A 72,089-nucleotide genomic window follows, 5' to 3' on the forward strand; every position below is an offset into this window, starting at 1 on the left:
AACTGTCTATGAAGACGTTGACGCATCTCGAAAAACATGTCCGCCGTCGGCCTCTGAAATTTGAGCGGCTATCAGACAAGAGATGTGTCCCAATTCAGGGGCTGCGCACTTCAGAGTGCATGAAAGGGGTGGGGCTTTGGAGTGGAGGGTTGCCAGGTCTGCGCAACAAAACCATCCCAAAAGTAGCGTAATCACAGCACAAGTGTAAAAGTATCCCAATCCCAGACGTGGCAACAATGAGCCGAGCGTCGTTACATGGCTAGCGGCTGTGACAGACAGCTGACAGTTGACGTTTGTGTGTGCATTTTAAAGTTTTATGACTTTCTATTGGGTTTTGACATGCTTCACTGCCGGAGACAACGGGACACTGGACCAAAATATGTATGGTTAAACTATGTAATGTTAGTTTTATATTGTTAGCAACTAGTTAACCTTGTTTGTTTTTTATGTTAAATGAAACGTTAACTGTGAAAATATATACATTCATATTTATACATTTACTCTGTATTTAAGCTGTATTTAAGTCTAAATTTAAAGTACAGTACTTTAGAAAATCACACTTCAAAGGCCGCTCCCCCCCCCCCCCCTCCCCCCACTTTTCTCAAGAACAGGATACAGTGCATAAAATGGGTACATTAAAATGTGTCGATATAAATATTATTTAAATGTCACTTTGTCAATGAAACAGCCTAATTTCTGTAGTTTATTTTTGTGATGTAAGTTAAAAAAAGAAATGCATAAGTTGTATACATTATATTTGTCATGTAATTTATTTGTAAATGAGCCAGAGTAATTTCTGTTAATTATTATTATTATTTTTACATATGTTCACATGTGTAAATAAAAGAGAATTGTTCTGTTCATTGTTTATTTCTTTTATGGAACTTACAATTTTACATGAAACATTAAACATATACAATCATTTTTTCATCATGTAAATTAAATGTTTTTACATTAAAAAGCATTTTCAAAAAGGGGGAAGAGTAAAAGAAATTAACTCACATACTCAAATCAAACCATAAAATCTTTGAACGTACAAAACAGATATATGGTCCATTCAAATTTTGTCTTTAGTTGCTAACGATATAAAACTAACATTACATAGTTTAACCATACATATTTTGGTCCAGTGTCCTGTCGTCGCCGGCAGTGAAGCATGTCAAAACCCAATAGAAAGTCATAAAACTTTAAAATGCACACACAAACATCAACTGTCAGCTGTCTGTCACAGCCGCTAGCCATGTAATGACGCTCGGCTCATTGTTGCCACGTCTGGGATTGGGATACTTTTACACTTGTGCTGTGATTACGCTACTTTTGGGATGGATTTGTTGCGCAGACCTGGCAACCCTCCACTCCAAAGCCCCACCCCTTTCATGCACTCCGAAGTGCGCAGCCCCTGAATTGGGACACAGCTATGGTTAACTGAGGCCGATCAGAACGAAACTCGCTGGGCCTGTTTGACTCTTGGCCCTAGAGGCCTGTGAGAAATTCAAAAGAAATCAGCCTTCGCGTTTTTTACGTGCGTAAAGGATCATGTATCGCGAGCATGCCCACGACTTTCGTACCACATGGTAGAACTCCTCATTCTGAGCAGCTTTACCTCTAGGACCACCGCTGTCCATCAAATCGTTCGTTAAATATTGGAGAATATTTAAAAAAACAACTTTGGTGAACTAGTCCTAGGTTTTTGGCTCAACATCGATAACTGTTAAAAAGCTTTAAAAACAACATATTTCCTATGGTAAATTGCCTGTTTTTGCTGTAAATGGTCTTTTCCATCTATGATCGAGATGGTTACAGGCTTGCTAATTAAAACCTTTACATCTTTTTACGCAAGTGCTTAAAGGCCTTGAAACGCTTGTACCCCGATAATTGCTGCTCGCAGCTATATTCTTTACTGTATTTAGTTAACAGTCAAATGCAGAGCAAATACAGAGCAGTTTAAAGAGTCTGAGATGAAGTACTACTACTAATAATATTAATAAATATTATATTAATAAATACATTGTTACAATAAATACAAAAACCTACATTGTGTCTGTTCTTTGACCAAATGTTGCACTGAAAAACAACCCACTTTCATGTCATGTGTTTTATAATGGTGAGTGAAAGCATTTTTCTCATTTTACAAGTATACATACAATGATGACGTTTCAGGGATCACAAATGTTTTTGTCAGCCAAACTCGGTTGATCTAAAATATTTAACCTAATATATATTTTAATAATTTAACAAAGCAATAATTTAACAAACTTTCCTTGTCATTTCAATCTGAGTTACATTCGGGTTGTGAGTTGATGACATATTATGACATTGGTGATGATGACATATAATTTCATATCTTCCCAATTTAAAAATAATATTCTTAAAGTAGCTGCTGACTTATGTCCAAGAAGAATGTCATCAGAATATTATATTGCATTTCTGTCAACAGATCCTCCTAAATATTACACACTGGACCTTTAAAGTGTTTCAACTCAAATCAAACACAAAGCAGGACTATGCACGGACATAAGAGACTGTTGTTTGCCCTTCTGGTCATCTTAATCCTGGGATTTTAAATGTAGCTTAAGTGTCCAAATACTTTTGGGCCCACTGAAATTTAATAAGCAAAAGGATGATGCATTGCAATGCCTATTCATGAGACTTATAAATCCATATATTATGTAGAAGTGCTACAGTATTAACTGGGTGTAGGTGAATTTGCGGTTACTCTTGCTTTCATCTTAGGACAATAACCTTAGTAGGGGTGCCTAAATACATAAGGTGCTTGGGTTCCATGATCAGTACTAATGCCGCGTTCCAGGCAACCCGTAACCCGTGTTTTTCCAACCTTCTACCTGTGAAAGTGCACTGGAACGGCAGTCAAACCCGTGACTTCTCACCCGTGAACTTGTACTAGATCGATGTACTTCTAGTTCCGCGCTCTGACGTCACATAGCCCACGAAATAACAATGGCAGCTCCTACGGATGCAGTGTTTATGCAAGTGCACGGTAAAATAACGTAAAATAAAAGGTATAACAGCTTCTCTTGGCTTATGCGCCGTTTTTCCTCCTCCGTTTCCTTCAAATAAGCAAGGAGTAAGCACCTTTGGCGATAGAAATGATTGTAAATGAGCATAAGCCCCGTACGGTCCGCCATGCTGGTTTGTTTACACTCAGGCAGTTTGGCGTCGACTTGCCTGGAGTCATGGTTTGAAGTTGTGACTTACGGGCTCAAAAACCTGCCTGGAACGCAGCATAAATTGAAGCCCAGGAAGTGGAAAGTTACTGAGATTACAATTTTGTAATATCATCATTGTGTCCCTTAGCTATAGGAACTTATTACAATGTGGGATTATACAGTATATCATGTAAATTTCCATCACTTCTGTTCTGTTCTTTCCCTTTCACATGATCTGGAGATTAAGGTTGTGCAGGTTTCCGCGATTTTATGTCTAGACAGCAAAAATACAAAGGCTCAGCTCTCTTTTGTGTCATGTGAATATCTGTGAGTGTAGATTTCCATGGGAAAGCCTTTATGTAACCTAATCAAACAATACACCTTAAAGGAACAAAGACTGAACCCACTCAGTCTCACAGGGATCTTACAGAATTACAGAGAGTCTTCTGTTGTAAGGAGTCAGTGTATAAGGATTAAGGCTAATTGAGGAACTACTGCATGAATTACTGAAAAAATACTGCTATGAAGAAAGACTGACGTCAGTCAAGTCACCTTTATTTATATAGCACTTTTTACAATGCAGATTGTGTCAAAGCAGCTTTACAGTGATAACTGGTATATAATTTTGGCTGCACAGCAGCTCTTAAAGAAAATGGTGTCAATGCAGGCAAATCAAAGCACTGTTGAATATCAAATGTCAAGTGTCCCCAACTAAGCAAGCCAAAGGTGACAGCGGCAAGGAACCCAAACTCCAACAGGTGACATCAGGTGGCAAATAGGTGTTAAAATGGAGAAAAAACCTTGGGAGAAACCAGGCTTAGTCGGGGGGCCAGTTCTCCTCTGGCGAACAGTGCTTTGTTACGATTCAGGTAGCTATCATAAGTCCGATAAGATCGCAACATTCAAAGTATTTATTCCAGTTCCATCCAGTTGAGGATCGTATTCATCACGCCGGTATGGACGGTTTGTTGACGAACTGTGCCACTGGCTGTCGTGTCGATGAGGCCTTCACAGTTGATCATCTGTAGTTGACTCAATCTCTGCTGATACTTCAGGGCTGCGTTGTGGTCGTGTCAAGGCGCAGGTCTTTAATCTCACCTGGATACGGCCCGGACCCGGTTGACTACGGTAAACCTCGGGATAAACAGAGAGTCTAATATTAGCGTAGATGCCATTCTTCTTCTGATGTAACGAGTAGATCTAGTGTTATAGGAAGTGTTCCCGGTTCCGGCTGACCTAATTTATGCAGCCTAATAACGGATTTGAAAATATAAATTGATAATGTGTTATGTGTATGCCAGGTTAAAGAGATGCGTTTTTAGTCTGGATTTAAACTGACAGAGTGTGTCTGCTTCCCGAACAATGCTAGGAAGATTGTTCTAGAGTTTAGGTGCCAAATAGGAGAAGGATATACCGCTTGCGGTTGATTTTGATATTCTAGGTATTATCAGCTGGCCTGAATTCTGAGATCGCAATAGACATGAAGGACTATAATGCATTAAGAGCTCGCTCAGGTACTGGGGAGCTAAACCATTTAGTGCTTTGTAAGTAATTAGCAAGATTTTAAAATCTATACGATGTTTAACAGGAAGCCAATGCAGTGTTGACAGAACTGGGCTAATATGGTCATACTTACTAGTTCTAGTTAGAACTCTAGCTGCTGCATTTTGTATGAGTTTATTTATCAAGCGAGCGGAACAACCACCCAGTAGAGCGTTACAGTAATCTAGCCTTGAGGTCATGAACGCATGAACTAACTGTTCTGCATTTGTCATTGAGAGCATATGTCGTAGTTTAGATATATTTTTAAGATGGAAGAATGCGGTTTTACAGATGCTAGAAACATGGCCTTCAAATGAAAGATTGGTATCAAAGAGCACACCCAGGTTCCTAACTGACGACGAAGACTTAACAGAGCAGCCATCAAGTGTTAGACAGTATTCTAGGCTATTACGTGAAGAAGATTTTGGTCCAAAAATTAGAATCTCTGTTTTTTTCTGAATTTAGTAGTAGGAAATTACTGGTCATCCCTTTTTTTTATCAGCTATGCATTCCATTAATTTTGTTAATTGGTAAGTTTCATCAGGGCGCGAAGAAATATAGAGCTGAGTATCATCAGCGTAACAGTGAAAACTAACGGTCAGATAAGTATGATTTGAACCATGACAATGCAATTCCACTAATGCCAACATAATTTTCGAGTCTATTTAAAAGAATGTTGTGATCGATAGTGTCAAATGCAGCACTAAGATCCAGTAACACTAATAGAGAGATACAACCACGATCTGATGATAAGAGCAAATCATTAGTAACTCTAATGAGAGCAGTCTCAGTACTATGGTACGGTCGAAATCCTGACTGGAAATCCTCACAGATACTATTTCTTTCTAAAAAGGAACATAGTTGTGATGATACTGCCTTTTCTAGTATTTTTGACAGAAAAGTGAGATTTGAGATCGGCCTGTAATTGACTAATTCTCTATGATCAAGTTGTGTTTTTTTAATAAGAGGTTTAATAATAGCCAGCTTAAAACTTTTTGGTACGTATCCTAGTGATAAAGATGAATTAACAATATTAAGAAGAGGATCTATGACCTCTGGAAGCATCTCTTTCAATAGCTTAGTCGGTATAGGGTCTAACATACATGTTGTTGATTTTGATGATTTAACAAGTTTAGACAATTATTCCTCTCCTAAAGCAGTGAATGAATTGAATTTTTCCTCAGGGACACTACAATGCACTATCTGACGCAATACTGTATTAGACAGTTGTATGGTTATAAATTTCTCTCTAATATTGTCAGTCTTGCAAGTAAAGAAGTTCATAAAGTCATTACTGCTGTGCTGTTTGGAAACATCAGAAGTTGAAGCTATATTTCTTGTTAATTTAGCCACTGTATCAAATAAATACCTAGGGTTGTGTTTATTTTCTTCTAAAAGATTTGAAAAATAGGCAGATCTAGCAGTTTTTAAAGCCTTTCTGTACTCAATCATTCTCTCTCTCCACGAAATGCGAAAAACTTCTAGTTTTGTTTTCTTCTAGCTGCTCTCCATTTTTCTGGTGGCTCCCTTTAGGGCCTGAGTGTGCTCATTGTACCACGGTGTTGGATTAATTTCCTTAATCTTTTTTAAGCACAAAGCATCTGAGTCTAATGTGCTGGAAAAGACAGAGGCAATAGTTTCTGTTGCAACATCGAGGTCTTCTAAGCTGTCTGGTATGCTAAGGCTATGAAACTGATCAGGAAGATTATTTATAAAGCTATCTTTAGTGGTAGAAGTGATGGTTCTACCATATTTTTGGCAGGGAGGCAGTTTTGTAGTCTTGATTACATGTAGTATACACGAGACTAGATAATGATCTGAGATGTCGTCACTCTGCTGCAGAATTTCAACGGCATCAATATCGATTCCATGTGACAATATTAGATCTAAAGTATGATTACGACAATGAGTGGGTCCTAGTGTCCAATAGAGTTTAGAATGTCTGTAAATGCCAATCCCAATGTGTCTTTCTCATTATCTACATGGATATTAAAATCACCAACAACAAGGACTTTATCTGCAGCTAGTACTAACTCCGATAGAAAATCAGCAAATTCTTTGATAAAGTCTGTATGGTGTCCTGGTGGCCTGTATACAGTAGCCAGCACAAATGTCAACTTACATAATGTTACATAAAGTACCATCACTTCGAAGGAATTATATTTGAAAGACTTTTGAGTAATCCTGTAAATATTACTAATTACAGCAACACCTCCCCCTTTGCCTTTCTGACGAGGATTGTGTCGATAATCGTAACCTTGAGGGCTAGACTCATTTAAAGTAATGTAATCATCTGGTTTTAGCCAAGTTTCTGTCAAACACAGCAAATCTAGATTATTGTCTGTGATAATATCATTTACAATAAGTGCTTTTGAAGAAAGGGATCTAATATTTAACAACCCAAGCTTTATCATTTGTTTATCAGTATTATCTCTATTTTTTATTTGTTGAACATCAATTAAATTTTTACCCTTAAATGGGTTTGGAAGTTTTTTGTTATTACTAATTCAGGGTACAGACACAGTCTCTATGTGATAATATCTAGGTGGAAGAGTTTCTATGTGTTGGGAATTATGACTTCTGTAACGTGAAGCAGCTAGCAGATGGTCGGTTTAGCCGGTCTGTCTGCTTCCTGACCTGGACCCCAGTTTGTCATGTTTCAGCTCTAAGACTATGTGCCATATTACTAGAGAGAAGAGCAGCACCACCCCAGGAAGGATGAATACCATCTCTTTTCAACAGGTCAGGTCTGCCCCAAAAACTTTTCCAATTGTCTATGAAACCTATATTATTCTGTGGACACCACTTAGACAGCCAGCCATTGAGTGATGATAATCTGCTAACTATCTCATCACTCTGACGAACAGGAAGAGGGCCAGAGCAAATTACTTTTTCTGACATTGTATTTGCGAATTCACACACCTCTTTAATGTTAATTTTAGTGATCTCCGACTGGCAAAGTCGAACATCATTAGTGCTGACGTGAATAATAATTTTAGAGTATTTACGATTAACATTAGCCAGCACTTTTAAATTTGCTTTGATGTCAGGTGCTCTGACTCCTGGCAAACATGTGACTATGGTGGCTGGTGTCTCTATTTTCACGTTCCGTGTAATAGAATCGCCAATAACTAGGGCACTTTCAACAGGATTCTCAGTGGGTGCGTCACTGAGTGGGGAGAACCTGTTTGATGTTCTTATTGGAATGGAAGAGTGGTGTTTTCCGCGGCTAGGCCGCCTCACCGTTACCCAAGTGCCCTGCTGCGCGGGCTCTACAGCCAGAACCGAACAATGTACAGAGTTCACTAAGCTACTCGCATCCAAAACAGTATCTGAAGCCCTTGCATTCTTATTATCCTCGATTAAGGTTTGGATGCGTGTCTCTAATTCTGAGATTTTCTCTGTCAGCCTGACTATTTCCCTACATTTATTACGCGTAGAAAAAGAAAAAAGAGCGCGCGAGAGACTGATGACAAGTTAACAAGCTAGCGAGATGCAAACGCATTGTAATAGCGATTTAGATCAAAAGATTAAAAGCTAGAGACGTCAGATTAATGTGGTAGGCAATATTAGATATATGGTAATGATAATATAAGCAACAATGAATGAAAGTAAGAGATTCAAAACAAAGCTATACGGAGTTACAGACGCAAACCACTCTGGACAGCAAGGCAGACAGGAGCAATCGAGACAGGAGCTGAAAGACTGAAAGAGTCTTCTGTTGTAAGGAGTCAGTGTATAAGGATTAAGGCTAACTGAGGAACTACTGCATGAATTACTGAAAAAATACTGCTATGAAGAAAGACTGAGGTGAAAATAAATCATGAGGAGGAAGATATTTTCCATCTAATGTCTCAGTCTCAGTCTATCTGCCTCGCAAGTTTTTCAAATATTGAAAATTTGCTCCCTTTCATGGATTCACTCAATGCTACATCATTAGCAGACATATGGGAACACTCTCTGTTGTGACGATTGTCTGAAGCCCATACAAGCCGTAAACTAGTGTCGCAAATATTCAGATTTTGATATTCTGGGTATTATCAACTCCTGGGAATTTTGGACTCACAATAGACGTGAAGGACTATATAAGCTCTTTTGGATTATGCTATGTTACCCACGTCATCAAAAAAGTTTTGTCTCTGTGGCACAAACATGGTACTAGTGGTAAATCAAGAAAACAAGAGATTCAAACAATAAGACTTACTGTGTTGAGCTATATAACAATGATTAGTTTTCTGTCGATAAAGGTATGCAAACAGTTGCTCACCTGTCTAATAAAACACATAATATAAAACTTTTGGTATTGTAATGTCATTGCTTTTTTCATGTTTATTAATGTTTGTTCATGTAATGCAGGGCTTCCCAAACCTTTTGTCAGCCTTTGACCTGAAATATTTACTTAAAGTACCCCTGAGATTTTAAAGTTAAAATTTCCATAATTTATCAACTCATTTGCATGTTCACAATTCCCTGATGTCAGTTAATGGTCATATTGACATGCAGGTAAACAAATAGAATATTTCATCCTTTTTAGTGTTTAAGAGTTATTGTTTTAATTTTGAGTTCTGTTTTTTATTCATTTTACATTTTTATAACTGATTTAAGTATTAGACTTTTATCAACTCACGGACCCCCTAAAGTTCCTTCTCAAACCCCAGTTTGGGAAACCCTGATTTAAAGTATTATTTAATAGACTTCATGTTATGGATAAAAAGGAATATAATACTGTGATGCTGTTCACATTTTCTGGTCCAGGAAAAGAAAGAGGCGGGGTCAGAGACCTGCTGTGCAACACTTAAAGGCTGTGTTCGAAATCGCCCCTATACACTGCTAAAAATAAATGTAATTTCATAGGTAATGATTTGTATTTTTTTGGAGAATTTTTTTTAATGCAATTAAAGGGTTGGTTCAGTCGCCTTGCTCATTGCTCTTCTGGTCAGTGGCACACCTCTGTCATAAATGCCTCTAGATCATTTTCTGCTCCCAATTTCTGAAGCAGGATGTGGGGATGCGGGGCTGTGTGAAAGCTTTAGCAGTGTCCCAGCTAAATGCACTCCGGAGAAGCTGATGAGCCTGGAACTACCTGTCCTGCTCCTTCCGGAACTTGAGGAGGGGTTGATGTTGCACATGGTGGAGGTTGGGATTTTAGGTTTTAGGGTTTTAGAGCTTCTGTGTAACACTTTAAGTATTTATTTAACAAAAACTGCTAAAAAAAAAAAAAAAAAAAAAAAAAAAACAGCAAACAAAAGACAGCCTGAGGGCTTAAATCAGGCCTCAAATCAGGCATCAGCACAGCACTCTCTTCATCTTTCCTCCCAGGTCAGGAACAGCAAGTTTTATCCTGTCTCTACACTCACTACAAATTTGGGATGCGCCTGAAGTTGAATTTCAAATTCGGAAAGGAGAAAACAGATTCTACAGAGCCCTTAAAAGGACATAGTGAAAGAAAAAAATGAGATGGGAAATAAATATATTTCAATGCATTTGTAGTCTCTCGCAATTATTTAGTTGGGTCATTATATTGTATATAATTTGCGGAATCAGGGAGCCGCTATCAATATGGGGGGTACTGAAATCTCTTTTAAATGCCTGCTCTCTTTTCACATTCACTTTGAATTTGCGATCACATACTCTGCTATAGGGTGTGGTGGTACTGACCACACATTTTACAAGATATTTGTCAATAGCTATGTTTCCATCTAAAGTTGCGTATTTAACTTATGCGCAAATTTTGAATATCGCATAAAACATTTGCGAATAAACCACTATTTCCATCCAGCGAGTCAAAGAGAACAAAAACGTCACTTCCTGATACACTGGTGCTAAATAACAGTAAGAAAAATTGAAGTTTCTGCAATAGAAGCCATTGTATATAATAATTTTCACATATAATAATTTATTTGCACCTCAGAGCATGCAGATGAAACACAAGAAACACTGTCATGTTATCTTGTATTCAAATGCCTGCTATTTGTGAACGCAATCGTGTGAGGCGCTTCTGGGAGGGAATTAAACCGAACCACTTTAATGACAGACTTTGCTCGGGCATTACAGAATGACCAAAAACAACATTTCAGATGCTATGCAACAAGATCGGTCCACTGGTTGGTCCAGTTATGCTGTTACATTGCAAAGTCACGTGCAAGTTTGATGCGCATCAAGGAATTTTTTTCATTAAAAGTGTTTCCATCGTAGTTTGTACGCATGTTTTCGTGTCGCATAAAAAATGTATCCTACTCATTTGAGTTTTTTATGCACAATTTTCTTGATGAATTTTCTCAAAATGATGGTGGTGTGTCTGCCGCTGTCTTCCTTCCAGACCTCAGGAACTATTATGCTATAGTAAGGACAGACAACATAGCCGCTTTTTCACCGTAGGGCTGAATGGTTCTAAAATGGTAAGGAATGGTTGCAGCTATATTTCAACTTGAGCTTGGTTCAGCCCGGCACGATTACAAACCATTCTCGGTTGGCTAACAGTGCTGATAGAATGTGTGTATTGACGTTGCCACTCAGGATTAGTCTGTTGCCTGGCTGCCAGATTCTCTGTACCTCTGTGTTCTCGCCCCAGGTACAGGCTAGAGTGGTGCTTTTTTCTTTTCTTTTTTTTTAATTGATATGGATAAGGTAGAGGTGCTGGATCTGTTTGTGTCCAACAAGACTTCACAATGTTCCCTTTGGTTTTCTCTGTCTCCTCCAAAAACCTACGGGTCTAGATGGCCCAGGGCCAAGTTGTATGCCTATCTACAGGTGCACCTGATTCCTGAAGTTCTATTAGGATACAGCAATACAGAGCGCATCTCCTGCTGGTAGCTCTGTTTTGGCCATCTCAGGCTTGATTCTCATATCATGTGTCGCTTCTGGAAGAAGTCTCCTTGGGAGGTTCCAGTCAGGAAGGGCCTGCTCTCTCATGTTCAAGGCAGGGTCTGACATTCCTGGCCGGAGTTGTGGAGACTTTGGGTTTGGCCCTTTGATAGATTAAGGCCTTTTGTCTGAAATTGCAGAGACCATTTTTAATACTACAGTCCTTTCCATGAGGCATCTCTATGCTTTAAATGGCAACTATTGGCAGCTTGGTGCAGGGTGATGTAGATCCAGTTCACTGCCCTGTAGGTTCAGTGCTGGCTAGAGTGTTTTACTGCAGTCGCAGTTCCAGCTATGCTTTAAGGGATAGTTCACCCAAAAATGAAAATTTTTGATGGGGCAGTCTCAGCCTCAAATTCTAACTCTAATTCTAACGCTGTTTTCTCATACATTTTATGTATTTATAATGAAAATGATGTTAAAACGTTACTCTGTGCATTCGCTTGGCGGCTACTATGAGACACTTGTTGCACACTGCAGTAAGCTAGATCAATATTAGAATATCATATTCATAGACGGGTTGCATTCAGGGGACAAAACCGCTAACGAGTCTTATGCCGGAAAAACGCTTAACATGGCTTAATGTACTAAAACAATGATATTAACAGACCAAACTCAGTAAACATCATACTAATAGACCATACTATGTACAGAAAAGCAGTTGAGCGCAGAATTTGAACGCAACGCGTTTAATTTTACGTTAAGCGTTTTCCTCCCATAGAAAACCATTATAAAGAAAAAGCTTAACGTCGCTTAATGTAGCCTACTAAGTGATATTAAAAGATCAAATTCTGCACAAACTAATAAAGCATAGGCTACTATGTACAGAAAAGCAGATGAGCCCATAATATGAACGCAACATGTTTAATTAAGCATTTTCCTCCCATAAAGAAAACGCTTAACGTGGCTTAATGTACTAAGACAGTGACATTAAAAGACCAAACTTAGTAAACACTATACTAATAAAGCATACTATACAGAAAAACACCTGTAGAAGATTGTAACGTTAATCAACCATTGTAATTAACGTAGTTTATGCATTGTTTGTAAATTCTTGTTGACTCAATAATAAACTGCCATTTAAGGATAAAGGCTAAGTTATAACGTTAGTCTGGTCTCTGAATGAAATTGTCCGACTAAGTTTGCTAATCATAAAATCCTGACATACCCTCTGAATTTATTAACTTACCTGGTTTTGTTGGTTGTTGAGCCTTTCTATCCTAAATGTTTACTACAAGGCTACGCACGATCCGCCACATTTGAAAGAAATTTGATGCTGTAAACATACTGTAGAACATACGTGTGACAGCTAGCTAGGTGTGTGACAGTGAGGAAACGGCTAGCATCAATTACTTTGGAAGCCTAGGTAGCGTGGACCCCGCTGGTTATATTAAGAAATTAACTCTCAGTAATGGTGAGACATTTGCTTTCTGCTCCCTAGTTGCGCGCGCATCTCTGTGATGACGTTGCACAGAAACCCGTCTATAAATGCTGGATGGCTTGTGTTGCTAAATGGAATGCAATTAATTTTAAAACATATTGTATGATGGAGAAAATGCTGTATTACTTTTACTAAAAATAAAGCTGCATCTGATTATGCTATGTTAGCCACTTGACAAAATAGTGTTTTTCTCTGAGGCATGGTAAATCATGGCACTCGTGGAAAATAAAGAAAAGAATATTCAAACAATAAGATTAAGGGCCAGATTTACTAAACGGGGCAAATTAGCGTGAGAGCGCAATTCCACAAATGCACCAGTGGGAGTGGAAAGTTTTGCACGCGAATTACTGCTGACGTGCAAATTAAAGAACCAAGAGCACCAAGAGCAGCGCAAATTAGCATTGGGTGTTACATGTAATATTCGAATAACGTCTTCCTCTGGCATTCCAAAGAGATTAATACGAGTGGAAAATATTTTATATTCTCCCTTCTACCATGCGCTCTCTGTTCTCTGCGGTGTCTCTTCCTAGCAGCAACAATTGCAGCCATGTTGCATAATGGGTTAAGACATGCCTTTTTGGGGGGCGTTAATAATGGTGCAAACACCAGTAAATTGACGAGCGCAAACATTAGTAAATCGCGTTGCGTGATTCATTTAAATACTCTCCTCCCATAAATTTTGTATCTGAAAGGGAAACTCCTACAAATGCATATGCAATAAGGTCAGCCACAAAAACAACTCAGTCCATGCCTTTTCAGCACTAATTTTTCACTGTGTGTCTTTAGTAGTTTTTTAACGCCAAAAGAGGGTTTGCGCTGCCACAAGCTGTTAGTAAATCTGGCCCAAAATGTGTTGAGCTATATAACAATAATTAGTTTTCTGTCTATAAATGTATCCAAACAGTTGTCTAATAAAACATATAATATATTAAAGCGTCTTTGGTGTTTCCATGGTTTCTACAAAATAAAACGAAGGTTCAAAGGTTACGCGGGTATGATGTCATTGATAGGCGACACACCGACACGGTCCTTGTCCTGGTTAAAATTGCTTATTTCTCTGGATTTAAACATTCTTGGAAACATCTGGAATAATGTAAGTACACAAGTCAACAAAATATATAATACTGTTCTAGTGGTTTTTGGATATTTTAATCCAAAAATCGTACATATTGTGCCTTTAAGTCAGTATTAATGTTAGCCTAAAATCAACATTTCACGTCCATTTATTTATATATTTTGTATAGCCTTGTAATAAATGGATAAAAGTACTGTCAAGTTGGTCATTATCAGTTACATTCAGTAACTTTTTTGGTGAAAAAAATAAATACATTTTTTAATGTATACATTTTTATGTAAAACTATGTCTACAGTATTATGAAAGTACCTCTGAAATGTGAAAAGTGTCTCAATAATTTGTACAGTTATGATTTCTTCAGATTTTGAGACCTGAAAAAAAAAGTTTTCATGGAGAATGTTACAGAAATTCGTGTTTTACAGGCATACTTTGTGTGTCACAAGGTCACAGTCATGTTCTGTTTGTCTTGGTTTCACTTGTCACATATGTTCCTTTGTTCTAAGTTCCCGCCACTCATCAGTCACCACGGACACTAACTCATTATCACAGCTGTGCATTTTTAGTTAATCAACTCTATCAGTTCCTGCTTGTGTTCAGTTCAGTGTCCGGTCTCATATATGTCAAGTATGTGTGTTGCTCTACCTGTCTCCTGGATTATTGTCATTAAACTTTGTGTTGGAATACCTTTGATCTTCTTCTTCTGTTTGCCAACAGCCACGTGTTACATTGTGATTTTAATCCTGTCTAAATCTGCCATGTCTGTGTTTTTCTCACACCAGCTCAGTAAAGATTTCAGGTCAAATTACCTGTTTTTCGGCAAACTCAACAGTCTTCTGAGAAAACTAATCCCGTACGAACGTGAACGTCTGTGATTGCTGATACTGTATAACCTGAGCTACCTGAGCTAACGTTTGCACACCAATCATTCGCATGCTTTCATTTAATTTCAATATGGATGGTATCCAACGAAAAAAATAAAAAGATAAAATTAATAAATGGAGCCAAATCACAAAAAAACTGCAAAGACTGACCATTTTAATATAAATGTCATGTAAGATAGCCTACATGTCTAAATGTTTCCGCTCACATATGTGAGTTTATTATAAACAGACACTTCTATAAACGTATTTAAATAGGGTTTTAATAATAAATTAAATTTCTATCAATAAGTAATTTATTTTTTTTAAAAAACCATATACGTTATAGCCTACGTAATGCATGCAAACACAGCAGATGACCTTCTGTAATGCTCATGTCTAGAAAAAACACACTCCCACCTCTGTAAAAAACATAGAGATGTTAGTCCCATCTGACAGACGTCAGCTGATAAGAATTGTAACTCAAACATTGTTTAGACAACTAGTCCCGTCCGAATAGGCCTCTAGTCAACTGGTTCCTGAGAAGTCTGTCTAACTCCATGCAAGTGCAAGAAAAGTATTTTTTTTTTTTAAGAATGGTGACTCACCCACACACCTTTTGTAAACATAATCTGAAACAGGTTTTGTTGAATTTTGAAAAATGAAACAACATAACTTGTATGTGCATGGCTAAAATCCTAACTTTAAGAGATCAGATAACACAAATAGGTGCATACAACAAAACAAACCACCTGCTGTCTTAAAGAAATACAAGGCTTTTCTGTGGCACATTTTGGGAATTACCTAAATTTAAGACAGGAGATAAAAATAATATCTTTGTTCTAATTTTCTTAAAATAAAACACCATAGAAAATACTAAGAGTAAGACTGCAGACAAACAGTACAATAATTATGAGACCAGTGTTTATTATATTATTTTTTTTGTTTGTTTGTTTTTTTAAATAACATATAATTCATAATTAACCATAATACTCCCAAGATCCAAACTTTTTAGTGCTCACAGAACCGGTTTTAAAATGTCAGTCTGAAAGGTATCAAAATGGTTTTGAAAGGTAATCAGAGATTCTTAAAAACAAGCAGGTTGTCAAAATGGCATGCATGGAATGTTAGTAAGCAAGGGTGAGAAACAACATGCAAACAGCAACAAAATAAAATATAAAAATACTAATTTATTTTATTCTCAGGTCACGTCATTATCAGAGAGAGTTATATTGTTGTTGCTATGGCAAATCTTCAAATTACTATGCAAAAGCTATAACATGCCATTAGTGTGTCCATAAATATAGATTAAAAGCATATGACAAGCTGTTAACCTAAAACCACAGTAATTTGAAATTGTAAGAGTCAAAAGGACAGCTCTAGGCATGGACGGAAGGGTGGGTTGAGCCCACCCAATGGTAGGCTACCAATGGTAGGTCAGTCTATTTTTTTATTGATTGCTTTCAGATTGTTTTTAACTGTAAAAATAAATGATAACAAATATACAATTTATAAAATAAAGGGTTCTGTAAGCGCTCACTAGAAACACTGGACAGACTATAGGCTTGCCACTGGTATAGGCCTACCACCGGAGGCCCAGTGTTGTGGCGAATTTTGACCACCTGCCAAATTATTAGGCCTACCCCCCTCGTTGAAGTCGCTACCTGATTGCCTGATCTTAACCCCACCCCACCCGCCCACACACACCTACTCCTAAACCTACCAATACTAGGTGGGTAATAATCTAGCAGGGGGTCGGAATTCAGCACAACGCCGCCCACAGAAAACCGCCAGTGGCGTGCCACCCAAAAAACGCTGGTAGACCGACAGCATTTTCAGATTGGTCGGCTTGCCGATAGTGTGCCGGGGGTGGTCAAACTGTGTCTAGCCACTTACTTTGTAACACCCAAAAAACGCCAGGTCATTGTTAGCTGGGAAATATCTGTTTTTAGGATTTGTGCATTGATTGAAAACAATCTGAGGCGGGCCGTGTGTTGAAAAGTTTGATGAAGGGCTGTAAAATGAAAAAACAAAACAAAACAAAAAAACACCAGAAATGTAAAAACAACAACAACAACAAAAACTCAACATTAGTTATGTATCTTCATGAATATGAATACATTTCGATAGCGCTATGAACAGTTGCATTCGTTACTATAGCAACAGTAGGCTTCCGTCGCGTTTCCTTTCCGAACTTACAAACAGTACAAAAGTGAAAATGGTGGCATATTTCACTCTTCCCTACATCAAACAGATTTCATAAAAGGAGGAGAACATTACAGGTGAGCCAAGAAAGAGATTTTAGTTTTGATGATGGAGAGAACCATGTGGAAAAGATATAGCCTAGTCCACAAAAACTTCATTTTTACAACGTTTGATCATGACAAACTTGCCCAAAAATGCATTTTTATCTTTATTTTGCAGCAAGATATGAATGAAAAAACTATCAATGGAAGGGCATGCATATATGTTTGTTTATTTAATAAAAGTATAGTGTAATTCATTCATTTTTAAATCCTTAAGATTGATCATTCATTCTTTCATTCTTTATTTATTTATTTAATAGAAATTTGTATTCTAGAAAATAATACGAAAATGTGGAATTGAAATGTTGTGATGAAAGAGACTGAAAAAGAGGGAGGACTAGTGGGTGGATCTTGGCTAACTTCCTTCTCGCATGGTGTGTTGAACTATCAGATGAGTTGAGAGTTTCATCAGAGTTTCACATTAGCTGTGTGAGTGGCGCACGTGGACCGCAGCTCTCCCGGCGACTGCACTCCAAAACGCACATTTGTTCTTCTTCAAGGGATCTGCAAGGACGAGTTTGAGCTCGCGCTAAAATTAATTAATTTTGAGAATGTGGGAATTGTTTGTGTAATTTTATAAAGAGTCACTCCACTTAACTTGAGTTCATTATGGTGGACAGGGGTCCCCTTCTGACTTCGGCTATTATTTTCTACTTGTCCATTGGGGCAGCAATATTCCAAGTCATCGAAGAACCGAACTGGGAAATCGCAGTGAAAAAGTATCAAGACGAAAAGGAGAACATATTGAAACAATTCCCATGTCTTACAAAGTTTGACCTGGACCGCATTCTAAAGGTAGGTTTACCAGCGTTTGAGTGACTTTAATTCTTAATGTGCAAAATTACATGTTGCAACTCGTCTTCACGTTGGAATGTAAGAAGCCGAAAGCTAAATGCATTCTAATTGTATTAATAAATGTATCTCCGGTTGTAGCCCTCTGTGTGAAATCTGAATGCATGGATGGAGGAAGAAATCTATGTAAAGTGTACACTTATGGGTAGTGTGCACTGGGTAGAGAGTTAGGTCTTTGGTCTGCTGTTTATTGCACCTGCTTTGTTAACCAATAATTTTATATAATCTATCAAAAAAATAAGTGTCTCCTACAAATATTTTATCCACTTACCTTTGATGTGAAAGCATAAAATTGAGTATTTTGCATTTAATATACCTCTTTGAGGCAGCTTTAATGGGCTTTGGAGAAACATTTGAAACATTAATGTGCATGTAGTACTGTTTAGGGAGCAGAACCATCCTTAAGATTTTTGTAAAGTTAATGTTTGATTATGGTAATAAAAATAATTTTAATAGTGGCAATATAACTTCATTTTAAATGTCAACCTGAATTACAATATTTTAGTGTAAGGAAATGGCACACGTCTCTTAGGTCATCCAATTGGCTGAATCCAGAAAAAAGACATGTAGAAACAAGTTGTAGGTTTTCCTTCCCCATCCCCCAAAGTAACTGACATTTGAGTGGATTGGGTATATGTTACCCCCAGTGAGAATGAGTCCTTTCCAAACTATGGCTGCATTCAGTTTCAGTTCTCTTTGTTCTGTTGTTGCAAAGCATTAAAACCTACTGAGTAGGGTAAAAGACTTGGCTTTGCAATGAGAGGGATTTTCACTGTGTCTTCTTGAACATTTTGGCTGTCTGCCAAATGACTCTAAAACACAACCAAGTGACCCCCCAGGACAAGGTTGTTACAGCAGCATCACCTTCTAATATAACAAAGAATAAATATAATACAATGAATATTAAATAAGCCACATGGTTATTATGAAGTACCAGACATGATTATAGGGTTGTGTACTGGCTTACTGGATTCCTACATTAGCATTTTTCATATTTCGGTAATTTTGTATTCCAGTGTTTTTCATAGTAGGTTGCGGTTTTATGATCTAAGAAGCAACAGGCCTCATGTTTGAACCATTTTTTGAAACCAAAGGATGAGTTGAGTATAATTCGTGGTGTATGCAGAGTCACACTGGTTTAAAGCATTTGAAACGTTTTAACATAACCAAGAACCATTAAGGAAACTTTCTGTGGATTTATGGTTTGTTAAATGAAGATCAAAGTGTAAATAAATCCAGAGAAGCGAGTTAGGGAGTTAAAATTGGCACTAATATGAAATCTAGGAAATTCCATGCAAATGTCAAACTTACCATAGAGAAAAATGTTTTTTTTTTTTTTTTTAGTTGTTTTTGTTTTGTTGTTTATGAGTTGTGCTTTTAAATTCAATTTCTATAAAGTGTGGAGTCTCATCCATAACCTTAGAACTGTGTAATTCATAACACTGAAATTGTCCATCTGTAAAATACCTGTTTGCTAAATAATTAACTTTCATCTGCCCTCAGGGTTAACAGCATTCTTGACTGTACTGTCATCCTTTTATTAATCTGTAGGTGACATTAAAGTGTAACTGCCAAGTGTTCAATGAAAATGCAGCATTGCAGAAGTGAGAATGTTATGGAAAAGCCTTTTCATAAATGGGGAAAGATTTGTCAATTTGAAACTGATTCCATCCTCAATCATTACAGGATGTTCAGGTGGATAAATATGTTAGCATGATAAATGTATTTGTATTCATTTTGTAGATGTAATTCTCACTGATGTGCAGGTGTGAATCAGCATGTTGTCTTGAGTTTTTTTTTTTTTTTCATAGACATTTAATCAGAAAGAGAAGAAAGTAATGGGTACAGGTTAGCTTGATAACCTGCTTAAGGATATTTAAAGCAACATAACTGCTGAGGGAGAATTGATCTTGTCTTAAACTCATTTATTAATCTTGCATGCTTAACAGTGTACTATATTAGAACAGTACCATTTTACCAAACCTCTACGACTAGGAGTGTATCATTTACAGCATAAGCTGATAATTCTTCACAAGCTGATAAGTGAGCAAAAACTATTTATTGTTTTCGTTATCATTTCCTGACACACAAAACGCACTACTGACGCACTATTTTCCAAAGCAGAATAAGAAATTTTGAAATTGATGGTATTTAGTTTAAAATGATAAACGCTACAGATTAAAACAGTTTGTAAACAAGCAGTAGAAGTTTAACTGTTTGTTGGAGTCTGTGCTACTCTTTTTAGTTTGTGATTGAAGAGGTCCGTGTTGTGGCTGTAGCTGGTTTTACATTATGATTTCATGAGTATTCATACAGTATGTATTTTACTTATAATGTGGTTCAAAATTTACTCAAGTTTGCATAAGCACTAATACATATTGACAGCATCTAAAACATAAATAATTTACATACAACTTTACTGACATACAAAATGTTTACAAATTCTTATTTAAGCTATGAATACTTAATTCATTGAATTAACCAGTTGATTTTTGTAACGCAATGTAAATATTTATTTATTTTATTTATTTTTTTAATATCACTCATTTTATTGATGTTTTTACTATACATTTGTGCAGTTTTAGGGGAATTTATGGGGGGGTTTTTTATGGTATTTTTAAATGGGTCACTGACAAATAACGTTTTTAAAAGTGTAAAAAAACATACTGCATAATAGAGATATAATTCATTTTGAAGTTTTATTAAGTGTTAACAATAAGATTATGTGGTTTTTATAATCAATTAACACTGCTTTTGTCATTATTTACAAAATGGACACAATTTGTTACCAAAAATGTCATTCGGTTTAACCAAAATTTCAGTTTTATCGAATTACGCTTTTGATTATACAGAATGACGATATTTTCAAACAATCCTAACAGGGTGATATCTAGTTAGCTAGCTAGTTAGTTTGCTGGCTAGCTAGCAAAAGGACAATAAAACATTTTATATTTAGTACAAGTTTTTAAAATATTACAACATTTTCCATGTTTCGTAGCGGTTGAACCGAATGACCTGATGTTTCGGGACATGCATTTGAGCAAGTGAAAACATGAATTTTTCAAATAGTTCAGAGAGAGTTAGGCTGAATCCCAAATGGCACACTTCTATGCACTTTCGGTCTTGTGGACTTAAAATGGCTGCTGCGTGTCCGTTAAGTCCACAAGACCGTAAGTTGTCCCATTCATCATTTTAAATTTCAGAAGGGTGCTCACGAGCACCCCCTTTGCAGCTGCTATGGTCCCTCGATGTTATATAATCATGCCAAAATAAAAAAATAGATACATTAAGATGTGATTTGGACGGTTAAACAGAATGACCTTTTGACACTTCAGAATCTTTAAAATACCTTTATATGTAGCAAAATATAATTAAAACCTTTTGGATTCAATAAAAGAGATCTAGTTGTACTACCTTACATACTTTGGATGTCATATCTTTGTTTTTTATTATTATTAAGGCATAATAATGACACACAAATGACCCATCATGTCACTGACCCAAATACAAATAAATCAAACAAAAAAAATTAAAATAGGTTTTTATAAAATAACTTGTGTAAAATTCACTTTTAAAAAGATTCACATTTCTAACTTTCCCTGAACATCCTGAGTGTGACTTTTTTTTCCCTCACACTAACATACAACATACATCCAGATATCATACCTACCTACCTATTTATTTATTTATTTATTTATTTATTTATTATTTAATGTATTTTTTTCCATTTCATCAATACATTTATAATATCTAAATATTTGATATTGAACTTTTTTTTATAATTACATTTTCCGCCTTTTAATTTTGCAGGTTATTGGTAATATTTGTTTCTCATATTTGTTATCCTGGTACAGTTTTTAGCATTGCATTGTATTTTTAAGGGGCTTGTTTTGAGAATACTATTTCCCACCCAAAGCACAATAACTGGGGTCGCTTTATTTGTTAGAGGTTGTATTTTTTTGTGGTATCTGTCCTTCATCTTGAACTTTAATGAGAAGTACACGTTCTTGTCTCGTGTGAAGAAAGAGTGCAGAGAGTGGAAGGAGAGTAGCACATGTCTGCTGAATCAACAGCAGCTACTGTTAGTGCCAGTTGGTCAGAATTTTAATATAGTAGTTTGAATTAGACCCACCTCATCATTATTTTACTCTATCCTTTTGAGACTGAGATACTGCCGCAACGCCCCTTAAATCTGATGCCTTCCTTGTTGTGCGGAAGAAAACCTACATAAACTGTGAAACCAGACTGGGTTGTAATTCAAACATCTGGCCATGATACACACTGACAATGAAGAGGGACACTTGTGGTGAAGGGAACTTTAAAAAAAAAAAAAAGAAAAAAAAAAAAAGAAATGCATGATGATGCTGTATGGTAGAGTCCATTGTAGCACAAGGCATCGCAACGCCACTCCGCTTTGACACATTCATGACTTGTTTAATCTTCAGAGGTCTAAATGCAGCAAATTTTGGCTTGCACTCCTGCAACCAAAGCTGAATGTCTTTTCCCATGTAACAGTCATGGTCCCACACCTGCTAAACAGTAGACACCCTCTGGCTTTGTCTGCTACAGCTACACCCTAAACTCTCACTATTGGTTGAACTGGAAGAGACTGACAGATCTGAACAAACCACTCACAATGTTTTGATGGTTCTTGGGGGGGTCAGACTTTAAGGGGGAGAGCTAGAGGGAGAGCTTAGACGTTTAGGGGAGATTTTAGGGGAGATTTACCCACAAATAGTGTACTAATAAGAGTCAATGAACAATAAATGGGTTTAGAGTAAAGGCAATCTATTTTTACATAAGTCTTATGTCACCTTTAAGAGTCACCTTTAAACAGCTGGCATGTTCCACTTACAATGACTCATTTCAAAAAGTAATTAAAAGGGTTAATTATCTAAATAAGTCAAACAATCAGAATACACCCTTATCAAATTGGCATATCTTCCACAATCCAAAAACTTAGAACCATATAATACACATTAAAAATCAGAGAATCTTTAAACAAACAAAAAAATCTTCATTATACCTAAAATAAATCTGTTCATCATATAAAGTGATCAAGTCTCTTCAGAAAATTAGGACTAAACCATTCATATGGATTTAGTTTTATGATCTCTTTTTGAACGTTTTGATGCGTCAAATTGTCAGTTGCGTAGCTGTCTATGAAGGGACAGAAAGCTCTCATATTTCATCAAAAAGATCTTCATTTGTGTTCTGAAGATGAACAAAGTCTTATGGGTTTGGAACCACATGAGGGTGAGTAATTAATGACAGAATTTAACTAATCCTTTAATGGGTCAAATGTTGACAAAAAATATGCGTCTTCAGCTGTTTCTTGAAAACGCAGCAGAAGACGCAGCTTGGGATGAGTTAGGCAGGTCATTCCACCAGCATGGAACAGTCAAGGTAAAGGTCAGTGAAAGTGATTTTGTGCCTTTTTGGGATGGCACCACAAGGCGCCGTTCACTGACACATACATCTGAAGTAGTGAGTTTAGGTATAAACACTAAATACTGGAGTAATTATGCTGAAAATTCAGCTTTGCCAACACAGAATTAAATTGCATTTTAACAACATTCAAACAGAAAACAAATTGTAGTATTTCACAATATTACTGTTTTGGATCAAATAAATGCAGCTTTGGTGAGCAGAAGAAACTTCTTCCAAAAACATTAAAAAATCTTTCTGATCCCAAACTTTTGAATGGCAGTATGTGTGTGTATGTGTGTATATGTATGCGTGTGTGTAAGAAATAAAGTAAGAGAGGCATCGTTAACCCCTGCAACCCTTTCAGCTGTGACTTACTCACCATACAGCACTAGCCTTGAGTACCTAATTGCTTTTATAAAACAGTTACCACACAATACAAGTATTAAAGCCAAAAATATGAATCAGTGCTACTTTCATGAAGTAAAATCTCATGGAGCTCCAATAAAAACAGACTAGGAACCATTCTCATATGCTGTTATTATTTTTTTTAAACACAATATGTGATATTTCCTCAGACAAACACAGCTGCTTATTTCTCAGCATGAGAAAACGTTAGTTCTCTTTAGTTGAGGCTCAGCAGTGTTTTCTGTTGCAGCAAGACTGTCGACTCAGCGCTTTCTTTGATTTAAGTTTGGCCTTCAGGAGCTTGAGCTTACACACTTATGTCCACTCACAGACAAGGACGTTATTTTACGTCTCAATTCAAGGAAAATTATTTCTTTAGTTGAGACGTAAAATAACATCCTTGTTTACAACCTTCTTTCAGTCCCTTTTAATGTAAGTCTTTGCTACTGACTCACTGTTAAAGACAGACTTAGCTGCTGTCTAATGGTGTAATAACGTAACTTTTCACTGAAACTCCTCCAGCCCCAACCCCAAAAATGTGGCCACAACTTTTTTTTTTTTCATCCAGAAGCTTTATCTGATGTGACATGCAGGTATATTTACACAGACTATTTAGTGCAGCTCAGAGGTTGCATGAATATGAATGAAAAATGAAATGATACTCTAAAATTGGAACTAAAACTGCCAGTAGGTGGTGGCAGGTCGTGCCTAATGGTTAGAGATTCAGACTTGTAACCCAAAAGTTGCGGGTTCGAGTCTCCGTACCAGCAGGAAATGAATTAACAGCACTCTCTTCCACTCTTATTACCCACAACTAAGGTGCCCTTGAGCAAGGCACCTAACCCCAATCACTCCCTGGGCGCCGCAGCAAAAATGGCTGCCCACTGCTCCGGGAGTGTGTTCACGGTGGGTGGGTGTGTGTGTGTGTGTGTGTGTGTTCAATACTCACTGCTGTGTGTGCACATGGATGGGCGAAATGCAGAGCACAAATTCTGTATGGGAGACCATACTTGGCTACAGGTTACGCCACTGTCACTTTATGAATGCGTCACTGAATCCATGGCTCACTCGATTTGTTAAAAACTGTGGATTCATTGAGTAATAAAACCCCATTGTCTGTTGCTCGGAGATGCACAACAGTTCTGCTGTGGCTTTGTTTAGAATGTTCATTTGAAAAATTGGGCAAAAACAGACAATATTGACAATCTTTTATCTAAAATGTAACACAGTATTAACTTCTTGCAATTGTGCAGATATTCAGGGGAAAACAGCACTCTTGCTTGTGTGAAATTGCTAACCTATATCATTTGATATAAATGTAAGACAAAAAGCCCAGACAGGGTCATTTTTGCCCACATATCTTGAATTTTAGTGGCATTTTAACTGCATTCTAATAGGCTTCATCACTCAGTCAGCCATTACCCTGCATCATGTTTATAACTAAACTGCATGCAATGTAAGATGACATACAAGTGTGGGCCAGGACGGGGTGCGTTAGAGCGTTAATAATTTTAACATGTTATTTTAATTGAAATCGCACCCAATTAAAGCATTAAATTGACAGCCTATTAATGCATGATGTAAAGGCAAAGATCCACATATTATTTGCCTTCACTATTATTTATAATGCAGATCTAGCTTACTTTCAAATGACCTGAATTTTTATCCCTGGGCTTGTGAATTTCCCTCCAATTTAAATAAATTGTTCAGCATTAGAATAGCATTTCATGTCTTATGCTCAGGTTAGCTCATAACATCTTAAGTCATCTGTTCAAAATGAAGGACAACGCAACTGTGATAGGCCCACATGGAATCTATGCATTGTTTTGTGCTGATTTTGGAAGAAAATCTGCTGAATTAAATGAAATATATGCAACGGGTACAATTTTGTGAATGAAGGGTGGAAAATTCTGCTGAAATCTGCTGAGTTTTCTGTGGAATTCCGTGGGCTTGAATTTAGTGTAGGTCTACTGATTGCATATAATTCATTTGCAAAGTGAAAAGTATTTTTGACTAGTTAGCAATTCTCATGTTCCACATGAACACACAATTCTGGCCTTTGGTTTTACAGTGTCACTGAGCATGCTTCACCTTCTAAAACTTATAACCCATTTATCCACCTGGGCTTTATAGCTAAGGATGACTGTGCAACAGACATCTTGTATTCACACATTGTAACAGATTTTTATAAATGCATTTCAAGTCATAACAAAAAGACAATAAGAAGTTTGCCTGTTAGTTCTGGATATTCACATTTTGGCGGTTGCTTGTCAAATACTCCCGATTAGAACTGTATTTCTTCTATCTTCTTTATTTCTTCATTTTGTTTGAGGGCAGTTTTTTTTTTTTTTTTCTTTTTTGTCTTATTTCTGACCTAACTACCAAACCATGTTATTTTACCTGACCATCAAAAATAAGAAGTTTAGGCAACTTAAAGGTGCAATATGTAAATTTTTTGCAGTAAAATATCCAAAAACCACTAGGCCAGTGTTATATATTTTGTTCACTTGAGTACTTACAATATCCCAAATGTTTCCAACTATTTGTAAGTCGTGAGAAAATTGCAATTTTAACCAAGGGACGTGTGAGGAGTCGCCTGTCAATTGCATCATACCCGCGTTAACCCTCGGTTTCCGGTTTAATTTTGTAGAAACCATTTAAACACCAAGGACGCTTTAATATATTACACGTTTTAATAGACAAGGGAACAACTGTTTTGATATATTTATAGACAGAAAACTAATTGTTGTTATATAGCTCAACACGTTTAGTCCTTATTGTTTAAATATAATTTTCTTGATTTTTTTTTTTTTTTTTTTTTTTTTTGCGAGTACCATGCTTTACCATGCCTCAGAGAAAACACTATTTTGTCAAGTAGCTAACATAGCATAATCAGATGCAGCTTTATTTTTAGTAACAGTAATACAGAATTTTCTCCAATATACAATACGTTTTAAAATGAATTGCATGCCATTCATCAACACAAGCCATCCAGCATTTAACATGATATTCTAAAATCGATCTATTGTTGTAGAACAACTACAGCTGTAGTTGTTCCAAATAATTTTGGAAAGTTAGACTTGTTCACCTAAAGTAACATTTGAGGAGTTCATTTGCAAAAACAGATAACTCTGTTTTTATTAATTCTCACAAAATGTTTTTTTTTTTTTTTTTTAATTGTACATTCGAAGTAATATCAATCAAACTGCAGTTGGGTTGTTTTGATTAAGTAATAATAACTAAGAATACAGGCAAGTTACAAAATTAAAGTTCATTGAAACTATGTTTTGAGATGGATGGATAGATGGATAGATGGATAGATAGATAGATAGATAGATAGATAGATAGATAGATAGATAGATAGATAGATAGATTGATTGATTGATTGATTGATTGATTGATTGATTGATTATTAAAAGTTTGTTTCTTGGCAAAAGCAGATAACTCCAACAGTAGTTTTTTGGGAAAAGCAGATAATTCCACATTTCATGTTTCAGAATAAAACAAAACCAAGTAATTGCTTTGTCTTTTTGAAGTGACTAGTAGCCTTGTCACCGGACCTGAATACTGCGCGCTGATTCGCTAAAACGGACTTATCGGTTTCTGCTGTAAAATGTGAACTCGCGATGCCTAGACAGTGGACAATACCGGCTTTTCTGACGAAACATATTTAGGGTTCATATGTGGAGAACTACGCACAGCAGTTTTTTTTTTTTTTTTTTATCAGTTTTTGCAAATTAACTCTTCATTTTAAACTACTCTTCTAACTTTAAAATGCTCATTTACAAGTTCAGTGTTTTATTTCACCGATTTCAGCCGCTGCTTCAGCGTCTATTTACAGTGTAGGAGGCGTGACACTTCAGAATCTAGAGAGCATTTGATTGGAGAAAATCTGATGAGAAGCTGAAGTGCAGGGTGATGTCATCAAAATCATTGATCCATATTGGCAGAAGTAAGACTACATTTTTAATGCTTGCATCTTCTAAATGCGAATTTTGAAAAGATGTTTTGGAGCACATTAGCTTATAAATAACAATAAGGATAACATTCAAACTAAAAGCCAAAAAACTTCAATTTTGATTTCAGTGGGACTTTAAAGTTCAGAAAACAACAAAATGCATAAACTGTAAAGACTGCCCATTTTAATATCAATGTCATGTAAGATACTTGTCTAGGTTTCTCATATATGTGAGTTTATTATAAACAACCACTTCTATAAACTCATGTGAAGCTTATTTAAATAGTTTAAATAACAAAGTTATATCAGTAAGTAATTCATTAAAAAACACGTCATACATGATGCACGAAAGCACAGCAGATGACCTTCTGTAATGCCTACGTCTAGAAAACACACACTCCCACTTCTGTAATAAACACGGAGATGTTAGTGCCATCTGAATCGATAAATGAAATCACATTGAGTTAATAAAACATGTAACGTCTGAATAGGGCTATATACTGTACATTGCTACAGAATCTTTGGTTTTTACTCTCTGCCTGAAACCCTGTTTTAGTTCATGTCTTTTTAAGTCCCGCTTTTCCAAAAAACCCAGTGTGCTCTAAATTGGTCATCTGGCCCACTATGTTGTTGATTGGTCAATCTCTTAGGCTTAGAGGCTAGAGCATGTGTTACGGCCCTTACTGTAAATGGGTTTCAGCTCTCAATGCTTTGAAGCAGCTGAACAGTTCCATATCACTTCGCCTAATTGTTTCAGTTAGGTTTCGTTCACACTGTCGGTTTTTGGGACTGACATCTGCATTTACATACAGGTGTGAGTCTGGAAATATCCCATTCAAACAGCAGCTTAAAGTAGTGTCTTGAATATTGTCTTTATGACCGTAACCATAGCGACAGTGACCAAATAATATCAAAGATGGCAGCTTACATACACACTTTAGACATAACGAGTCTAATCGAGCCTCGAGTTCATCCGTCAAATCTTCATAAACCAACAGCAGCTTTTATATCTGTTGGAGAGCGGAGCATTTGAGTCGCACTTAGAATGCAAAACTGACGGGAACAATCCCCATAGAGAACAGTGACTGGATCTAAAACCTTCAGATGACACATAGCTCATATCTCCATTGCTGTAAGTTACCAAAACCACACATGAAACCCCACAACACACGGTAGACACGTGTTTGTGCAGTGCAGAGTGGCTCTCTCGCACTGTACAAGTTGACACAACTAGTTGTCCAGCCTGATTCCGTTCACACAGTGCATTTTTCCCAGAGAATGCGGTTGTGGATCCTGAAAATTTACGGGTACAAGTTTGGTTATAGAATGCGGTTGTCACTCCTGTAAATAACTGTATTGTGTGTGAATGTAACCAAATTAAGGACTCAGATACAGGACTGCATTCTGTTGCTGTGTGAATATGGCCTTATTTCAAAGGTCCTTATAGCCTACAACAGTGAAAGAACCAAAACCCACAAGGACACTGACCAAGCAAATAAATATAAAAAAAATTGGCAAACTAATTCTTAGTTTTTCCAACTAAATGACCTTTTATTATCTATTGAAAGCACACTCTCTTTTTCTTTTCCATACAAATGCACACACAGAAACATACATGCGAACAGGAACTTGTCAGCTCTGGCCTGCGACTTTATAATTAAAAATAGTTTTGCAACTGAAAAGCTATATTTTTGCTTTCCATTTCATCTTTACTCTGCATGATTCGGTAAGCGTTTATTTTTTTGTTTGTTTTCTGGTGAGGTGAGTTGGGCGTGGAGGCCGAGACATTGTCCTTGCGCAATGGCTTTAGGTGTGTACCTACTGATAACAGTGGAGAATGTGCTTGTTGTGGCAGGGGAAGGTGGTAGGCCATGAAAATATTTCATCTGCCTCTCGCATGATCAAGGCTGCCATGGTCTTTTTGAAAGCGCATTATTTTTCAATTAGTTGATTGAAAGTGGCCTTGTTTAAAAAATTTGATTAAAATCTGGGGCCCCTTAGGTATCTTTTTAAGAGTTGAAATTTGCTTGAGCATTCATGTAATATGGATAGCTTCACTGTTTTATTCCTTCACTCCATCTTTAATGTTTTGTTTATGTTTGGTTACGTATGTCTCTAAAGTGTATATTTTTCATTGTATCTGGTGCCTGTTTGTGGGGGCTGGGTGGGAGATCTCTTTTGTTTTTTTTCTTTTTTTGAGTTTGTGTATAGTGTGTTGTTGTGTTTTTTTTTTTGTTTGTTTTTTTTTTTTTTTTTTTGTATACATTTTGTAAGACTTTCATCTGTTTTATGTATATAAAAACTCTTATAAGTAAAAGGGGGGAAAAAAGAAAAGAAGAAGTGGCCTTGTTGTGAATGACATTTTGGTGCAAGTCACTCCACTCTATGCGGCTTCTTCTGAAATTACGATTTCAAAAGTCCCGCCGTTCATCAATAATGATGTGTTGGAGGAGCTTGGAAAAATTGCTAGTTCTTTCAAAGCGATCTCTCTGGGGTGTAAAGTAAACACCTGGCTCTAAAGTATGTAATGTCTTTCAGGAGACAAGTTTACATGTTTTTGGATTCCCCAGAGTAGACGCTGGATATATCCTTTCGTTTTAAATATGAAGGAAAAACATACATATGATCTACAGAACAACCGGTAGCTTGAAGTGTTTTGGATGCTTTGTTGGTCATAAAATGCACGCCTGCCTGCCTGCATCAGGAGTGATGAGTTGAAGGCATTGCTTCAGGATTAGAGATTGGCACTACATCTAAACTCATGCTTACACTGAGTTCGACATGAGATTCCTGAGTGTTATTGATGAAACACTGGATGTTGAAAAAGTTGACGCGTATGGAATGCACTCTGTACCAAGTACAAGTGGTAATCCACCATTGTACCAGTGGAGTTTATCTGCAGCAAAATATGTAATGGATGAAGCTTTGTCAGATGAGACCGCACCTCTATAAGACATTGTTTCATTTTCACAGGGAGATTTTCTGTGTAGTGTTGACATGAACTCTCAAGAGCTCTCTCAAAATGATCCCCCACTGTAAACGTTTTCTAGATGACACATTTGGGACTTTTTTCATGACGTTGAGAAATTTGAGAAGTAATTTACAGTACATCAAAAGAATGTGGGATTTGAGCTCCTAAGTGAGAAGAAAAGGTTTCGTTTAAAGAAACCTGTAACAGCAATTAAAAAAATATAGAAAAGTGGAAAAAAAGAGCATGTCAAAGGCTTTAAACTATAGCTGACCAATTTCATGCATCACATGTTGTCTGTTTATTTCCTTCTCTCTCGAACTTACACATGGAAGTTTTAAGAGTTCTCTCACTATTAATGGGGTGGAGGGATATGCACAAACATGCATTAAAGGGTTCACCCAAAAATGAAAATAATGTCATTTATTAATCACCCTCATGTCGTTCTACACCCGTAAGACCTTCGTTCATCTTCGGAACACAAATTAAGATATTGTTGATGAAATCCGATGGCTCAGTGAGGCCTCTATTGAGAACAAAGACATTGAAGGTCCATAAAGGTACTAAAAACATATTTAGAACGGTTCATGTGAGTTCAGTGGTTCGGTTTTAATATTATAAAGCGACAAGAATACTTTTTGTGTGCCAAAAAAAAAAAAAAAATAACGACTTTTCAACAATATCTAGTGATGGGCCGATTTCAAAAAACACTGCTTCAGAGCTTTATGAATCGAATCAGTGGATCAGAGCGTCAAAGTCATGTGATTTCAGCAGTTTAGCCGTTTGATAGATCCGAATCACTAATTTGAAACGAAAGATTCATGAAGCTCAGAAGCTTCATGAAGCAGTGTTTTGAAATAGGCCATCACTAGATATTGTTGAAAAGTAGTCATTTTGTTTTTTTGGCACACAGAGTATTCTTGTAGCTTGTAGCATTGTAGCTAATGAGGTTGAATGGGGAATGTAGTAGAAAGGGTTGTATAAATTAATCAATTAAAGTAATTTGAGTGCAAGAGTTGCAATTTTCTTCTCACTTGGTATAAGGGTTACTGTTTTGAGCACAGAAGAACCAGTAAATGGTTGTCTTTAAAGCTCCTATTGAGGGGGGTCATTTATTTAATAATGTGCATGCACCAAATACAGGGTATGAAAGACTGATGTTTATTGGTGTTTCTTGGATGTTTCTTAAACAGGCAATGATTTTTTTTTTTTTTTTTTTTCAATATTGTTTTTATTATCATAGTTGAGTCTCTGAGTATGTGGGTCATATGACTTTGTTCAATGTATCTGTTCCTTTTGTCAAACTGACCTAAAACCAACACATTTGCCCATGGTGCTGGATATTCCGACTTTGCGTAAGGTAGTATATTAATCTTACTTTTCTTCAGTAAAAAAAAAGCAATAAAACTACTACTATTAATTGTGAATATTATCTTAAGATGCTGAAGAAGAAAATTAAATCATATGTTGTTCATGCTGTTATTTAGCACATTTTGAAACACCCGTATCCCCTGAGATACTTTGCCAGATTAGGTAAAGAAAAAAGTTTAATCCACAATGTTGACAATAAAAATTGCACAAATGTTAATATTCACGTTATACTGATATTATATTTAGTTGACTACATCTTCACATTTTCAGCTAGATGTTTTTTTTGCAGGATAGAACAGGGGTGTCCAACCCTGCTCCTGGAAGGGCTTCTATTCTGCAGAGTTTAGCTCCAACTCTAATTAAACACAGCAAAACCAGCTAAAAGTCATCAGATTTACTTGGAAATGACAGGCATGTGTGTCTGATTAGGCGCTGAACTCTGCAGGAGAGTGGCCCTCAAGCCAGAGTTGACCAGCTCTAAGGTTGAAGATGAGACAGTTCAGCAGTGTAAAAACACAAGAAATTTCCCAGTTTTAGGACCCTTGTCGTACATGCAACCTATTTTGCATATTACATTCACATAAAACACATTTATGACTTTGGCTTTTTTTTATACCTCAATAGGGCAATATATCCAAATATCAAAAATCCAGAATATATAAATATCTCAAATTTCTTTGAATTTGTTTTAAAAAAAACAATTTTCCACTCTTGCTTGTTTAAGGGTTGCCTGTTTTAAGTGGAATTGTACAGGAAATTTTATTAATTGTACTACTGATGAACCTCATATTCAATCATCATCTTGTTTATCAAAGTTAATAAAAAGCAAATGATCTTGTTGATATATTTAGGGTTAAACATCCTGATGTGAAATCGGGGATTGTTTTAAGTGCTTATGCAGATGATATCACAGTTGATAACGCACAAGAGGATTAAGGTTTTGTCTGATGCACTTTGTTTGTGAGAAGGCTTCATCGGCCAAAGTCAATTAGGACAAAAGTGAAGCTTTGTGGGTAGGTAAAGATCATTCAGAGGATCTTCCACTGCTGCCTGGAGACCTGCCATGGGGATTAAAGGGCTTTAAAAAGCAAATATTAAACTTTTTTTGTTGTATTGTTTGACAACAAAAAGGTATAGGCCTACATACTGTTAAATGACAGTGTACAGTACCAATACTGTGTACAAAGCATAGCCTATGATGTAAAAAAAAAAAAATTATATATATAAATCACAGTATCAATATATCAAAGGGAAAAAAAATCTATTTTTAAAACCAGTAGCCTAACTTAAAAAATAATGCTAATAAAATAACTAAATAAATAACACTGTAACAGTTCATCCAGCCACCAATCAAAAACAAACAAATCCACAAATTTAAGATGCATGTGGTACAAGAATGCACCCTACTACAAACATTTCTGGGAGTACTGAAGAATCACGAGAAAAAAATCACCTCCTACTGTAAATCTTCAGACAAACACTATAACAGTCCAACCTTATATTCAAAGAAAGAGAGATGTTGAAATGCAACGTTGCATAGTGTGATGTTTATTTGTTCCAGAAGTTGTGGTAAACCATCCAAAGAACACGTCTTATTACAATCCATGCCCACATCCATCGAAAATGCTGACTAAAAAGCTTCTTCAGTTTTTGAGCAAGGCTACTTGTGTGTCCAGCTCCTTTGTATAGTCTTGTCATGCTTATGCAACAGTCCTTGTACTTCTCAAGTTGTAAAAGATCAGCTGAAGATTTTTCTGATATATATATTTTTGGCAAAATGGCTGACTGTAAACTCTGAAAAGGGCAGACTGAGACCCTATTAAAGGGGCTATATGTCACAATTTATTTTTACATATAGCCCCGGAAAATCAAAATATTTTATTATTTACATATTTGCATATTATTTACATATTTCAAAATCAAAAGGATGTGATGTTTATGCTCACTCCCGAGATCCTCTCTTTTCCGTTCTATGACATTTGAAATGAATGCTTATACAATGTTCAGGATAATGCTGAAAGAGCTGTTCTGTATTGTAATGTCAATGTGTCATGCAAAGAAAAGGGATTCATTCAAACTATAGTCTCACATAGCCTAATCTATATAGTCTGTAGTCTAAAATATACTTTATAATCAATCTATTATAACAGTGCAATTTTAATGACCTCACGTTCAGTCTCTTGTACGTTATGTGTGCACGAGCGTGAGCATGAGCAATAATTTCCTGGCTGCAGTTCACTGAAAGGCCACCGGTGTCACTAATAATAAGGGTTTCTGAATTCTATATATAGCATATCATAGACATGTCCAATGAGAGGCAAATCCTAGTAATAGATGAAAATATGTTCAAAGGCAGATATGGGCTAATAGGCAGAGAGTCAAGACTAACAATAGATTTGACACTAAAATATGGGTTACTGTCAGGGCCATTCTGAACATTTCAGAATCGGAATATCAGTTGATGACATGTGGCCTGTTGCATGAAGCTAGTTGAACAAACTCTGAGTTTCAGAGTAGGTTTGCAGTTGACAAATCCAGATAAATCCAACCTGGTTTAGATCAGGTTCAACTGTTGCACAACTTTCTCTGTCAACTCAGGTTTAATCCAGAGTTTGCAAAGCGCGTGCACCTGAAAGTCTGGCACATGCGGCAAACAGCCAATCACACGGAACAAGAAGAACGTAAGTTTAATTCACTTCTCGCGAGAGAGCCGCGCAATTCATGTGGCTTCCAAAGATTAAGAGATCGTTATGAAAAATATGAAATAAAACGCATTTACAAAGCAGGAATAAACACTGCTGCTGCAGTGAAAGTTTGATAAGGCAGCTGAAAGAAAATATCTGACTATATCAATGCATGTGAATCAAACAAATAGACCAAATAATTAATAGGCTATAGTTTCACAAAGAGCTCAAAAGAATAGGCCTACATGTAAGCTTAATCTGTTTAAAAGCTTTATATATTATGCATGTATTATATTTATTTTAATTTAAAAGCAAAGTTTAATATTGTCAATTAATATAATCGGCCTAATTATATGAATGTCATTAATTATTCATAATTTTAATTTAATATAAATATAATTAATAATTAACAGCAAATGTTGAGAAATTTTGTCTCTAAAATGTTTTCACTATAAACTGATTTAATTTGGAGCGAGAGATACAGGGGGAGTGGCTTTATTGCATCAGATACATGTCACTGTACTCACAGCTGATTGGTCGAGTTTGGGTTTACGATCTCTAACCCAGAATAAAACCTGCTCCGGAGCAGGTTAGCCATGTAGCGTCAGTTACCATAGCAACAAACCCCGCTAAAAACCAATCCACCTTCATAAACCCGAAAAAACTGAGTTTGCTCAAACTAATCTTGAACTTACCTGGGTAGAAACTGAAACCGGCTTTGTGCAACAGGCCACTGGTAAGCAAAGTTGTGAATATTTTGAATTAAAAAAAAAAAAAAAAAAAAGAGAAACAATTTTTTTTTTTTCGTAAAGGTTTTTTTTATTATTATTATTTTTTTATTTTTTTTTAAGGAGAAACGAAATAAAAGCATTAGCGGTGTGTGACGTGACGTGAGCATGACGCGTCGCCATGGATGGTCGCATAAAAAAAAAAAAACTTAACATTAATTATTTATATTATTATATAATTAATGTTAAATTATTAATAATTTAATATTTAATTTATAATTTATATATAATAAATTATAATGCAAAGTGATAATATAATTGCACTTTTATTTTCTCTATTTGAAAGTTTTTAATGCTATTTGATGTTATGTTTAAAAAAAAAAAAAAAAAAAAGTAATGTTAATAAATGTTAATACATTTTAACAGTTAAACTTAAAGCCTAGTTTATTAACATTTTGTTGGAGCGATTGGGGACAGGTGGGGCTCGAAACCCTTCCCTACCTCCACAGTGGGGAATGGCTGAAAAAGTTTGAGAAACACTGCTTGAGGGGATCTTATCTATGTGTGTGGCAGCAGAATAATGTCTTGTTATTGCTAAGAACAAACATTGACATGCAATGAGCAAACCTACTAAGTTGTCAGATCCAAGCTGCATAAATGTTTATTCCCTAATTTTACATGCAAGGTCTCAGAGGAGAGAGAGAGAACTCTTGTTTAAGTAAGCGTTTTTCTGTATAATATTTGCACTCAACAGATTCTTTTATCTGTGATTAAGGGACGTATTAAGCCTTGTTCACTATATCTCTATAATATCTTTGCATGATGATCTAAGCTCAGAGAAACTTTTATTTAAGGTATGGCCCACTCATGTCCTAGGGACAGATGACATTTTGGCTATGGCAGGCTCATCAGCATTCCCAGGGGGCTGGCTTGAGAGGATATAATCTCTGGTCTCAGACATAACATATCCACATGCTTCTCTAGAAAATTAACTGTCTTGTTGTTATACTGTATTCAAATTGAATGTATGGCTTTTTTCATCAGTTTGTTTAATTGTGGAATAGGTGGTGTCTGATGCTGCAGGACAAGGCATCACCATCACAGGGGACAAAGCCTTCAACAACTGGAACTGGCCCAATGCCGTCATCTTCGCAGCTACAGTTATCACAACTATAGGTAAGGATCTGGTCCATTTAAGCAGTAACTTGGAGAAATAATCAATTAACAATTAGCACAAAAATAATTTATAATAAGTAGTAGTAGTAGTAGTAGTAGTAGTAGTAGTAGTAGTAGTAGTAGTAGTAGTAGTAGTAGTAGTAGTAGTAGTAGTAGTAGTAGTAGTAGTAGTAGTAGTAGTAGTAGTAGTAGTAGTAGTAGTAGTAGTTGTTGTTGTTGTTATTATTATTATTTCCCATTATTCTGAGTCTTTCAGTCATATCCCTATATATCATTACAAACAAGGGTTCAGTACAGTGTTTTTGTTTCTTTGCTTAATACTAAGAGAAATACTTGAAAGCCATGTCCAAAGATAGAACATCAAAGTAATGAGATAAATTGTATTTACTATAATCTGCAATCAATTTTCACCAAAAAATGGTTTCTTTCCACAGGTTATGGAAATATTGCACCCAAAACGCCTTCAGGGAGGGTTTTCTGTATATTTTATGGTCTTTTTGGAGTGCCGCTGTGTTTCACCTGGATCAGTGAACTTGGAAAGTTTTTTGGTGGAAGAGCTAAACACCTTGGGCGATATCTTACTAAGAAAGGGGTAACATTGGTAAGGAGCAACCACACACAGCCATTGTATTTTAATATAATAATAATAATAATAATAATAATAATAATAGCTATGAGAACTTCTAACTGCATTTTGAAAATCTATTTTTGTTATAAGCTTATTCTTTTTTTTTTTTTTCTTTTTCTTTTTTTTTTTTTTTTTTTTTGGCTTCTCAAAGCGGAAAACACAGTTCACCTGCACAGCTGTCTTTCTGTTATGGGGTGTGCTGGTCCATTTGGTGATTCCTCCATTTGTATTCATGTCTCAAGAAGGCTGGACCTATATCGAGGGCTTGTATTTTTCTTTTGTCACTTTGACAACTATTGGTTTCGGTGATCTTGTAGCAGGTGGGTGTCTTAGTTGTTAACTGCTTATCATGGATCACTTAAAGTTAATAGTCATTTAAGTTGGCTTGATCTATATCTATATCTAGAAGCATGCTAGCAAGGGTTTGAAATGAATGGGGTTAATTGAAATGAATTGATTAACAGCCAAAATACCGGAAGCGACGCATTCCACAGACAAGAATCCATGAACCGCATTATTAGACATTTAAGGCTGTACAATATATTAAAACCATTTAAAAATCATAATATAGCATGCTATTGTGAAATCACAAAGGCTGTAATTTAATTAAATAAATATATGCGCTGCGGGTTTCAGAGTGAAGTGCGACGCTTTAATTATTTACATGCGCGCAGGTAATGTGTTCCGTACAGCATCTCGGAGCAGCTTCGTTCACAGTAAAATGCAGCTCCACACAAACTCATCTGAGCAGCAGCTCTGTTATCAAACTCCAGCTCTGCATATGCTGTGAGTTTGGGTTGCTTATAACATTCATCTGGGAACGCAATGTGCACCATTTCACCAGATTTGTAATGTGAATAGAATAGAATATACTTGAATAGAATATTGAATATACTTCATCTTGGACAATCATCACATGGCCAGTATGCAACATTAGACAACACAGTACATAACATACAATAAATTACTCATAAATAAATAAATAAATAAATAAATAAATATATACATACAAAAAATATACACCAAATTTTTGCAATTCTCTATTGATTAATTTAACCATAGTTGGCACAAAATAATTTTTGTAGTGATTTGATTTGCACATCAAAATCCTCAATCGTCTCCCTGAGGGTAACATGTTAAAATTCTCATATAAAATGTCATCAGCAACAATTTTCTTAACTTGTCTTAAAATAGATACCTCATACAGCTCCTGTGTAGGTTTCTGTTCCCACCCTACAATTTTTAGAGCAGCATGTAAGCAAGTCGTGCAAGTTTAGATTTTATTTTTGTCACGTTTCCATAGCATGCTGTAATACCATATCTTACAAAACTCTCAAAAACAGACTGATAAAACAGAAATAAAATCTTCTGATTTACCTTCACCTAGTTTTGCCGTGGCCACTACGTAGTAACTATTGGGAACGTGTTAAAGGATTAGTTCACTTTAAAGTGAAAGTTACCCCATGATTTACTCACCCTCAAGCCATCCTAGGTATGACTTTCTTCTTTCAGATGAATACAATCAGAGATATATTAATAATCACCCTGATGGCCAGACCACCTTTTGTATTCAACTTAAGAAAGTGTAATGTCTCTTTTTTTCATAAGTTGAATACAGAAGGCGGTCTGGCGGAGGCTAGTTATTTTATTTTACAATGCGTTAATATTATATTATATTATATTATATTATATTATATATGCTGCACTGTCTTTGTCATTCTTAATTTAAAATAAAATGTTAATTCATATATTTGTGATAATCCCAAGTTGCTGTGTCATTCAGGTGGCCACAAGAAAATGATTGTTCCCTCAAAATAGGATCTAAGTGAACCAAAAATGTCCCTTTGGTCACCAAAAAAATGCCCCTAAAAGTCACAAATATTGCCCCTTAATAGGAAAGTTGATTTCTAGCCCTGCTAGCAACATGTTAAAAGATAGTACCGACATGCTAAGTCATGTTAACAGCATGTTAGAACCATGGTAGCAGCGTGCTAAATCATGTTAAAAACATGAAAGCAATGTTAAAACGTGTTAACAAATATGTTGTTAACAACGTGATCATGCTAGTAGTATGCTAAAACATGCAAGTATTAGGCAAAATCATGTTAGCAATGTGTTAAAACATCTTAAAACATATTAGCAACTTGTTAAAACATGTTAGGAAAATGTTAACATGTTAAATCATGCTAGCAATATGTTATAACGTGATAGAAACATGCCTTAATGTTAGATCATACTAACATGTTTCAAGTTATAATCTTTAGAGAACTTTCTGCAAATAAAAACTTTCTGTATATAAATCTTAAGATTAAACAGCTAAATATTAATAAGACATTCACATTCATGCATTCAGTAGATGTACAAAATAATTTAAAGACTAATATAACTAGTCTAAATAGTATAACTTGTCAAGTTACAAATTAAAGAAATTATTGACTCAAGAATAAAACTCAAGTTTACACTGATATTTTGTACCAAAAAAGTATGACTTTATTTTCAGTGGGACACAGGAGGAAATGCAAGGTAAAACATTAAGAGACTGATAGTCTCAATCACCATTAACTATCATTGCACCTTGCTTATATTTGCATACATCTAATTTGGACATGCAAAATATTAAGGTGTTAATAGAGCAAAATAACTGAGCACCTCTGACAGTGGAATTTGTAGTTGCAGAGTAAAGCCACACTTGTATCTGTAACAGAGAAAAAGTTCTTGTAGTTAATCCCTCTCTCTCTCTCTCGCTCTCTCGCTCTCGCTCTCGCTCTCGCTCTCTCTCGCTCTCTCTCTCTCTCTCTCTCGCTCTCGCTCTCTCGATATATGTGACCCTGGACCACAAAACCAGTCATAAGGGTCATCTGAAAGCTGAATAAATAAGCTTTCCATTGATGTATGGTTTGTTAGTATAGGACAATATTTGGCTCAGATACAATTATTTGAACATCTGAAATCTGAGGGTGCGAAAAATCTAAATATTGAGAAAATCGCCTTTAAAATTGTCCAAATGAAGTCCTTACCAATGCATATCCACTCACAAAAATAAATTTTTGATATATTTACAGTAGGAAATTTACAAAATATCTTCATGGAACATGATTTTTACTTAATATCCTAATGATTTTTGGCATTAAAAAAGAGTCAATAATTTTGACCCATACAATGTATTGTTGGCTATTGCTACAAATATACCCGTGCTACTTTTGTGGTCCAGGGTCACATATGGAGCCACAATTTGAATATGAAGCTGTTTGCGGAAAAGCCATGCATGTTTCAGGCATTTCAAATGTGTCACATATCTGGCTGCGTGTGCTGGAAGAAGAGATGACGTAGGAGATGAGGCAGATGTGCTGGAGCCTTGGTTAAACTTGAAGGGTTATAAATTATCCCATAATTTACTCGCCCTCAAACTATCCTAGGTGTATATGACTTTCTTCTTTCAGCCAAACACAATCTGGGTTATATTAAAATATATCCTGTCTGTTATTCCCAGCTTTATAATGGGAGTGAATAGTAACCGTGATTTTGAAGCCCAAAAAAAGCACATCCATCCATCATAAAAGAAATCCATACGGCTCCAGGGGGGTTAATAAAGGTCATCTGAAGTGAAGTAATCTGATTTTGTGAGGGGGAAAAATATCCATATTTATAACTTTATTAACTAGAATCACTGGCTTCCATAAGCGAGTCTATTTTGGCGGAAGAGTGAACTTTGACCTGACACATGACATAGTGATGAACGCGGAAGCACAGAGGAAAGAGCAAAATAAAACACCAAATTAAATCACGAATTAGAAGTCTAAAATGAGAGATGTCGGAGGAGCTTGAGTTTGTTGCCCAGCCTTATTTGTTTGAACCGTGAGAGACATCTACTCTCACCTACGTCCTACGTCATATGCTGGAACTCGTCTCTCTCGTCAATGTGCGGACGGACGTTACTGGAAGCTAGAGATTATAGTCTATAAAGTTATAAATATGGATATTTTTCTTACAAAAACGTATGGCCGGAATATATATATATATTTTTTTTTTTAAAAATATAACTCTGATTGTTTTTGACTGAAAGAAGTTAGCCATACACACCTAGGGATGGCTTGAGGGTGAGTAAATTATGGGATAATTTTCATTTTTTGGTGAACTAAGCCTTTAAGAAACTGAGCAGCCTGTTCAGTGGAGTAAGATCAGTGACTGAGTTGTAGCTTTCCTATCTTGTACCTGTTTTCCCTGTTCCATCAGTACCATTGTCTTGGACAACGTTGAGAGGAACCAGTGGTTCACTCACATTTGTGTCCTGTGAGACGGACTGGGTCAGCGGAGCTGTGTCATTTCTTCTAATAAGCTTGAGTCGACTACAGTGCATATGGCCTTGATAAATGCATGATCATCTGTCAACTTTTTATTTTATTTTAAATAACTTTTATGTAACACATGGATTAGATGTTCTTTTTATTACTGAGGCATGGTTAAATGGTGCTGATATGAGCCCTCTTGCTGAACTCTTACCCTCTAGGTGTAATTTTTTTTTTTAAGTGCCTTGAGGACTACTCATCGGGGTGGAGGTATGGCTGCAATTTTTAATGATTAAGTGCAAGTTATTGCCTGTTGAAAGTTTTGAGAGTTTTGAAGTTTAATTAATTAAGATTGACCTGCCCTTAGTGGTGCTTTGTACCCTGATATATAGGCCTATCGGATTCAACAAGAAATTTCTAGATGAATTTTATGAGTTTTTATCTATGGCGCTTCCATCTGCAGATTGGATTTTGATCCTGGGTGATTTTTATATAATATGTTTGTTGTCCTTGTAAACCTATAATCAAAGAATCTTTAAATTTGGTTGATTCGTTTCATTTTTCATATGCTTGATTTGGTGTTTTCTTTTGGGATAAAGATCTACAGCTAGTGCGTTTTTAATGGCTTTTAGTTCTAAGGCGTTATCTCCTCCTATGATTTCTACAACTTTGCCTTCTGTAGGACCTGAGGAATTGGTAAATTCTTTCAGTCATGTCTGTTCAGAGATCTTGGATAATGTCACACCTTTTAAAATGAGAAATCAAAGAGTAAATAAACAACCGTGGTTAAATGTGTTACTATGAATCTTTGTCGGCATGCTTAAGTGGCTTTAAGATAATTTGCAAGAATTCAACAGCATCTTGATTGTTTACAGCTGCCAGGGGTGTCAAACATACGGCCCACAAAGGTGTCCAATCCGGCCCACGGGATGATTTGAACTATAATTTAAAAAAAAAATAGAGATGCACTAGTCATAAATCCAAACTTTTTTTTGTTTGTTTTATTTTGGTCAATCTTTATTCTGGGCTTGCAAACAAAGTGCTTTGTAATAATTTCCCAAAATTTCATTTGTGTGGAAATATTTACGAAGTCTGTAAACAGGATGTTAACACAGGCACACGTTGAATATGGACACAAAGAGGAGAACGGACGCGCCAGCAGAGAAAATACTGTACCATGCACAAGCTTACTGTTCGCGAAAAATAGGAATAATAATATAAATATTAAATTGGGGTTGATATGAATGTATCTCTGAAGGGAACTGTCTTCAGAAAAGTTTTGATGGCTTTTCCTCTTATTTCTGTATAAAGTAGTAGCCTATTTATAAATGCAGCTTTGTGTATAGCGGTAACCATGGAAACGCTATATCACTGCTGTTCCATAACACCACCTACTGTCAGAGAGTTAATTTGCATTTTCATTCAGTCCGTCTGCTGATTTTGTTTTGTGCAGGTATCTTATGTAGCATAATTTCACAAAGCTAAAGTCAGACCATGCTGTTTTTGCTGTTAATCTTGAAATTATACAATAATTTAAATTAAAAACAACTGCTCATGTGCATAACATCTTTGTTGGGATTGTGATAAAAATGCAGGGTTTGCCTCTAATATCAAAGAGCTACACATTTTTTTTGAACAAATAAACAACAAATAAATTTGCTTTAAAAAAAAAAAAATGTGCAACCAGTTTCAGAATCAACCAATTTGCTTCCCAAAAAAAATTGGAAATGGCCACAAAAAATCTAAATAGGTGCATTACTAATAAAAACAAATATTTAAAAAAGCATTATTTTAAAAATCTAACAATTTTTTCACTATAAAAAACAAATGCAGTTTTAAGGAACAGTGTACTAGTTACTAATATTATGTACTAATAATAATATTTACTAATATTAATGCAACTATCAGCGCACTAAGGTGTTTTTTTTTTTTGTTTTGTTTTTTTTATTAATTCGGCCCGCACATGGTTATTTTTTTCCAATCCGGCCCTCAACCTAAAATGAGTTTGACACCCCTATGCTAGACCTTATTTTTTGTGAATTTTACCACAAAATGTAAATAACCCGAAGGCTTTGTTTGAAACTATATAAGGCACTGAGTCCATCTAGTAACGTTTTCTCTTCCCCGTCCAAGGATTTTTTTTTTTTTTTTTTTTTTTAATTGACAAGGTCAAATAAACAAATTAAAGGTCAAATATTTCACCAGTAGGGAACACTGTAGTTGAAGCAATGAATCCTTCACATTGCTTGAGTAAATTTGAATTAATTTCCTTAGCTCAGTTGAAAGATCTATGTTTAAAGTCGACGACCTCACTCTATGATGTTCTTCCATCGTAACTACTTAAGGAGGTCATTGACATTTTAGTCCTAATATTTTATGGATTATTAATAATTTATTTTATGGCACTGTACCATGAGGGTTTAAGCAGGCCATTGTTGAGCCCATTTTAAAGACGATCCTGGATCCACAGGAATTTAAAAACTTCAGGCCTATTTCAAAAATTAATTTTAAGAATAAAATCTTAGAAAAAGTTGTTCATAATCAACTAGTTGATTTTTTTTATTCAGGATATTTTTCAGTCTGTATTTGGAATTAAACATAGCACAGAGTCAGCTCAGAGTCAGTCAGCTTAGAGATTATGTAGGTATCAAGGGTGTGGCTCTTAAGCGGTTCTCTTCTTATCTGCTGGACTGGACATGCATAGTTAAGATTGGAAACTCTGTTTCTGCATCAGCAAATATCTCTTGGGGGGTCCCGCAAGGTTAAATGATCCAACTCCGTTCTCTTTATTTATGCTGCCCCTGGGGTAATTTTTTTGGAAATATAAAATTAATTATCATTTATATGCTGATTATTTTCAATTGTACTTTCCTTTAGAGTTTGACTGTACATCCTTTGTTCACTTTCATAAGTGTTTGATTGAGGTAAAGTGGTGGTTTGCAAATAATTTCCTAGGTTAAGGCCGAGTTTATGTTTGGAAATAAACAGCCTGAGAAAGGACTGGTTGAAAGTTATGGACTACTGTCTAGTAATATGCAATGTTATGTGAATAACATCCGATTCCGATCTCCGCTTTGATCGTCATATAAACTGATTTGTGAAAGCATTTTTTTTTTTTTTTTTTTTTTTTTTTCCAGGTAAAAAAAATTGTTTAAACTGAAATATATTCTTTCAACCAAGGATTTGGAGACTGTTGTGCATGGTTTTATTTCCACACAGCTGGATTATTGTAATGCTTTGTGAATAAAAGGCATAAGTTAAGCCTTGGTTGCACACCTTTAGTATGTCCAAAATCCTGCAGCAAGACTTTTACCAATAGCAGTAAAAGGAATCATATAACACCTGTGTTGAAACCTCCTCATTGGTTACCTGTAAAATACAGAAAACAATGTTTGTTTACAAAGCACTGCATGGTCAGGCTCCAAAGAATTTAAAAGATACAGTAGAGCTCAAAAGTTTACATACCCCTTGCAGAAGGATCATGAAAATTGCATGTTATTTTTTTATTTAGTACTGTCCTGAATAAACTTAACACATCAGATGTTTACATAAAGTCCACAAGACAAAAAAATAGCTGCATTTATAAAAATGACCCAGTTCAAAAGTTTACATACAATTAATACTGTGTGTCTTTACCTGGATGATCCACAACTGGTTGTTAGTTTTGTGATGGTTGTTCATGAGTCCCTTGTTTGCTCTGAGCAGTTAAACCTGAGCTCTGTTCTTCAGAAAAATCCTCCAGGTCCTGCAGATTCTTTGTTTTTTCCATCATCTTTTTCATATTTGAACCCTTTCCAGCAGTGACTGTATGATTTTGAGATCCATGTTTTCACAATGAGGACAATTGAGGGACTCAAGCACAACTATTAAAAAAGTTTCAAACATTCACTGATGCTCCAGAAGGAAACACGATGCATTAAGAGCCGGGGATGTAAACTTTTTGAATTGGATAAACATGATAAATTGTATTTTTTTTTTTTTTTTTTTGTCTTCTGGGAAACATGTAAGCATCTTCTGTAACTTCCAAAGGGCAGTACTAAATGAAAAAATATGATCTTTAATCAAAATAAGAAAAACATGCACATCATCATCAATCTCAAAGACTCTTGCATTTTGAAAGTGCTTTATGAATAAAATTTGAGGTGAGGTTAAGGTGTAAAATTTGTCCATGACTTAACATTTTTGATACGGATGTGTGAATGTTTTGCACCATATTCACTATTCTCTGATTTGCAGAATAGAATTTGTGCACCTGCAATGAAGAATGAGAAGTGTAACTGTTGTGTTGTATTTGTGGGAAAGAGAGAAAGAACTACATGTTTGCAACTCCTAAAATATTTTTTCTCTATGACTCAAATTTACTGATACACGTGTGATATTCTCTTCAACTACAAATTCCACTTTTACGGGTGCTCAGTGGTTTTGTTCCAGCAATACCTTAAAAGAACATGGTAGTAGTCCACCATCCATACAAAAGCAGAGAGGTCGGTGTGTTGTAGGACAGGAATAGATGCCCAGGCTGACAATACAGTATGTTTAGGCAACAGCTGTAAGTTTTTTTTTTTTTTTTTTTTTTTTATTTTTTAAATGCCTTCAACTGGGGCTTCCAGAAAACCTGCAATAAAAATAGCACAGTTCAAAAATAGTCATACCCATTACAAAGTATCACATCTGGTATAACAAATAAGGTCAATTTAAGTTAAGCTCAATCAGCATTTGTGGCATGTTTGACTTATCCCTCTGAATATTTCTTTAACATGGCATTTTGTAAGAAATCCAATGACCTTGTCATGTTTTCATCTGCATGTAATTTTTATAAAAATTTATGATGTAAAATGTAGAACATCCATGTATTTACAAAACCCATCTGGTTAGATACAAAGGTGGAAAACTAATCAGTGCTGCATATGGGAAAATCCCTTACCATTCAGTGCTGTGGTGTGCCTCTGAGATGTTCCTCCCTAAAAGTAAAAATACAGTGAAACCTTATTTAAACAGTGGATCACTTCAAAATAAAGTCATTACTTTTTAAAAATCCCATTTATAACATTGCATATACATAAAAAGCAAATACTAATATTATTATGCAATCTCACAGCCTCGCACATGAGCAGGAGCATGTGAGAAAGGCATGTATAACTGCTCTCTAGGCCCGTTTCCAGTCAAAATGACCTTACTGTCGTACAGTTTAAAAGATAATGAAGTTATAAAGTTTGATAAGTTTGTGTTGAAGTTGCCAATTTGCATAACAAACAGTTCCAACATACAGTATACCTCAGAGTTGCTGTGTTATGGACTGGTGTGCAAACATGACAAAAAGTTACAAATTTATGAATCAGGAAAGTAACTCTAAAATGACATTTAACATTAAATGCGTAAAAATGACAATTAAAAGCTATAATTAAGCAATCAAATAAAATTGTTTATCTTAGCATACAGTAACGGCTTACTTTATGCATGTGCAGAAGTCCAATATCTTCAACCAAGTTTCAACATAAACCAGACATATTAGAAACATGTTAGCAATGTGTTAAAACATGTAACATGTTAAATCATGCAAGCAAAATGCTAATTCTAGCAATGTGCTAAACATGCTAAAGACAATGTTAAATCATTTTAACAATGCCTAGCTAACTAGCTGCATGTTTTTTACTGCGTTTATATAACCATCAAATTTTAAACTTTACTTTAAACTTTCAGAAAAGGGTTTGTCAAGCCAACATCAGAGTTTGTCCTGACAAACTTTAGTTCTCTAGATTTCTTAAGATATGAACAAATAGCCATATTATGCAGTATATCCAAGTGTACATTTTTTTTCATACAAGGAAGCATGTATTTATAAAACTATAAATATAAAAAATATAACATTTGAAACTAAAGGAAATTGCTTCAAAAGTTTTTTGATAGATTGTGATTTCAATTTGCAAACATTATTTTTTTTTTTTTTTCTCTGTATCTGTATTTTGTTTAGGTGTTGATCCCAATGCTGAATACCCTACTCTCTATCGCTACTTTGTGGAGGTGTGGATCTATCTTGGTCTGGCATGGCTCTCTCTGTTCTTCAATTGGAAGGTGCGCATGGTTGTGGAGGCTCACAAAGCTCTAAAGAAGCGCCGTAAAAGGCGCAAACTTTCTCTGGATGAGTTACAGTGCATCAAGGAAAGTCACAAGACCCTACACCTGCCACCATCTCCTAATGATGTCAACATCTTCAGCTTTCTGTCCAAGAAAAAAGAAAGTTACAATGACTCAATCAAGCAGATAGGTGTCGAGAAGGAAGGAGAAGTACAATGTGTCAGCTCCATCACTGGTAGCAAGAATAAAGCACCAAACCGCTCAAAGAGCTGCAGTGATTCTCTTTCAATAAATGGAAATACCATCCTCAGTTTTGACCGCTCACCTCGACAGAAGCGCCGCTATAGCTTGAGTGAAAAAGTTGCTGTAGCAATCTCAAAATCCAAGGGTTACCTTCTTAATCAAGAGGAATGTCTTCTCATGAATGAAATGCATGGGGGAGGAGAGATAGACTCTACAAGAATGTATGAGAATCAATTGGACAAAGAGGCAGGAGAGAACCACGAAGGTCTTGACCCTGGAGGCTGCAGTAATGGCCGAATCGCATGGGAATCCAAAGGTTACCAGATCCACACGTTTCCCAATGCCAACATCACCTTCATTGATGAGGAGAATTTGCTAAACAACAACCTGGAGGAGGATGATAATGACTTCATGCCCAAGTATTCAACTTCAGATGAGACAGATTTTAGAGAGGAACAGGGCTCCGAATCCGAGACCTCCGTATTCACCACAGATGGGTTGGACCATAACCACTCCTATGAGCAGCTGGTAGAAGAGTATTCCAAAGAGGACAACACTGACATTTGATCTCATAATAGGATTTGGTATTCTGTCTTAAACCTTAGTAAAGTTTTTCTATCATGAACTTGAAATGATGGCGTGAACTATAAAAATAGAAGTTACTCACAAACCATTTCTATCTGTCTTCAAATGTGAGCAGCTTTATACAAGTTTAATGTGATTTTACAAATTAGAATTTCTTTAAGTATTTTGCAAGTGGAACAACAGATTTAAGAGTCTTATTGACATTTAAATTAAAAGCCAATTTTATAAATGAACAATCTATCGGCAGCTGTTGGCATACAGACTTATAGAGATGTATATCAATAGTTGACTGATTTTGCAGTGGCTCTAGACTTGATTAGGTTTTTATTTATTGTATAGCAAATAAATCAAATTAGACCATTTAGGTTTCTACCTAAATTGTCTAAACTGTAGGGGTCTCAGATTCACTGCGAACCAGTTCACTGACAATATAGATTATAGATAGTAAGATGTTTGCATGTTTTTTTTCACCATATTGGTGATTGTTTTAAGATTAAAAAAAAAAGAAAGAAAAAAAAAAAGAAAAAGCTTCATCCTTATTGGATGTTAAACCACATTTTTATTGTCTTCCATTTTAGCCCAAAATATTGTTTTGGGTAACAATGTTTGCCTGTTATTTTAATTTGGGATTTATTTAAAATGGTATGTCATGATTTGACTTTTTTTTAACATTGTGATTTTATTCCAAGTCTTTTGTTTATGCAGACATTATGGTTTAATGTTCCTGCAATTTGTTAACTCCTATCTAAAGATAATCTCAATATTTGTGGTTTTCTGAACCGTTAATTTTGTCGATATGATGAGATGAACCGCACTCAAATACTCCGTCTGCCTCCCTCAATGTGCCTTTGTCAAGTCAAGAAGATGGTAGTTGAATCAGTTGACATAAAAGGTTATGAGTATCCCATTGTTATTACATTGTTTTTACTAACATAACTGTTTTGGTGTCTGACTCATATGTTGACATGATGCTAAGTCCGTGTTGACATGAAATCCACATACTGACAAAATAACCATTATAATACACCAAGCCAAAAAAAAGGAAAGAAAGAAACATGGAAATCCTGGTTGTGGTTCTCTCTGCTAAGCTCTAGCAATGTATGATCCTCTTGCATCTTGCTACTGAGTGCCCCTGGTGTGTAGAGCTGCATCCTGAGTCAGTTTCCTGTTTGTAGATGTAATTATGTTGTTTGTATTTCAAGCGTGTTATAAGATCGATCTCTCTTAATCTCCTTTTGGCTTTCTTTAAAAGAAAGGTGTTTTTTATATATGAAAGTTGATACAGCACCTGATATGCACTGAAATATGCATTCTACTGTATGTCTTCTAATATTCAGTGTTGTGTGTACGTCACACAAGTACATTTTGCACCAATTTGCCTTTCTTCTATTGAGGACCTTTAATGTTGTCTTGTCTGGTGTCACTATCAAACTTTTGTTATAGGCCCACCCCTGTTTTCCCAGCTACACTTTAACCAGAGATCTCCTTTGTTCTCTCTGTGCAGTCTCTCTCACTTGAGAGAACAGTGTGTTTGCTATGTAAACATTGAAAAGGGTCTGTCAGTAGCCATCACTGTTGGTCTCCTGTAGTCTCCTTTTTAATTAGCTATGAGCTAAATGGCATGAATGGCCAAAACCAGAATTTACATCACTGGCCAAGGTTAACCTGTCAAGTCACGGTGTTGTGTTTTTGTTCATATTGCAAATGTTCGCCCCATTCTTTCACAGAAAAAGCTCAAACATTTTACTCTCCAAGTGACGTAGAATGTTAAAGTGGTTTTGATTTTTTTTTTTTTTTTTTTTCTCATGTTATGTTTTGAATTTCCTCTATTTTGTATTGCTGTATTTCCTTGTATATTTTTAATTATTCCTTGGTGGTGCTATTTTACTCTGTTTAGATGATTTGAATGTTGGACTGAATGAGCATTTTCCATTTGAAATAATAAACAAATAGGATTTCTGCCTTGGTCTTTTTCTTTCTCATCTTTGAGCAGTGATTTCGAGAATACAATTGGACTTATTAGAAGATAAATTTCTTTGAAGAGAAATGTGAAATAACACAACTTATTATTTCTGTGAGTATTTGCATAAATTGTACTCCAGCATGAATTGAAAAATAAATTTGTTTTGCTGATATTTTGTATAGTGGATATAAAACAACTACACACCCCTGTTAAACCAGGGCTGCGTTCAGCCCCGACAAAACGTTGCAAAACGTTTTTTAAACGGAAACGGTGGTGCGTTGAACACCGTGTTCTGATGACGCAAGAGTTGCAACTATGGCAGCTGAGAAGGCCATTCTTTGTATTCTTTTTGAAGAGATTTCGGAGCCTGATGAAATCGGTATAAATAGGCTACGTGTTTAATACTGCAAAATACGCTCGATGTTACAGTCACTGCCCTTGCCGTACAGAATAAAGAGAACACAGTTGTAAACGACTTTACTTGGACCCATTGTGCGAGCTGTCTCTTTAATCCTGCGTGGTTTATATACATGCTGCTGATTGGGTTTACATTTTTGACACACCCACCAAACAAGAGAAAACGTATCTCAAACCCGTTGCACACCGTTTCCAGGAAACATGTCGTTCAACCCGGAAACCGTAGCAAAACGTTGTGCACCGGTTTGAGCTTGAACGTGCCCCAGGGCTCTGAACCTGTTCAAGGAACGGAAACGAAAACCGGAAACGAACGAAATTTTGACCGGAACGTAACCGGAAACGAAATCAAATTTAATCGTTCTGAACAGAAACGCTAATTTGAAATGGCCATTAACCGGTTAATAACGTTATTTTATCGTTCTGTTTAATATTTTGATTTGGCAGTCAACCAATCACTAATTCAAATGAATGTGACGCTGACGCATCCAAAGTCTGTGAAATGCCCGCGCTCAGGCTCTACAGTAAGTGAAATGCCCGCGCTCAGACTCAGCTGTCAAGTCGGTTAGGTAAGTCACAATGGCAATGCCCTGGCATTATTTTTTCCGATGATATATGTCACCAACCGTCAAGCATTAGGTCAACATTTAAGTAAAAAATGAATGTCCAGTAATATGCAGCTTGATGTGCGTTTTGAAACCAGCGAAAATTGCAGGATATGTAGAACATGAGTTCACACAACGTCACATCACGCACATGCAGCGCTTCTGTGAACGGAGAAAACAGAATAAAACTATAGGCTACATAACATATATAAAAATAAAAGGTTTAGGCCTGTAGGCTACAGTCAGATTAACAAAACGAAAGTGGTTCATTGTGGCGCACTCCAAATATCTAGGAAAGGAAACACATTCTGCTTGTTTTCGTTATTTAAGTGTCTTTTGTAAATGTATGAATTATGTCTTGCTTTTACCTGTAGGCTATGACCATAAATTACGGAGTACAGTTTACTGTCTCAGAAGGAAAAAAAAAATCCAGTGGTCGTGCCGGCGCCTCACGCGCGCAGCCTGTTAAATAAATAAAATAAAATACAATAAACCAAACATATAAAACGTTACACTGCTCAGTTCAATTCTGTAATACAATCTGCCGTTTACCACCCGTGACCACTGCCTGACTGTGCTGTTATGTAAAGGAAGATGTCGATAATACTTTAGACTTTAGAGGTTTTGTGGTAAAATAAAATAGGGCAGTTTTGTTCATAATTGATGTTTACAAACATTATAAACAAATCTATATAGGCAAGGCTATTTGTAAAGATTTTACTTTATTTACCGATAAAATTACATTATTTCTGAATAATAAAATGAGATGTATACGCGACTTATCTTTTTTCTCTCAGGAATAGCGTCAGTATTGTTAACCATGCAACAAACATTTTAAAATATCTTGAAAAAATACTTAGTTGTTTTTTACCGTTGTTTTTTCCTTTTGTTTAATAGGTTTACATTTGGACAGAATCTTGTTATGAAAGACAAGTGTAGGCCTATTGGCTAAGACGGCAAATACTCTCTTTGTTTTTTAATAAATAAAATGCTGTACATAATAATAATAATAATAATAAGTAGGCTACATGCAAAAAAAAAAAAAAAGTTAAAAAATAACGTTATTAACCGTTATTTTTTCTAATCAAACCGGTTTCGGAACGTTAATAATACAGAAGGAATGCTGGAACGGAAACGTTAAAATACCGATTCTGCTTGGAGTGAAACGATTGAATTTTTTTTTTCGTTTTTAAGCTCTGGTTAAAACAGCTGTTTTTGTGATGTAAAAAAGGATAATTCATACCAGAACTTTTGCACCTTTAAAGGGGTAGTTCACTTTCACAAAGACAGCAATCTTTCTTGTGAAAGTCACATTTCTAGCATTTATAAAACCATATTTTCCATCTTAACAATATCTTTTAATTATGACATGCTCTTAATGTCAAATGCAGGAAAATTACTTCATGCATTTATGACCTCAAGGCTAAATTGTGATGCTTTACTGGGTGGTTGCCCTGCAGGCTTAATAAACAAACTCCAGCTGGTCCAAAATGGAGCAGCTAGAGTTCGTACCTTTGGTCTCAAATTTCCATCCAGTTGAAGATACCTAGAATATCAAAATCGACTGGGCGGTAGATCCTTTTCCTTTTTAGCACCCAAATTCTAGAACAGTCTTCTTAGCGTTGTTCAGGAGGCAGACACACCCTGTCAATTTAAATCTAGATTAAAGGCCCATCTTTTTAACCTAGCATACACACACACGTCACTATCACATTTCTATAACTCAGATCCCTTAAAGGATTGTTAGGCTGCATAAATTCGGTCAGCCAGGACCGGGAACACTTCCCATTACATCCGATGTACTTGTTACTTGTTGTCTGTCTGTCTCATCCTTATCCCGAGGTTACCGTAGTCAGCCAACTTCGGTCCTTATCCAGACCAGATGGTAGACTTTCACCCAGAGATGACCACAACGCAGCCCTGAATGTCAGCAAAGACCACAACAACTAGACAAACCTTAGAGACAGATACCCTGCAAAGAACTCGTCAGCTATACAGCCCTCGGCACAAATTCTCAGCAAAGACCACAAGAATCAGACATGTCCAGCTTCAACTCCTCCCACCATATGCTGGTATGATGTATCCCAATCTTCAAGCAGAAGGAACTGCATGAAATATTCTGAATGATATCAGTCTACAATCTGACTTGTGATGGACCCTGGAATCATAATCACACCATGTTTATTCATCTGGCCAGAGGAGAACTGGCCCCCTGAATGAGCCTGGTTTCTCCCAAGGATTTTTTTCTTCATTTCTGTCACCTTATGTAGTTTAGGTTTCATGCTACTGTCGCCTCTGGCTTGCTTAGTTGGGGACACTTCATATTCAGCAATATTATTGATTTGACAGCACTGACACTATTGGATGAGAGCTGAACTGAGCTAGATGACTGTCCACTGTTTTCTGCAGAGCTGAATTGAACTAATTTTATAATTGATTAACTTTACACAGTTAGTGAACCAAACTGAATCAACACTGAACTGACTTCAGCTAAATAATGACACTGTTGTCTTTGTAGAGTTGTTGTTTTTTCATCTGTGTATCATTGTAAAGCTGCTTTGAAACAATCTGTATTGTATAAAGCACTATATAAATAAAGGTCAGTTGACGTGACTTGTTGATAACTATCTTTACTGTGTTCCATTGTAAGAAGATGTCTTACAAGTAAAACTTTTACAAGAATATTTCTGAATTATTTGGAGTTAATCAGGTGAAGACAGGTGTGTAGTACTTCACATGAGCTTGGTGATTAGTTAATTCTAAACACATGCAGCCACATACACTATATTAGTGTGCACACTTATGCAGTTAGGTTATTTTTATTTTTATTTAATTTTTTTTTATCCCTTTTGTTACTTTGGTTTTCAGTGGCATTGCATAAGTTGTAATTTTTACATTAAAGGTGCAAAAGATCTGATGTGATTTATCTTTGTTCCCTTGCGATACTACACGAGTACTGCGTTGTTCGTCTTATTAATTAATATTGATAATTATTAATAAGACAAGACGCTACAGGGAAAACTCCTTTTTCTCAGATTCTGAAGCCTTCATACAATCACGCAGTGTGAACTGCATGGCCATTGGTACGTGAAGTTAAAGAAAACGAACCAATGACGCCGCAGAACGTACGAGCCAATGGTGAGCGAGCCTGCTCAAGCCCACCAAAAGGGGCGGGGTCTCGGGCTATATAAGCGGCCGTCTCACCATGGCAAATCGATTCATTCTCCTTCAGCAACGCAGATATCATCTCTTCGCTTGATCTACGAGATTTGAAGCCACCTTCACCTGCAGGCAGCTGGTATTCGCCGCTGACTGCCACTCTCATGCAGCGCTGATCAACCCGCAGCTTCACAGCAGCCAGATCAGCTTGCCGCTCTCAAGCAGCCCTGTTCCCACGCCGCTCCCAAGCAGCCTGGTCAGCGCTTCACCCCCGAGCCGCCTGCAGCATCGAGCTGAGTCATCCCCTGACTCAGGTGAGACTCTTGGAATATATTAACTCTGATAGAGAGGATATTTCCCTGGTGTTTGTTATTAGATGCCGAACTTCTGAGCGCTTCACTTGCCGGCCCCGCCCCCGCAAGCCGTGTTCATTGAGGGAGTGTGCTCTCACTACAAGAGTGCTAGAACAAGCTCAATGCTGACAGCACTCAGCTGAATATGACATGACGCTCTCCCCTGACTCAGGTGAGACTCATGGAATAAATTAATTCTGAGAAAGCAGATTTCTCTGGTGTTTGTTATCAAATGCTGAATCACTGTGCGCTTTGCTTGCTGGCCCCGCCCCGCAAGCCGCATTCACTGACCCAAACAACCTTGTATGTGTTCCCAGTCTCCCCGTTCAATTCCGGGTGCAGGGAAAATGTGTTTATTGCACGCAAAGGGCCCTTTCTAGCACCCAAGTGTATAACCGCTGTGGTAGCGGACAAGATAAAACACAAACACACTCAAAAAAAAAAAAAAGGAAGAGAGCAAAATTCGTCTTCCACCCCATGTGTGCACCACAGTCCCTCACAGCGACTTAGTGCCACAACCTATCCAGCCCCTTGCCACAAGGCCATCCCCGGAGCGTCAACTTGGGTGCTGAACATAATAAAAGAAGGTTATGTACTCCAATTCACTCAACGGACCCTGTTATTCAACAGCGTGGCCCAGACCTCTGTGGAAAGCAAGGACGTGCATGTTCTGCATTCTGAGGTGAACACCATTCTGGCAAAAGGAGCCATAGAAGTGGTTCCCCCAGTGCTGAGCGAGTCAGGCTTCTACAGCAGGTACTTTCTCGTTCCCAAAAAGGATGGCAGTCTCAGACCCATCCTCGATCTCAGACATCTGAACAGGGCCCTGATAAAGCGCTCATTCAGAATGGTCACTTTGAAGCAGATCTTCAAAACAAGTACGCCCGGGAGACTGGTTCTTTACCCTGGATCTGAAAGGCGCTTATTTTCACATCCAGATAGCCGATAGCCCCCCATCACAGGTGATTCTTGAGATTCGCCTTCGAAGGGGTGGCATTTCAATACACAGTCCTCCATTCGGGCTATCTCTGGCTCCCTGCACTTTTACGAAGTGCATGGATGCGGCTCTCTCTCTCCTCTGAGACAGATGGGTGTGCGCATTCTGAACTACCTCGACAACTGGCTTGTGCTGGCCCAGTCGGAGGCGGAGCTAATATCTCACAGATCCTTCATCCTCAACCACTTGGAGTGCTTGGGGCTGCAGTTCTGGCTGAAACCACGGGTCCGGCCCCTACCATGGCAACATGGTCGTTGCTCACTCAAGGTGAACCAGGCATGTGTCGCAACCCTGGCCCCTTGGACGAACCCTTGCTGGTTCGAGCAGGGCGTGGGAATCGGGGCAATAGACAAGAGGAAGGTTGTCTTCTCAGATGCCTCCAAGATGGGTTGGGGAGCTCTGTGCGACAGCCGTCCGGCCTTTAGTGCTTGGAATGGCCCGGAAAGCGAGCTACATATCAACCGTCTGGAAATGATGGCGGTGTATCGAGCTCTCCAGGCTTTCCTTCCTCTCCTGGTGGGACACCACGTCTTGTTCAGGTCAGACAGCATGACTGTGGTGTCCTTCATAAATCACCAGGGCAGTCTCTCTTCAAAGCCCCTCTTCACTCTAGCGAAAACCACCCTAGAGTGGGCCGAGTGCAACCTGCTCTCGTTGAGAGCAGCACATATACAGGGCGTACTGAACACAGGGGCGGACATGTTGTCCCGAAGCAACCTTCCCTAAGCGGAATGGTCACTCCACCCCCGCACAATCCAAAAAATTTGGGACATCTTCAGGAGGGCAGAGGTCGAACTCTTTGCCTCAGAAGACGATCATCACTGCCCAGTATATTTCTCGAAAGCCAGGGACGCGCTGGCCCACGACTGGCCCAGCCTCCTCCTTTATGCTTTTCCCCTGATCACGCTGATTCCCCAAGTAATCAGACGAACCAGGGAAGGTGCTCACAAAGTCTTCCTGGTGGCTCCTCTTTGGAGGACCCAACCATGGTTCTCGGAGCTATCTCGGCTATCGCCCCTGGAGCCATGGCCAATCCCTCTGAGACGGGACCTCCTCTCCCAAGCGAGAGGGACAATATGGCACCCCAGACCCGAGCTGTGGGACCTTCATATGTGGTTTCTCAATGGGAGCCTGCAAGCCTCCGTCTACGAGAAGTCTCTACTCCCTGAAATGAGCCATCTTTGCCACCTGGTGTACAGCCCGGGGCGAGAACCCATTGACTTGTGACATATTCCAGATATTGTCCTTCCTTCAAGACTTAATGGATAGTGGCCGTATTCCCTCTACCCTTAAAGTCTATGTTGCAGCTATAGCAGCTTCTCACGCTCCTATAGCGGGGCAGTCGATAGGGAGAAACGACCTTGTTGTTCACTTCCTTAAGGGATCCAGGAGGTTGAATCCCCCTCATCCCCTCACGGTTCCTACCTGGGATCTTTCTGTGGTTCTTAGAGGCCATCCCTTTGAGCCAATCCAGACTGCCGACCTACGACCCCTGTCACTGAAAACTGCCTTGCTGCTAGCTTTAGCATCAGTTAAGCATGTGGGAGATTTACAGGCGCTCTCTGTGAGCCCCTCGTGTCTTGAGTTTGGGCCTAATGACTCCAAAGTCGTCCTGAAACCGAGACATGGATATGTCCCGAAAGTCCTATCTACCCCCTTTAGGGCGCAGATGGTAGTTCTCTCCGCTCTTCCTCCTTCTCAGGATGAACAGGAGTTGAACCTACTCTGTCCTGTCAGAGCCCTGAGGTCTTACATTGACCGTTCCGCCTCCTTTAGTCAGGCGGAACAGCTTTTTGTCTGCTTCGGTGGCCGCACAAAAGGTCTTCCGGTCACGAAGCCCAGGTTTTCCAGATGAATATTAGACACTATAGCAATCACTTACTACTCCTTAGGCCTTCAATGCCCCTTGGGTGTGAGAGCGCATTCCACGAGAGGTATGGCCTCCTTGTGGGCATGGTCCTGTGGCGTTTCCATTGCCAACATCTGTGCGGCGGCCGGCTGGGCCTCACCGTCCACATTTGTCAGGTTTTATAATCTGGATGTCCCTGCGCTTCAGTCACAGGTCCTTTCTGCATGAGCTGCTGTGTCCAGCTTATGGTTTTCCACTTTGGCCCCGACCACATCTGGGCATAACTATGTTGTGTGCCCTCTATATATGTACCCTAGGCCCCTAGTTACGGGCTTGGGTGGATGACTACAGTGTTTCCAGTACCCCATTGTCTGGGCTACCCCGCCTTGAGTGTCTGTCACGAGCCCTTTTTTCAAGTGCTCTGCACTGATGCTTGGTCGTCCCCCTGCGTAGCACGGCGTGATTGTACTGTCTAGAGGCCGATATTTGTCTTTTTTTAATATATCGGCATCGGCCGATATCCATGTTTAGTAGCGCCGATTTAAAGCCAGGCACGTCCGCGGGCAGCCCTGTGTTATTGGTGCGGTGGAATGTGCTGCTGCCGCATGTGAATTGAAACTTTTGGAAGATTCAACAACAGTCCTGGGAGATAAAGGTAGCCTAAGGCTTAAATTCTGATATTTCAAAGTCCTATGGCCATATATTTACTATATATTACTAGTAAACTATGAAGTGTTTCTTAGTGAAAGAAACAACGGATATCATAGAACCGTCGGGAACTGGCATAATGCTACAGCTGGTTGAAGGTTCGCTTACTTGTAGTTAACTTTAAGGACTGTAGTCCAAAACTACCAGCAGTTGCTTGCTAATATATTAGCCCCAATGTTATAAGTTCTGTTTTATTTTTCCTGTATCGGAGTCGGAGAATTTCACTCTGTGCTTGGGGTGGAGAAGGCGGCAGCTCTGACAAACACTGCAGCGTGATTGAGGGCTACGTTACTCCGACAAATATTGTCAATATTAAGAGGATTTGGCATTTCCAATTAATGTAAGCCTGTTACATTCTTCTAGTCTATTATTATTACTATTAGGTAAGCTACTTTTATTATTAAATTAATATTATAATAAATTTGCCCCGCAATAATTTCACAGCGCATTACCGCATAACTGACGTGCTGTAAGGATAATAAAAGATTAGGCTATCAGCTCCTCTTTGAAAATGTTTTAAACATTTTTTAGGTCTATTATACAATGAATTAGACCTATAATTAAAATTATTAACAGTCTATCATATTTCCTAACACTGCAGTCATGAATGAAAATTAAGAGCAGCTTTAGGCTACTTCACCAACTTAAAAAAAAAAAAAAAAAAAAAAAAAAAAAAGCTGTTTAACACGAAATACTATTCTTCTCATTTGTTTCACTATATGTACGGGTCACAAAGGAAATTATGGAATAAATTTAAAACAGTTATATACCGTTATCAGCATATTATGTTGAAATTCGTCTCTGAGAGAAAATGCTCCGTTAATGCAGCGTCAGGCAGCTCCGTCACTTTTACTTTCACTTTGAATACTGACCGAGGTTAAGCTTTTACCGGCATAACTTTTCCGCAAAGTTTGCACGTTGCTTCTTGTGTGATATCCATTGGCTCCCCTTCTTGGTTGAACCTTCCTTCGGGTGGCCTCAAGAATGTCAGAAATCACTAAGAGTTTAGCACTGTCCTTGCATACAAGGCTGTGCAACATGACAAAGTTTTTAATTGATTTTTATTTATAAAGTTGTATTTATTTTATTTAAATGTATATTTAAGTTTACATTTATGTTCCAACAAACTTGAAAAATTCAGCTTGATAAATGCTCTAAAACTTTTATGTAAATCAAGTCAGTGTTCAATAAATGATGTTAAGTTTAGAAATGTTGTGCATCCACTTATTATTAGTGTGACTTTTTAGCATGCAAATGAAGGGGAAAACTTCAAGATATCGGCCCTAAAAATCGGCAGCACATATTGGCCATCGGCTGACCCTGACCTCTAAACATCGGCATCGGCATCGGTTATAGAAAAACCCATATCGGTCGATCTCTAGTACTGTCCCCGTAGCATCTTGTCTTATTAATAATTATCAATATTAATTAATAAGATGAATGAAGCAGTACTCATGTAGTATCGCAAGGGAACGTACTCGGTTACTAACGTAACCTCGGTTCCCTTAGATATGGAACGAGTACTGTGTTCTTTGCCGCGCTATGTGCGAGACGCCTCATGCCGTCACTTCATTCGAATTTAATCGATTTGCCATGGTGGACGGCCACTTTTTGGTGGGCTCGAGCGGGCTCGCTCACCTTTGGCTCGCACGTTCCGCGCCGTCATTAGTTCGTTTTCTTTAACTTCACGAACCAATAGCCATGCGTGATTGTATAAAGGTTTCAGAATCTGAGAAAAAGGAGTTTTCCCCGTAGCGTCTTGTCTTATTAATAATTATCAATATTAATTAATAACATGAATGACGCAGTACTCGTTCCGTATCTAAGGGAACTGAGGTTACATTAGTAACCGAGTACGTTTCATTTCATTCTTTGTTTCATTCAAAAAACAGCTGTTTTAACAGGGTTGTGAGGACTTTTTATATCCATTGTAATATGTAAAACTGTACTGTTAAACTTAAAGTCTGATTCAAGGTCAAATTTTGCCACATCTCATAATTTCGTCTAAAGAGTAATAGGCCTAAAACATGTCTATCTTGCACGATGAGCCCTAGTCTCTTCTATTTTTATGGCCTTGTAAAGTTATAAACCTTTGTCTGTTCCACGTCATTACATTCTCGCAATTGTTTTCTGTGAATTCTATTTCTAAAACACAAAGACCACTTATTAAGACTTGATGGTCACAGGAAGATATGTGACAATGGGAACCTGTCACGTTGTTAACAACATCTAGGGATTCAGTCACTATATTTCAGTACAGGAAAAGTGCTGGACCAACACTTGAATATTTATTTCATTCATCATATGCTAAAAAGACTCAGATTTAGAGCTTGCATACCAGCAATACAGTGTGAGGCAATTTGTCTATCTGGGTGCTTTGTTCAAATGTGGCCAACTGATTAACATGAACCCCTTTTGACCTCAATATTAATGCACCTCTGTGAGCTCAAAATGCTCCAGTCCTGGAGAGACTCCACCCTCTTCAACCTATACCATACATTATTTTCTCACTTAAAAACTAAAACGTATTCATTTTGGTAACTAACACAAATTGTAACTCTGAAAGCTGCCAATATTTGCATTGTATCACATGTCACTACCATCAAAAACATGCCAGCAGAATGAAAGAAAAGAGTAAAGTTTGCTGCTAACCATGCCGGCATTGTAATATGAGGCCATAAAAATTTTCTGCTGAATTGTAAAACAGTCTTGCTTCATAAAGACACTCCTCAGAAGTCCTAAAGGTTCACTAACAGGGTGATTAAAAAGTTACTTCACATGGAATAATAAATGTAACAGTACAAGTAAATGTGTAAAATTACACTGGCAAGATCATTAGTTGGTACATTAGTTGATACTAACTACTTACTACTTGACCTTAAATGTCCAGTAATGTTTTTTTTTTAATTATTATTATTTCCAGTAAGAAAAAAAAAGAAAAAGTATGTAATATTGGATTATTATAATTTTTTTTTTTTTAATGTTCCCTGTACTCAAGGCGGGATCTAGGGGGCTGGGGCCCCTGGGCTTGAGTCATTGTTTGGGCCCTACCTACTTTACAAATTACCTCAACTAGAACATCATTATGGAGCAGCACAAAAAACTATGCTTTGAGGTTCTTAGACAAATGAACATGCAACATACTTAGCCTAGTCTAGTCAAAGTAATACTAGGTAATATTAATTATCCGTTATAATACAATATAATATGAGCCAGAGAAAGAGGGCAGTTTTTTACTGATGAAATGTTGGTTAGTTTAGGATTAGTGTGATATAGCCTATATAAGTGCATGATATTCTACAGTAGTCTATTCATGTCCACATTTTTTTGACAACATTTCTCTTTCAATATTAACCTGTATTTTATCATTATACTGATAACACTTCAGTAGAAGGGCCGACACAAGTCTCTCTTGTAGGGGCATCTCGGCTCAGCTATCCATTTTCTAATGCTTTCTTCTCCTGCATAATTCATAATTCTAAATTCTCTTGCTTATAGACTGAAGCGAGGTGTTCCCCAGGGATCCGTTCTCGGGCCATTATTATTCATAATCTACATAATACCACTTGGTCAGATCTTACAATGTCATGGTCTTAACTATCACTTTTACGCTGATGACATTCAATTATGCTCTATCTGTTCACCTGCTCTACCTGCCCAAACTGACAAAATCTCTGCTTCTGTGAAAGATATAAACGATTGGCTTAATTTAAATTTTCTGAAGCTTAACATGGACAAAACTGAGATTATTTTCATTGGAACTCCCTCACTCACTAGCAACATTTCTACCAATTTCACCTGTGAGATTGCTGGTTCTCACATCAAATCATCTAGTACTGTTAAAAATTTAGGTGTAATCTTCGACTCCACCCTCTTCTTTTCAGTCTCATATTAACTCTATAACCAAATCAACATTCCTTCATCTTCATCGCATTGCCCAACTCCATCCCTTCATCAGAATCAAAGACGCTGAAACTGTCATCCATGCATTTGTCTCATCACGCCTTGATTACTGTAATGCCCTCTTCATTGGTCTACCTGCCAGCTCCATTTCCAGATTACAATACATTCAAAACTCTGCTGCTAGAATACTCACCCATACCAAGCGTTTTGCTCATATCACCCTAATTTTGTATGATCTTCACTGGCTTCCAGTTGCTTATCATATTAAATTCAAAATTCTCCTGCTTGCTTTTAAATCTTTGCATGGTTTGGCTCCCCCTTATCTTTGTAACATGCTCATCCCCTACACCCCGACTCGCTCACTATGTTCCTCTGACTCTGGCCTTCTCGTTGTCCCTCGGTATCGCCTCTCTTCAATGGGGGGCAGATCATTCAGTGTTGTTGCACCCAAACTCTGGAATTCTCTCCCCCACTCACTCTGTTGTGCTAATAATATCTCTGAATTTAAATCATTACTCAAAACTCACTTATTTTCTGAATGTTATGTTTCTGAATTGATGGATTGATTTATTGATTAATTAATTAATTCTCTGAATGTTATGTTATGTATCTTAAGTTTTGTTTTGTATTTTGTTGTGCTCAATTCTATTCTACTGTATGCTATCCATATAATGTTCCTTTACTGTATTTTCTAACTATTGTTTGTCATCATTGTCTACACTACTTGTATTGTCTCTTCCTTGTTAAACGTACATTGTAAAGCATCCTTGAGCCCTAGAAAGGCACTATATAAATAAAACGTATTATTCTGTTCTTCATTGAACACTATGTTGGAGTTAAATTCCAGATTGGGATTGTCAAAATCCTAGTGTATTGGTTAAGGCACAATATGTAAATTTTCACCGCTAGAGGGCACCTATTCAAAACAAAGGCGTAGCTTGATGACGCCGAGATTGAGCAGAAATCATGTTCATGGATTAACGTTACTTTAGTATGAAGCAAAGCAGGGCCGAGTGCTGTTGGAGCTGAACGAGGCCACTGGAGAGATCGCTAATGAGAGACGAGCGCGGCATACGGCTCAAGAGCAGTGGAGCTTTTATTATGCCACAGTCGCTGCCTCCGTTTCTTCTGGTCAAGTGTATATGACAGGGCTATTCAACTGGCGGCCCGCGGGCCAAGTTCGGCCCGCCAATCATCTTCATCCGGCCCGTGGGCACCCACACCACTAATCCTACCCAAGACTACCAAGCATATTATATGCACGCCATAAAGTGAGTATCATATGCATGCCAAAACACATTTTGGTGTATATTTTCTACGAGATTATACGCACGTACTATTGATACGCATTCTCATGTGATCGGGTTGGGTGGCCGCAGTGGCACCTGCAGCTGCACTGTTTGTACCATACACGCTCCTCCAACTGACCTGAGAAATGTTTTCCGTGCGAATATTTCAGCAGTTATTACGTGTGTCCCGTATTTCTGTCGACTGAACCAGCGATGCCTATCATTCATGAATTAATCATTCTTTCGTCTCGATTCTTTCTTTTCCGTGAATTGGCCAAAGCATTTGCATAACGATCTGAAATGATTTGGATTCGTTCGGACCGCTCTGTCACTGAATCATCTGAAGTTGTTTCTCAGTCAGTAACAACAAATACAGAACAAATAGTGCTGTTTTCAGGTGTTTCACTAGTTTACTTTGAACCATGGGCGTAGAACGCGTTTAATAAAACGTAAATTCGTCCCCCGCACATTTTGCATGACCTGTCGTTTTATTCTTAACTAAAATGAGGCAATCTAAACATTATGGAGTGCTCACTCTCGTGTAATATATGTTTCATTCATACTGGAAGCCAGAGGGCGCTCTCTCGCTGAATGTCCAAAATGGTTTCATAGAAGTAATTCAGCTATTCGCTGTAGCAGCAGCTGAAAAAAAAATGCAGAAGCGTATTGACTGATGAAACGTGAAGACAAACACACGATTGCAACAAGATATAGTTTACGTGTGTTTTTCAAGCCATCTCAAGGTATTTATTGAAAATAAAGTATATGAATAATGCAATGCTAATTGACAACCTTTTTAATGTTTTTGAAAGTCTATGCTTGCCTAGGCTGCATTTATTTAATGAAAAAAATACAGTAAAAACAGTAATATTGCAAGATATTATTACAAATTAAAATAGCTTTTCTATGTGAATATACTTTAAAATGTAATTTATTACTGTGATGCAAAGCTGAATTTTCAGCATCATTTCTCCAGTCTTCAGTGTCACATGATCCTTCAGAAATCATTCTAATATACTGATTTGCTTGTGGAAACTATGATACATTTTTTTTTTTTTTTTCTGGATTCTTTGATGAATAGAAAGTTCAATGAACAGCATTTATTTGCATTTATTGTCACTGTTTGAAAAACGTAATGCTGAAAAATCCAGCTAAAACCAGCCTAGGCTGGTTGGCTGGTCTTAGCTGGTTTAAGCTGGAAGTAGCTGGTTTTAGCTGGTCTCCCAGCCTGGGTTAGCTGGTGTTCAGCTGATATAAGCTGGTCTCCCAGCCTCCCAGTCTCCTAGCTAACCAAAACCCCTCTAAAACCAGCTATGACCAAGCTGGGAGACCAGCTAAAACCAGCCTGATCAGCTTAGGCTGGTTTTAGCTGGATTTTTCAGCAGGGTAATGAATAAAAGTATTAATGTCTCTCTTTTTTTATCTTACCACAAATGTTTGAATGGTATCCTGGTTTCCACAAAAATATGAAGCAGCAAAACTGTTTTCAACATTTATAATAATCAGAACTGTTTCTTGAGCAGCAATTCAGCATATTAGAATGATTTCTGAAGGATCATGTGACACTGAAGACTGGAGTAGATGCTGAAAATTCAGCTTTGATCACAGGAATAAATGACATTTAACAATATATTCACATAGAAAACATCTATTTTTAAATTGTAATACTATTTCACAATATTACCGTTTTTGCTGCATTTTTTGATTAAATAAATCCAGCCTTGGTGAGCAAAAGAGACATAGTCCTATTTCAAATTAAAAGCAAGAGATGAGATAAAAAAAAAAAAATCTATCAATTAGACAAAGGTCAGATAAAAACTGGTATTACACCCAACATTTCTGTCCCCCTCACTTCTAAAATGATGGCTACGCCCCTGCTTTGAACTACGCAGCATGGCCCAGTGGATAACAGAACGAAAGCTTAAAGGAGCTACGTTTATTCCTGGTCACCATTATTAAACAGCGTTGCAACATCCAGTAAGAAACGTTTCAATTCGACACACACCTCTCGGTTAAAAACCACAAAACACTCAATGATTAAACTAGTTTTAAATCGGATGAAACAGCCTCAACATTCCCAACAATGAGGAAAACAGGAGAAATGTGCCATGAATGAAGATAGAAGACTTTTAAATCCCAAAATCACCACAATTACAAACCTTTACCATGAATGAACTGTAGTAATTTACCATTGTGGAATATTATGTATATTATGTATATAATATCTGGATTGTGGAAATGTGGAATATTTATATTGAATACCATGTTGTAGCCATTTATATTGCAATATGTTTATTAGGTGGGTAGTGGAATATATAATTAATTTCTTTGTGAAGGTGTGTGTAGTTTTTACCTGCATTTAGGCATTTTGTTATAGGCCTATATAACATATCATAATATAATATCATTTGACAGTGGTAGTAGTGAGTAGCCATGTATGGTTTTACCTGTGGTTACCAAGTCTCACTGTCAGAATATATTCATTTAAGCCTGTATTAATTATAAATAAAATAATTATTTCCAATAAGAACCCCACCCCACTGAAGTAAATTACATCAGGCTAATGGGTAAAATCCTGATAATGTAAAACACTGTGCTGATGATTTATATGCTACAGACCAAGACATTTTAAACACATAAACTCAGACTTGAATAAAGCAGTAAGTGCAGGCGAAGATGATGAATTCTTAGGCCAGTAGTGAGGCGATGATGACCTCTACTGGTGATCTTAAGTAACTATGCTTAAAATGTATTTTAACGTTGGCATTGTGCAAGGTTTCTCTCAAATAATAATGATCAAAGCTGACAAATGAACGTTAAAAAAATATGGCAGCTTATTATTAATTTGTTCTATTGTAATATCTGAAGTTGACATATGTTGTTTATCTGTGTGTCCATCATAACTGATGGTCTGCCAGGATCACACTGATCCTTTAGCAAATTGTTTCTGCTCCAGAGCATTGCAGTTCATCCAGGTATGGTATCTCCGATGGCCAATGATGGTTATTACAGGACTGATGGCCTAATCACATCAGGTATCATTTTTGCATTCCAATATAAATATACATTTATTAATTGTGGTGTCTGTTTTTTTTATTGCAGGACTGATGGCCTAATCATATCAGGTAAGTATCATTTTAGCATTCCAAATAAATAGACAATTTATTCATTATTCACGCTGTTCACGTGTGTAGCACGGCGCATGCCTGTGATGCTGACGCAGGAGCCAGCCAATAATGAGTCGGTGTTCTGACATGGACCTGGAAGTGCTGAACATAAACAGTGTAGGAGAATGACACAGAAGAGAAGATATTGTTGAAAAAAAAGTTATTATTTTTTGTTTTTGCGCACAAAAAGTACTCTCGTCACTTCATAAAATTAAGGTCGAACCACTGCAGTCACATCGACTGTTTTAACAATGTCTTTAGTACCTTTCTGGACCTTGAAAGTGGTGGTTAAATTGCTGTCTATGGAGGAGTCGGATACCTCTCGGAGTTCATCAAAAATATCTTAATAGATGAATGAAGGTCTTATGGGTGTGGAACGACATGAGGGTGAGTAATTAATAACAAAAATTTAATTTCAGGGTAAACTAACCCTTTAAAATGGTTCAAACAACAAAAAGCAAAAAACTTTTTTTGCAGAATGTAACTGAAACAAACAATAGGTTACTGTCGTAACCCCGGTTCTCTGAAACATCGAGTGGAGAGATCCATCTATGGGAAGGGCATCCATACCTGATCTCTGCAGAAGCATCCAATTGCACCAAGTCTGGCTAGACAGACAGAAGCACGTAGCCCATGCCAGGTAAGGCCCCACCCCCTTACCTGAGAGCATATAAGGCCTGCTCGCACTGCTATTCTCCAGTAAGTATATTTGCTTCTTGTGCGGCAAGCAGGCCAAAGCTGGTGGATCTCTCCACTCGATGTTTCAGAGAACTGGGGTTACGACAGAAACCTATTTTTCTCTTTCATCATCTCGTGTTTGAGATCCACCTATGGGAGAGACATGGACAGCTTCCCGATTGCCCAATACTCTCTCAGTGAGGTTCTGTAAGTCAGAGAAGGACAGTCACCCCAAGGGGGCAGTGCCTGACACGTCCCATGATCATGCACCTGGCCCTACACCACAAGCCCCTCATGGAATGAGCTCTGATGTTTCCTGGGGCCTGCACTCCCTTCGATTCATAGGCCAAAGCTATAGCTTCCACAAGCCAATGTGAGAGGTGTTGCTTAGATATGGGTCTCCCCTTGTGAGGGGGCGCCCATAAAAATAAAGTGCTGGCCGCTCTTCCGGAAAGCACTGGTCCTGGTTATATACATCTGTAATGCACGAACAGAACACAGAGCATTCAGCCTCAGATCCTCTGTGGAGGAAAAAGGTGGAGGGTGAAAAGCAGACAGCTCCAACACCTCCGATGTGAACGCAGGGAGGCACTTAGGCATAAAAGCTGGGTTAGGCTTAAGAAAAACCTAATCTCCACTAAGAGAGAATTTAGTGCACGAGGAATGAACCGAGAGTGCATGTAGCTCACTGACACGTTTAGCTGACGCCAAGGCCAAGAGCAAGGACAGCAGCTTCAAATACATCCCAGGGGCTCAAAAGGATATTGAGACAGTCTCCAGCACCATGGAGAGGTCCCATTCAGGAACAGTTCTCCTGATGACTGGCAAAGAATGACAGAATAAATCTGCGGATTAGAGAATGCTGCCCAACCGTTGAGCCCTCAAAGCCCACATGACAGGCAGGAATAGCCGCCAGGTAGACCTTGATAGTGGAAAAGACCTGCCTTTATCCATAAGGTCTTATAAGAAACACAAAATATCACAAACTGAGCACTGATATGATGTGAGACCACGCCCTTCACACCACCCTTCAAACACTTGCCACTTACAACCATATAAGTGTAGAAATGGTCCTGGCATTCTGTATAGTAGCAACCACACGCGGGGGAAGCCCTAGTGCGGTTAAGTTTGTCCTCTCACGGGCCAGCCCCAGAGAGCCACCCTGTCTGAGTGTGGGTGATAAATCTCCCTGTTTGCTTGAGACAATAGGTCTGTGCGGAGGAGGAGGCGCCACGGCTGGGCATATAACAGAGGGATTATCTCTGCTAGCCATGGTGCTTTGGGCCACCTGGGTGCTATCAGAATGAGAGACAGGCTCTTCTCTCTCACCCTGGCCAATGTGGGAATTATCAGGCACAGGGGAGGAAAAGCATACAGCAGCACTTTGGGCCATGGGTGGGCCAGTGTGTTTACCCTGAGGGGCACGTCCATGTCCTTTAGCGAGAAGAACATAGGACAATGGCTGTTTTCGTGCGAGGCGAATAGATCTACGGTTGCCTGTCCAAATCTCATCCATATCAAGCCCACTAGGGCTTGAGTAGAGTGGGTTCCCCCTTGATAGAAGGTCCGCGCCTCTTTTCAGAATGCCTGTCGCGTGTAATGACAGGAAAAACTGCCTCATCCCTGAGTTACTCTATATTGTTACTCTATGCAATCACTGAACTTTATTGATCACGAATTTACATCTGCCCAGAGAATTTCATCTACATCACAGAAAATTCTTATCATGCATTATGGAGGGAAAAATCATTATGATTGTTGAATCCATGGTTCTTTTCAACATCTGCAGGCCTCTTCCATTGTTGTTGGTATTGTTTAACAATGACATGCTCTTATTCCACTGAAAACAAACATGGTCATCCACCGCAGCATTCTTGAACTTCAGTTCTGAAAGATGTTTGGAAATTTACAGAACTTGCCACTTTAACACTAGAACTACTAGAATTCTATAACTACTAGAATGGCCACAGTGGTCATTCTGTCCATTCATACTATAAACTGTACCAAATGTTATTTTTGTCATGTCATATTTACATTTGAAGCTTCTATTGAGGTTTTAGAATTAATCTTTGAATGTCTGTCATCATATTTTTGGCCTACATACACTCTTTTTGTAATATAAAAGAGCTACTAGACCGCCCCGAAGCATGCCTTGCTTTGTTTTTGGCAAGCAGGAGAGCAGTTTTTTCCACCGCAGTGAAAATTTTGTTTTTGAAAGTCTAAATATATATTGAAGCAGAATGTTTCGGTAGATAAAAACGTGAATTTTGGAAATGATTACATGTTTCTATTTTCAGTACATTTTGACTTTTGGACTTTACAACGCTATGTAGTTATTGAAATGTTTGGAATCGGAAACACATGAATCGGAAACAATGCAGCCACCACTGGAATCAATACCCATGAATAGGGTGAATTAAGGGTGATTGGGGCAGTTTTTAAATTTCCACCTTGTGCAAATTCTCTTGCCATAAATGAAAAACTTCAGCCCAAAACATGATACATTTCTGTAATACTGAAGATGTTAACTATCCATTTGAACAGGAAACAACGTTATATTGAAATGAAAGGATGCGTGACTGTGACATTTTTCAGTAAACTGAGCCAAAACCTTTTTTTTTTTTTTTTTTTTTTTTTTTGGTAACATTTGGGGGTTTTGGGACAGCACATCTTTTCATTGATTTAGGGTTGTGTAACCATTACTGTATTGCAGTAGTTAGTTCATACTTTGATTTAATTTTATATGCAATATTTCCTTTTCTGTTCATTATTTAGTCATGTTTATTTCTGTTCAACTTTGTTTCTCAATGTTTATAATTCTATCCACAATTCATACAGTACAACACATGTAATTGAGGAAAAAGAAGGCCAAAATCATTGAAAACATTTAAAAATTAGGTAAACAAGAACAAACCTTTACCAGAAACATGAATATGGTTTATTACTGCAACAAAACAAACAAAAAAAAAAAGTTATACTTACATAATTAAGTTTCTAATCCAGTTCGTTTTGTTTTAAATGGTTCGTTTTTGTTTTGTTTTTGTTTTTTGTTTTTTTTTGCTGACTATCAAGTTTATGGTCAATGAATGGCTTTTCTGAGGTATAATGTTACGTGACATTGTTTGCAACACTGACTGAACTGACGTTCCCTTTCAGTCGGTCACGTTCGACGTACGTCAGTAGTGACGACAAATTGGGATATTGCTAGAGAGCCCTATCAGCTTCGAGTGAACTAAAACAGGCCAATGGAGTTGGCGTGCGATATTTGCATAATGCGCACCGCCCCCGCCAGGTGGTATGAATAGGGGAGCAGATGCAATCGCACTCTGTCTTTCACTTCGGAGCCAACCAGTTGTGTTCCAGCTTTCAGACTGAGAGTGAAACTACAAGCCTTTGTGAAGTGACAGCGTCTTGTGTTGGTGTGAAGGCACTTCAGCGAGGTCGCAAGCTTCCCGAGGAGCCTGAGCTATAAGCTCTCAACTGCTGTTCTCACAGCAAAATTTCCCAAACTTCCCAGCTTGTGTCTGTTGCGATTTGGGCCGGTTCCTCCGTTGTGTTCGGGGAGTGGTGTACCCGAACACATCGTGACACTTCCTGTGTGCTTCACACGTTAAAGGATTATTAGGCTGCATAAATTAGGTCAGCCGGAACCGGGAACACTTCCTATAACACCTGATGTACTCGTTACATCAGAAGAAGAATGGCATCTACGCTAATATTAGTCTTTCTGTTTATCCCGAGGTTCACCGTAGTCAACCGGATCCGGGCCGTATCCAGGTGAGACCAAGGACCTGCACCTTGACACGACCACAACGCAGCCCTGAAGTATCAGCAGAGATTGAGTCAACTAGATCATCCCCTGTGAAGGCCTCATCGACACGACAGCCACGACACAGTTCCTCAACAACCGTCCATACCGGCGTGATGAATACGATCCTCAATTGGATGGAACTGAAATAAATACTTTTAATGTTGCGATCCTATTGGACTTATGATAGCAACCTGAATTGTAACAAAGCACTGTTGGCCAGAGGAGAACTGGCACCCCGACTAAGCCTGGTTTCTCCCAAGGTTTTTTTCTCCATTTTAACACCAATTTGCCACTTGTCTGCCACCTGATGTCACCTGATGGAGTTTGGGTTCCTTGCCGCTGTCGCCTCTGGCTTGCTTAGTTGGGGACACTTGACTTGACATTTGATATTCAACAGTGCTTTTGATCTGCCTGCATTGACACTATTCTTTAAGAGCTGCTGTGCAGCCAAACAATGTACCAGTTATCAATGTAAAGCTGCTTTGACACAATCTACATTGTAAAAAGCGCTATATAAATAAAGGTGACTTGACTTGACTTGACTTCAGCACA

General features: G+C 37.5%; 1 protein-coding gene across 1 annotated transcript; it reads left to right on the top strand.

Annotated features, from left to right (window-relative positions):
• Nucleotides 1-17,597: 17,597 nt before the first annotated feature.
• On the top strand, nucleotides 17,598-50,600 carry kcnk5a (potassium channel, subfamily K, member 5a). Its single transcript, XM_051867791.1, has 5 exons — nucleotides 17,598-18,047; nucleotides 36,713-36,824; nucleotides 37,259-37,425; nucleotides 37,604-37,772; nucleotides 47,710-50,600. Exons 1-5 carry the CDS (start codon nucleotides 17,862-17,864, stop codon nucleotides 48,621-48,623), a joined length of 1,548 nt encoding a protein of 515 aa, XP_051723751.1. The 5' UTR covers nucleotides 17,598-17,861; the 3' UTR covers nucleotides 48,624-50,600.
• The last annotated feature ends 21,489 nt before the right edge of the window (nucleotides 50,601-72,089 follow it).

This window comes from Ctenopharyngodon idella, chromosome 17, assembly GCF_019924925.1.
Source record: "Ctenopharyngodon idella isolate HZGC_01 chromosome 17, HZGC01, whole genome shotgun sequence".
Classification (NCBI taxonomy): domain Eukaryota; kingdom Metazoa; phylum Chordata; class Actinopteri; order Cypriniformes; family Xenocyprididae; genus Ctenopharyngodon; species Ctenopharyngodon idella.

Excerpts from the sequence above, each read along its gene's own strand:
- kcnk5a (XM_051867791.1), top strand. The coding sequence starts at position 17,862 with ATGGTGGACAGGGGTCCCCTTCTGACTTCGGCTATTATTTTCTACTTG. Across the intron at positions 18,048-36,712 it reads ACCTGGACCGCATTCTAAAG|GTGGTGTCTGATGCTGCAGG; the intron begins GTAGGTTTACCA and ends ATTGTGGAATAG. Across the intron at positions 37,426-37,603 it reads CTAAGAAAGGGGTAACATTG|CGGAAAACACAGTTCACCTG; the intron begins GTAAGGAGCAAC and ends GGCTTCTCAAAG.